The sequence below is a fragment of the Somniosus microcephalus genome, chromosome 9 (assembly GCF_052327205.1).
Source record: "Somniosus microcephalus isolate GS21.2 chromosome 9, FLI_Smic_1.0, whole genome shotgun sequence".
Classification (NCBI taxonomy): Eukaryota; Metazoa; Chordata; class Chondrichthyes; order Squaliformes; family Somniosidae; genus Somniosus; species Somniosus microcephalus.
The window spans coordinates 252,562,794-252,632,608 of NC_140995.1; positions in this window are offsets into that span (position 1 = coordinate 252,562,794).

A 69,815-nucleotide genomic window follows, 5' to 3' on the forward strand; every position below is an offset into this window, starting at 1 on the left:
AGGCCCGAGCGTGGAGACAGTGGACCTGAGAGGGAGTGAGAGTGGAGCCTGAGGATATAAAGAGCGCGGGAGAGCAAGGCCCGAGAGTGGAGACAGCGGACCCGAGAGGGAGCGATAGCGGAGCCTGAGGATATAAAGAGCGCGGGAGAGCGAGGCCCGAGAGCGGAGGCAGCGGCCCCGAGAGGGAGCGAGAGCGGAGCCTGAGGATATAAAGCGCGCGGGAGAGCGAGGTCCGAGAGCGGAGTCAGCGGACACGAGAGGGAGCGAGAGCGGAGCCTGAGGATATAAAGAGCGCGGCAGAGCGAGGCCCGAGAGCGGACACAGCGGACCCGAGAGGGAGTGAGAGCGGAGCCTGAGGATATAAAGAGCGCGGGAGAGCGAGGCCCGAGAGTGGAGGCAGCGGACCCGAGAGGGAGCGAGAGTGCAGCCTGAGGACATAAAGTGCGCGGGAGAGCGAGGCCCGAGAGAGGAGGCAGCGGAAATGAGAGGGAACGAGAGCGGAGCCTGAGGATATAAAGAGCGCGGGAGAGCGAGGCCCGAGAGCGGAGGCAGCGGACCCGAGAGGGAGCGAGAGCAGAGCCTGAGGATATAAAGAGCGAGGGAGTGCGAGGCCCGAGAGCGGAGGCAGCGGACCCGAGAGTGAGCGAGAGCAGAGCCTGAGGATATAAAGAGTGCGGGAGAGCGAGGCCCGAGAGCGGAGACAGCGGACCCGAGAGGGAGCGAGAGCAGAGCCTGAGGATATAAAGAGCGCGGGAGAGCGAGGCCCGAGAGTGGAGACAGCGGACCCGAGAGGGAGCGAGAGTGGAGCCTGAGGATATAAAGAGCACGGGAGAGTGAGGCCCGAGAGCGGAGACAGCGCACCCGAGAGGGAGCGAGAGCGGAGCCTGAGGATATAAAGAGCGCGGGAGAGCGAGGCCCGAGAGTGGAGACAGCGGACCCGAGAGGGGGAGAGAGCAGAGCCTGAGGTTATAAAGAGCGCGGGAGAGCGAGGCCCGAGAGTGGAGACAGCGGACCCGAGAGAGAGCGAGAGCGGAGCCTGAGGATATAAAGAATGCGGGAGAGCGAGGCCCGAGAGTGGAGACAGTGGACCTGAGAGGGAGCGAGAGCGGAGCCTGAGGATATAAAGAGCGCGGGAGTGCGAGGCCCGAGAGTGGAGACAGCGGACCCGAGAGGGAGCAAGAGCGGAGCCTGAGGATATAAAGAGCGCGGGAGAGCGAGGCCCGAGAGCGGAGACAGCGGACCCGACAGGGAGCGAGAGCGGAGCCTGAGGATATAAAGAGCACGGCAGAGCGAGGCCCGAGTGCGGAGGCAGCGGCCCCGAGAGGGAGCGAGAGCGGAGCCTGAGGATATAAAGAGCGCGGGAGAGCGAGGCCCGAGAGCGGAGGCAGCGGACCCGAGAGGGAGCGAGAGTGGAGCCTGAGGATATAAAGAGCGCGGGAGAGCGAGGCCCGAGAGCGGAGGCAGCGGACCCGAGAGGGAGCGAGAGCGGAGCCTGAGGATGTAAAGAGCACGGGAGAGCGAAACCCGAGAGCGGAGGCAGAGGCCCCGAGAGGGAGCGAGAGCGGAGCCTGAGGATATAAAGAGCGCGGGAGAGCGAGGCCCGAGAGTGGAGACAGCGGACCCGAGAGGGAGCGAGAGCGGAGCCTGAGGATATAAAGAGCGCGGGAGAGCGAGGCCCGAGAGCGGAGGCAGCGGACACGAGAGGGGGTGAGGGTGGAGCCTGAGGATATAAAGAGCGCGGGAGAGCGAGGCCCGAGAGCGGAGACAGCGGACCCGAGAGAGAGCGAGAGCGGAGCCTAAGGATATAAAGAGCGCGGGAGAGCGAGGCCCGAGAGCGGAGACAGCGGACCTGAGAGAGAGCGAGAGCGGAGCCTGAGGATATAAAGAGAGCGGGAGAGCGAGGCCCGAGAGCAGAGACAGCGGACCCGAGAGGGAGCGAGAGCGGAGCCTGAGGATATAAAGAGCGCGGGAGAGCGAGGCCCGAGAGCGGAGGCAGCGGACCCGAGAGGGAGCGAGAGTGCAGCCTGAGGATAGAAAGAGCGCGGGAGAGCGAGGCCCGAGAGCGGAGGCAGCGGACCCGAGAGGGAGCGAGAGTGGAGCCTGAGGATATAAAGAGCACGGCAGAGCGAGGCCCGAGTGCGGAGGCAGCGGCCCCGAGAGGGAGCGAGAGCGGAGCCTGAGGATATAAAGAGCGCGGGAGAGCGAGGCCGGAGGCAGCGGACCCGAGAGGGAGCGAGAGTGCAGCCTGATGATAGAAAGAGCGCGGGAGAGCGAGGCCCGAGAGCGGAGGCAGCGGACCCGAGAGGGAGCGAGAGTGGAGCCTGAGGATATAAAGAGCGCGGGAGAGCGAGGCCCTAGAGTGGAGACAGTGGACCTGAGAGGGAGCGAGAGCAGAGCCTGAGGATATAAAGAGCGCGGGAGAGCGAGGCCCGAGAGAGGAGGCAGCGGACCCGAGAGGGAGCGAGAGCGGAGCCTGAGGATATAAAGAGCGCGGGAGAGCGAGGCCCGAGAGTGGAGTCAGCGGACCCGAGAGGGAGTGAGAGCGGAGCCTGAGGATATAAAGAGCGCGGGAGAGCGAGGCCCGAGAGCGGAGGCAGCGGACCCGAGAGGGAGCGAGAGTGGAGCCTGAGGATATAAAGAGTGCGGGAGGGCGAGGCCCGAGAGTGGAGGCAGCGGACCCGAGAGGAAGCGAGAGCAGAGCCTGAGGATATAAAGAGCGCGGGAGAGCGAGGCCCGAGAGCGGAGGCAGCGGACCCGAGACGGAGCGAGAGCGGAGCCTGAGGATATAAAGAGCGCGGGAGAGCGAGGCCCGAGAGCGGAAACAGCGGACCCGAGAGGGAGCGAGAGCGGAGTCTGAGGATAGAAAGAGCGCGGGAGAGCGAGGCCCGAGAGCGGAGACAGCGGATCTGAGAGGGAGCGAGAGCGGAGCCTGAGGATATAAAGAGCACGGGAGAGCGAGGCCCGAGAGTGGAGACAGCGGACCCGAGAGGGAGCGAGAGCAGAGCCTGAGGATATAAAGAGCGCGGGAGAACGAGGCCCGAGAGTGGAGACAGCGGACCCGAAAGGGAGCGTGAGTGGAACCTGAGGATATAAAGAGCGCGGGAGAGCGAGGCCCGAGAGTGGAGACAGCGGACCCGAGAGGGAGCGAGAGCGGAGCCTGAGGATATAAAGAGCGCGGGAGAGCGAGGCCCGAGAGTGGAGGCAGCGGACCCGAGAGGGAGCGAGAGCGGAGCCTGAGGATATATAGAGCGCGGGAGAGCGAGGCCCGAGCGTGGAGACAGTGGACCTGAGAGGGAGTGAGAGTGGAGCCTGAGGATATAAAGAGCGCGGGAGAGCAAGGCCCGAGAGTGGAGACAGCGGACCCGAGAGGGAGCGAGAGCAGAGCCTGAGGATATAAAGAGCGCGGGAGAGCGAGGCCCGAGAGCGGAGGCAGCGGCCCCGAGAGGGAGCGAGAGCGGAGCCTGAGGATATAAAGAGCGCGGGAGAGCGAGGCCCGAGAGCGGAGGCAGCGGACCCGAGAGGGAGCGAGAGCAGAGCCTGAGGATATAAAGAGTGCGGGAGAGCGAGGCCCGAGAGCGGAGACAGCGGACCCGAGAGGGGGAGAGAGCAGAGCCTGAGGTTATAAAGAGCGCGGGAGAGCGAGGCCCGAGAGTGGAGACAGCGGACCCGAGAGAGAGCGATAGCGGAGCCTGAGGATATAAAGAGTGCGGGAGAGCGAGGCCCGAGAGTGGAGACAACGGACCCGAGAGGGAGCGAGAGCGGAGCCTGAGGATATAAAGAGTGCGGGAGAGCGAGGCCCGAGAGCGGAGACAGCGGACCCGAGAGGGAGCGAGAGCGGAGCCTGAGGATATAAAGAGCGCGGGAGAGCGAGGCCCGAGAGCGGAGACAGCGGACCCGAGAGGGAGCGAGAGCGGAGCCTGAGGATATAAAGAGCGCGGGAGAGCGAGGCCCGAGAGCGGAGACAGCGGACCAGAGAGGGAGCGAGAGCGGAGCCTGAGGATATAAAGAGCGCGGCAGAGCGAGTCCCGAGAGCGGAGGCAGCGGCCCCGAGAGGGAGCGAGAGCGGAGCCTGAGGATATAAAGAGCGCGGGAGAGCGAGGCCCGAGAGCGGAGGCAGCGGATCCGAGAGGGAGCGAGAGCGGAGCCTGAGGATATAAAGAGCGCGGGAGAGCGAGGCCCGAGAGCGGAGACAGCGGACCCGAGAGGGAGCGAGAGCGGAGCCTGAGGATATAAAGAGCACGGCAGAGCGAGGCCCGAGAGTGGAGACAGCGGACCCGAGAGGGAGGGAGAGCATAGCCTGAGGATATAAAGAGCGCGGGAGAGCGAAGCCCGAGAGCGGAGGCAGCGGCCCCGAGAGGGAGCGAGAGCGGAGCCTGAGGATATAAAGAGCGCGGGAGAGCGAGGCCCGAGAGCGGAGGCAGCGGACCCGAGAGGGAGTGAGAGCGGAGCCTGAGGATATAAAGAGCGCGGGACAGCGAGGCCCGAGAGCGGAGGCAGCGGAGCCGAGAGGGAGCGAGAGCGGAGCCTGAGGATATAAAGAGCGCGGGAGAGCGAGGCCCGAGAGCGGAGGCAGCGGACCCGAGAGGGGGTGAGAATGGAGCCTGAGGATATAAAGAGCGCGGGAGAGCGAGGCCCGAGAGTGGAGACAGCGGACCCGAGAGGGAGCGAGAGCAGAGCCTGAGGATATAAAGATCGCGGGAGAGCGAGGTCCGAGAGCGGAGGCAGCGGACCCGAGAGGGAGCGAGAGCGGAGCCTGAGGATATAAAGAGCGCGGGAGAGCGAGGCCCGAGAGCGGAGACAGCGGACCCGAGAGGGAGCGAGAGCAGAGTCTGAGGATATAAAGAGCGCGGGAGAGCGAGGCCCGAGAGTGGAGACAGCGGACCCGAGAGGGAGCGAGAGCGGAGCCTGAGGATATAAAGAGTGCGGGAGAGCGAGGCCCGAGAGCGGAGACAGCGGCCCCGAGAGGGAGCGAGAGCGGAGCCTGAGGATATAAAGAGCGCGGGAGAGCGAGGCCAGAGAGCGGAGGCAGCGGACCCGAGAGGGAGCGAGAGCAGAGCCTGAGGATATAAAGAGCGCGGGAGAACGAGGCCCGAGAACGGAGGCAGCGGACCCGAGAGGTAGCGAGAGTGGAGCCTGAGGATATAAAGAGCGCGGGAGAGCGAGGCCCGAGAGTGGAGACAGCAGACCCGAGAGGGAGCGAGTGCGGAGCCTGAGGATATAAAGAGCGCGGGAGAGCGAGGCCCGAGAGTGGAGACAGCGGACCCGAGAGAGAGCGAGAGCAGAGCGTGAGGATATAAAGAGTGCGGGAGAGCGAGGCCCGAGAGTGGAGACAGCGGGCCCGAGAGGGAGCGAGAGCGGAGCCTGAGGATATAAAGAGCGCGGGAGAGCGAGGCCCGAGAGCCGAGGCAGCGGACCCGAGAGGGAGTGAGAGCAGAGCCTGAGGATATAAAGAGCGCGGGAGAGCGATGCCCGAGAGTGGAGACAGCGGACCCGAGAGGGAAGGAGAGCAGAGCCTGAGGATATAAAGAGCGCGGGAGAGCGAGGCCCGAGAGCGGAGACAGCGGACCCGAGAAGGAGTGAGAGCGGAGCCTGAGGATATAAAGAGCGCGGGAGAGCGAGGCCCGAGAGCGGAGACAGCGGCCCCGAGAGGGAGCGAGAGCGGAGCCTGAGGATATAAAGAGCGCGGGAGAGCGAGGCCCGAGAGCGGAGGCAGCGGACCCGAGAGGGAGTGAGAGCAGAGCCTGAGGATATAAAGAGCGCGGGAGAGCGAGGCCCGACAGCGGAGGCAGTGGACCCGAGAGGGAGCGAGAGCGGAGCCTGAGGATATAAAGAGCGCGGGAGAGCGAGGCCCGAGAGCGGAGACAGCGGACCCGAGAGGGAGCGAGAGCGGAGCCTGAGGATATAAAGAGCGCGGCAGAGCGAGGCCTGAGAGCGGAGACAGCGGACCCGAGAGGGAGCGAGAGTGGAGCCTGAGCATATAAAGAGCGCGGGAGAGCGAGGCCCGAGAGCGGAGGCAGCGGCCCCGAGAGGGAGCGAGAGCGGAGCCTGAGGATATAAAGAGCGCGGGAGAGCGAGGCCCGAGAGCGGAGGCAGCGGGCCCGAGAGGGAGCGAGAGTGGAGCCTGAGGATATAAAGAGCGCGGGAGAGCGAGGCCCGAGAGCGGAGACAGCGGACCCGAGAGGGAGCGAGAGCGGAGCCTGAGGATATAAAGAGCGCGGGAGAGCGAGGCCCGAGAGTGGAGACAGCGGAACCGAGAGGGAGCGAGAGCAGAGCCTGAGGATATAAAGAGCGCGGGAGAGCGAGGCCCGAGAGCGGACCCGAGAGGGAGTGAGAGCGGAGCCTGAGGATATAAAGAGCGCGGGAGAGCGAGGCCCGAGAGCGGAGGCAGCGGACCCGAGAGAGAGCGAGAGCAGAGCCTGAGGATATAAAGAGCGCGGGAGAGCGAGGCCCGAGAGTGGAGACAGCGGACCCGAGAGAGAGCGAGAACAGAGCCTGAGGATATAAAGAGCGCGGGAGAGCGAGGCCCGAGAGTGGAGACAGCGGACCCGAGAGAGAGCGAGAGCAGAGCCTGAGGATAAAAGAGTGCGGGAGAGCGAGGCCCGAGAGTGGAGACAGCGGACCCGAGAGGGAGCGAGAGCGGAGCCTGAGGATATAAAGAGCGCGGGAGAGCGAGGCCCGAGAGCGGACCCGAGAGGGAGTGAGAGCGGAGCCTGAGGATATAAAGAGCGCGGGAGAGCGAGGCCCGAGAGCGGAGGCAGCGGACCCGAGAGAGAGTGAGAGCAGAGCCTGAGGATATAAAGAGCGCGGGAGAGCGAGGCCCGAGAGTGGAGACAGCGGACCCGAGAGGGTGCGAGAGCGGAACCTGAGGATATAAAGAGCGAGGGAGAGCGAGGCCCGAGAGTGGAGACAGCGGACCTGAGAGGGAGCGAGAGCGGAGCCTGAGGATATAAAGAGCGCGGGAGAGCGAGGCCCGAGAGCGGAGACAGCGGACCTGAGAGGGAGCGAGAGCGGAGCATGAGGATATAAAGAGCGCAGGAGAGCGAGGCCCGAGGGCGGAGGCAGCGGACCCGAGAGGGAGCGAGAGTGGAGCCTGAGGATAAAAAGAGCGCGGGAGAGCGAGGCCTGTGAGTGGAGACAGCGGACCCGAGAGGGAGCGTGAGTGGAGCCTGAGGATATGAAGATCGCGGGAGAGCGAGGCCCGAGAGCGGAGACAGCGGACCCGAGAGGGAGCGAGAGTGGAGCCTGAGGATATAAAGAGTGCGGGAGAGCGAGGCCCGAGAGTGGAGACAGCGGACCCGAGAGGGGGAGAGAGCAGAGCCTGAGGTTATAAAGAGCGCGGGAGAGCGAGGCCCGAGAGTGGAGACAGCGGACCCGAGAGAGAGCGAGAGCGGAGCCTGAGGATATAAAGAATGCGGGAGAGCGAGGCCCGAGAGTGGAGACAGTGGACCTGAGAGGGAGCGAGAGCGGAGCCTGAGGATATAAAGAGCGCGGGAGTGCGAGGCCCGAGAGTGGAGACAGCGGACCCGAGAGGGAGCAAGAGCGGAGCCTGAGGATATAAAGAGCGCGGGAGAGCGAGGCCCGAGAGCGGAGACAGCGGACCCGACAGGGAGCGAGAGCGGAGCCTGAGGATATAAAGAGCACGGCAGAGCGAGGCCCGAGTGCGGAGGCAGCGGCCCCGAGAGGGAGCGAGAGCGGAGCCTGAGGATATAAAGAGCGCGGGAGAGCGAGGCCCGAGAGCGGAGGCAGCGGACCCGAGAGGGAGCGAGAGTGGAGCCTGAGGATATAAAGAGCGCGGGAGAGCGAGGCCCGAGAGCGGAGGCAGCGGACCCGAGAGGGAGCGAGAGCGGAGCCTGAGGATGTAAAGAGCACGGGAGAGCGAAGCCCGAGAGCGGAGGCAGCGGCCCCGAGAGGGAGCGAGAGCGGAGCCTGAGGATATAAAGAGCGCGGGAGAGCGAGGCCCGAGAGTGGAGACAGCGGACCCGAGAGGGAGCGAGAGCGGAGCCTGAGGATATAAAGAGCGCGGGAGAGCGAGGCCCGAGAGCGGAGGCAGCGGACACGAGAGGGGGTGAGAGTGGAGCCTGAGGATATAAAGAGCGCGGGAGAGCGAGGCCCGAGAGTGGAGACAGCGGACCCGAGAGAGAGCGAGAGCGGAGCCTAAGGATATAAAGAGCGCGGGAGAGCGAGGCCCGAGAGTGGAGACAGCGGACCTGAGAGAGAGCGAGAGCGGAGCCTGAGGATATAAAGAGTGCGGGAGAGCGAGGCCCGAGAGCAGAGACAGCGGACCCGAGAGGGAGCGAGAGCGGAGCCTGAGGATATAAAGAGCGCGGGAGAGCGAGGCCCGAGAGCGGAGGCAGCGGACCCGAGAGGGAGCGAGAGTGCAGCCTGAGGATAGAAAGAGCGCGGGAGAGCGAGGCCCGAGAGCGGAGGCAGCGGACCCGAGAGGGAGCGAGAGTGGAGCCTGAGGATATAAAGAGCACGGCAGAGCGAGGCCCGAGTGCGGAGGCAGCGGCCCCGAGAGGGAGCGAGAGCGGAGCCTGAGGATATAAAGAGCGCGGGAGAGCGAGGCCGGAGGCAGCGGACCCGAGAGGGAGCGAGAGTGCAGCCTGAGGATAGAAAGAGCGCGGGAGAGCGAGGCCCGAGAGCGGAGGCAGCGGACCCGAGAGGGAGCGAGAGTGGAGCCTGAGGATATAAAGAGCGCGGGAGAGCGAGGCCCTAGAGTGGAGACAGTGGACCTGAGAGGGAGCGAGAGCAGAGCCTGAGGATATAAAGAGCGCGGGAGAGCGAGGCCCGAGAGAGGAGGCAGCGGACCTGAGAGGGAGCGAGAGCGGAGCCTGAGGATATAAAGAGTGCGGGAGAGCGAGGCCCGAGAGTGGAGACAGCGGACCCGAGAGGGAGCGAGAGCGGAGCCTGAGGATATAAAGAGCGCGGGAGAGCGAGGCCCGAGAGTGGAGTCAGCGGACCCGAGAGGGAGTGAGAGCGGAGCCTGAGGATATAAAGAGCGCGGGAGAGCGAGGCCCGAGAGCGGAGGCAGCGGACCCGAGAGGGAGCGAGAGTGGAGCCTGAGGATATAAAGAGTGCGGGAGGGCGAGGCCCGAGAGTGGAGGCAGCGGACCCGAGAGGAAGCGAGAGCAGAGCCTGAGGATATAAAGAGCGCGGGAGAGCGAGGCCCGAGAGCGGAGGCAGCGGACCCGAGACGGAGCGAGAGCGGAGCCTGAGGATATAAAGAGCGCGGGAGAGCGAGGCCCGAGAGCGGAGGCAGCGGACCCGAAAGGGAGCGAGAGCGGAGTCTGAGGATAGAAAGAGCGCGGGAGAGCGAGGCCCGAGAGCGGAGACAGCGGATCTGAGAGGGAGCGAGAGCGGAGCCTGAGGATATAAAGAGCGCGGGAGAGCGAGGCCCGAGAGTGGAGACAGCGGACCCGAGAGGGAGCGAGAGCGGAGCCTGAGGATATAAAGAGTGCGGGAGAGCGAGGCCCGAGAGTGGAGACAGCGGACCCGAGAGGGAGCGAGAGCAGAGCCTGAGGATATAAAGAGCGCGGGAGAACGAGGCCCGAGAGTGGAGACAGCGGACCCGAAAGGGAGCGTGAGTGGAACCTGAGGATATAAAGAGCGCGGGAGAGCGAGGCCCGAGAGTGGAGACAGCGGACCCGAGAGGGAGCGAGAGCGGAGCCTGAGGATATAAAGAGCGCGGGAGAGCGAGGCCCGAGAGTGGAGGCAGCGGACCCGAGAGGGAGCGAGAGCGGAGCCTGAGGATATATAGAGCGCGGGAGAGCGAGGCCCGAGCGTGGAGACAGTGGACCTGAGAGGGAGTGAGAGTGGAGCCTGAGGATATAAAGAGCGCGGGAGAGCAAGGCCCGAGAGTGGAGACAGCGGACCCGAGAGGGAGCGAGAGCAGAGCCTGAGGATATAAAGAGCGCGGGAGAGCGAGGCCCGAGAGCGGAGGCAGCGGCCCCGAGAGGGAGCGAGAGCGGAGCCTGAGGATATAAAGAGCGCGGGAGAGCGAGGCCCGAGAGCGGAGGCAGCGGACCCGAGAGGGAGCGAGAGCGGAGCCTGAGGATATAAAGAGCGCGGCAGAGCGAGGCCCGAGAGCGGAGACAGCGGACCCGAGAGGGAGCGAGAGCGGAGCCTGAGGATATAAAGAGCGCGGGAGAGCGAGGCCCGAGAGTGGAGGCAGCGGACCCGAGAGGGAGCGAGAGTGGAGCCTGAGGACATAAAGAGCGCGGGAGAGCGAGGCCCGAGAGAGTAGGCAGCGGAAACGAGAGGGAACGAGAGCGGAGCCTGAGGATATAAAGAGCGCGGGAGAGCGAGGCCCGAGAGCGGAGGCAGCGGACCCGAGAGGGAGCGAGAGCAGAGCCTGAGGATATAAAGAGCGAGGGAGTGCGAGGCCCGAGAGCGGAGGCAGCGGACCCGAGAGGGAGCGAGAGCAGAGCCTGAGGATATAAAGAGTGCGGGAGAGCGAGGCCCGAGAGCGGAGACAGCGGACCCGAGAGGGAGCGAGAGCAGAGCCTGAGGATATAAAGAGCGCGGGAGAGCGAGGCCCGACAGTGGAGACAGCGGACCCGAGAGGGAGCGAGAGTGGAGCCTGAGGATATAAACAGCACGGGAGAGTGAGGCCCGAGAGCGGAGACAGCGGACCCGAGAGGGAGCGAGAGCGGAGCCTGAGGATATAAAGAGCGCGGGAGAGCGAGGCCCGAGAGTGGAGACAGCGGACCCGAGAGGGGGAGAGAGCAGAGCCTGAGGTTATAAAGAGCGCGGGAGAGCGAGGCCCGAGAGTGGAGACAGCGGACCCGAGAGAGAGCGATAGCGGAGCCTGAGGATATAAAGAGTGCGGGAGAGCGAGGCCCGAGAGTGGAGACAACGGACCCGAGAGGGAGCGAGAGCGGAGCCTGAGGATATAAAGAGCGCGGGAGAGCGAGGCCCGAGAGCGGAGACAGCGGACCCGAGAGGGAGCGAGAGCGGAGCCTGAGGATATAAAGAGCGCGGGAGAGCGAGGCCCGAGAGCGGAGACAGCGGACCCGAGAGGGAGCGAGAGCGGAGCCTGAGGATATAAAGAGCGCGGGAGAGCGAGGCCCGAGAGCGGAGACAGCGGACCAGAGAGGGAGCGAGAGCGGAGCCTGAGGATATAAAGAGCGCGGCAGAGCGAGTCCCGAGAGCGGAGGCAGCGGCCCCGAGAGGGAGCGAGAGCGGAGCCTGAGGATATAAAGAGTGCGGGAGAGCGAGGCCCGAGAGCGGAGGCAGCGGATCCGAGAGGGAGCGAGAGCGGAGCCTGAGGATATAAAGAGCGCGGGAGAGCGAGGCCCGAGAGCGGAGACAGCGGACCCGAGAGGGAGCGAGAGCGGAGCCTGAGGATATAAAGAGCACGGCAGAGCGAGGCCCGAGAGCGGAGACAGCGGACCCGAGAGGGAGGGAGAGCATAGCCTGAGGATATAAAGAGCGCGGGAGAGCGAAGCCCGAGAGCGGAGGCAGCGGCCCCGAGAGGGAGCGAGAGCGGAGCCTGAGGATATAAAGAGCGCGGGAGAGCGAGGCCCGAGAGCGGAGGCAGCGGACCCGAGAGGGAGTGAGAGCGGAGCCTGAGGATATAAAGAGCGCGGGACAGCGAGGCCCGAGAGCGGAGGCAGCGGAGCCGAGAGGGAGCGAGAGCGGAGCCTGAGGATATAAAGAGCGCGGGAGAGCGAGGCCCGAGAGCGGAGGCAGCGGACCCGAGAGGGAGCGAGAGCGGAGCCTGAGGATATAAAGAGCGCGGGAGAGCGAGGCCCGAGAGCGGAGGCAGCGGACCCGAGAGGGAGTGAGAGCAGAGCCTGAGGATATAAAGAGCGCGGGAGAGCGAGGCCCGACAGCGGAGGCAGTGGACCCGAGAGGGAGCGAGAGCGGAGCCTGAGGATATAAAGAGCGCGGGAGAGCGAGGCCCGAGAGCGGAGACAGCGGACCCGAGAGGGAGCGAGAGCGGAGCCTGAGGATATAAAGAGCGCGGCAGAGCGAGGCCTGAGAGCGGAGACAGCGGACCCGAGAGGGAGCGAGAGTGGAGCCTGAGCATATAAAGAGCGCGGGAGAGCGAGGCCCGAGAGCGGAGGCAGCGGCCCCGAGAGGGAGCGAGAGCGGAGCCTGAGGATATAAAGAGCGCGGGAGAGCGAGGCCCGAGAGAGGAGGCAGCGGGCCCGAGAGGGAGCGAGAGTGGAGCCTGAGGATATAAAGAGCGCGGGAGAGCGAGGCCCGAGAGCGGAGACAGCGGACCCGAGAGGGAGCGAGAGCGGAGCCTGAGGATATAAAGAGCGCGGGAGAGTGAGGCCCGAGAGTGGAGACAGCGGAACCGAGAGGGAGCGAGAGCAGAGCCTGAGGATATAAAGAGCGCGGGAGAGCGAGGCCCGAGAGCGGACCCAAGAGGGAGTGAGAGCGGAGCCTGAGGATATAAAGAGCGCGGGAGAGCGAGGCCCGAGAGCGGAGGCAGCGGACCCGAGAGAGAGCGAGAGCAGAGCCTGAGGATATAAAGAGCGCGGGAGAGCGAGGCCCGAGAGTGGAGACAGCGGACCCGAGAGAGAGCGAGAACAGAGCCTGAGGATATAAAGAGCGCGGGAGAGCGAGGCCCGAGAGTGCAGACAGCGGACCCGAGAGAGAGCGAGAGCAGAGCCTGAGGATATAAAGAGTGCGGGAGAGCGAGGCCCGAGAGTGGAGACAGCGGACCCGAGAGGGAGCGAGAGCGGAGCCTGAGGATATAAAGAGCGCGGGAGAGCGAGGCCCGAGAGCGGACCCGAGAGGGAGTGAGAGCGGAGCCTGAGGATATAAAGAGCGCGGGAGAGCGAGGCCCGAGAGCGGAGGCAGCGGACCCGAGAGAGAGCGAGAGCAGAGCCTGAGGATATAAAGAGCGCGGGAGAGCGAGGCCCGAGAGTGGAGACAGCGGACCCGAGAGGGAGCGAGAGCGGAGCCTGAGGATATAAAGAGCGAGGGAGAGCGAGGCCCGAGAGTGGAGACAGCGGACCTGAGAGGGAGCGAGAGCGGAGCCTGAGGATATAAAGAGCGCGGGAGAGCGAGGCCCGAGAGCGGAGACAGCGGACCTGAGAGGGAGCGAGAGCGGAGCCTGAGGATATAAAGAGCGCAGGAGAGCGAGGCCCGAGGGCGGAGGCAGCGGACCCGAGAGGGAGCGAGAGTGGAGCCTGAGGATAAAAAGAGTGCGGGAGAGCGAGGCCCGAGAGTGGAGGCAGCGGACACGAGAGGGAGCGAGAGCGGAGCCTGAGAATATAAAGAGCGCGGGAGAGCGAGGCCCGAGAGCGGAGGCAGCGGACCCGAGAGGTAGCGAGAGTGGAGCCTGAGGATATAAAGAGCGCGGGAGAGCGAGGCCCGAGAGTGGAGACAGCGGACCCGAGAGGGAGCGAGTGCGGAGCCTGAGGATATAAAGAGCGCGGGAGAGCGAGGCCCGAGAGTGGAGACAGCGGACCCGAGAGAGAGCGAGAGCAGAGCGTGAGGATATAAAGAGTGCGGGAGAGCGAGGCCCGAGAGTGGAGACAGCGGGCCCGAGAGGGAGCGAGAGCGGAGCCTGAGGATATAAAGAGCGCGGGAGAGCGAGGCCCGAGAGCCGAGGAGCGGACCCGAGAGGGAGTGAGAGCAGAGCCTGAGGATATAAAGAGCGCGGGAGAGCGATGCCCGAGAGTGGAGACAGCGGACCCGAGAGGGAAGGAGAGCAGAGCCTGAGGATATAAAGAGCGCGGGAGAGCGAGGCCCGAGAGCGGAGACAGCGGACCCGAGAAGGAGTGAGAGCGGAGCCTGAGGATATAAAGAGCGCGGGAGAGCGAGGCCCGAGAGCGGAGGCAGCGGACCCGAGAGGGAGCGAGAGCGGAGCCTGAGGATATAAAGAGCGCGGGAGAGCGAGGTGCGAGAGTGGAGACAGCGGACCCGAGGGGGAGCGAGAGCGGAGCCTGAGGATATAAAGAGCGCGGGAGAGCGAGGCCCGAGAGCGGAGGCAGCGGACCCGAGAGGGAGCGAGAGCGGAGCGTGAGGATATAAAGAGTGCGGGAGAGCGAGGCCTGTGAGTGGAGACAGCGGACCCGAGAGGGAGCGTGAGTGGAGCCTGAGGATATGAAGATCGCGCGAGAGCGAGGCCCGAGAGCGGAGACAGCGGACCCAAGAGGGAGCGAGAGTGGAGCCTGAGGATATAAAGAGTGCGGGAGAGCGATGCCCGAGAGCGGAGACAGTGGACCCGAGAGGGAGCGAGAGCGGAGCCTGAGGATATCAAGAGTGCGGGAGAGCGAAGCCCGAGAGTGGAGGCAGCGGACCCGAGATGGAGCGAGAGCAGAGCCTGAGGATATAAAGAGTGCGGGAGAGCGAGGCCCGAGAGCGGAGACAGCGGACCCGAGAGGGAGCGAGAGCGGAGCCTGAGGATATAAAGAGCGCGGGAGAGCGAGGCCTGAGAGCGGAGGCAGCGGACCCGAGAGGGAGCGAGAGCGGAGCCTGAGGATATAAAGAGCGCGGGAGAGCGAGGCCCGAGAGTGGAGACAGCGGACCCGAGAGGGGGAGAGAGCAGAGCCTGAGGTTATAAAGAGCGCGGGAGAGCGAGGCCCGAGAGTGGAGACAGCAGACCCGAGAGAGAGCGATAGCGGAGCCTGAGGATATAAAGAGTGCGGGAGAGCGAGGCCCGAGAGTGGAGACAACGGACCCGAGAGGGAGCGAGAGCGGAGCCTGAGGATATAAAGAGTGCGGGAGAGCGAGGCCCGAGAGCGGAGACAGCGGACCCGAGAGGGAGCGAGAGCGGAGCCTGAGGATATAAAGAGCGCGGGAGAGCGAGGCCCGAGAGCGGAGACAGCGGACCCGAGAGGGAGCGAGAGCGGAGCCTGAGGATATAAAGAGCGCGGGAGAGCGAGGCCCGAGAGCGGAGACAGCGGACCAGAGAGGGAGCGAGAGCGGAGCCTGAGGATATAAAGAGCGCGGCAGAGCGAGTCCCGAGAGCGGAGGCAGCGGCGCCGAGAGGGAGCGAGAGCGGAGCCTGAGGATATAAAGAGCGCGGGAGAGCGAGGCCCGAGAGCGGAGGCAGCGGATCCGAGAGGGAGCGAGAGCGGAGCCTGAGGATATAAAGAGCGCGGGAGAGCGAGGCCCGAGAGCGGTGACAGCGGACCCGAGAGGGAGCGAGAGCGGAGCCTGAGGATATAAAGAGCACGGCAGAGCGAGGCCCGAGTGTGGAGACAGCGGACCCGAGAGGGAGGGAGAGCATAGCCTGAGGATATAAAGAGCGCGGGAGAGCGAAGCCCGAGAGCGGAGGCAGCGGCCCCGAGAGGGAGCGAGAGCGGAGCCTGAGGATATAAAGAGCGCGGGAGAGCGAGGCCCGAGAGCGGAGGCAGCGGACCCGAGAGGGTGTGAGAGCGGAGCCTGAGGATATAAAGAGCGCGGGACAGCGAGGCCCGTGAGCGGAGGCAGCGGAGCCGAGAGGGAGCGAGAGCGGAGCCTGAGGATATAAAGAGCGCGGGAGACCGAGGCCCGAGAGCGGAGGCAGCGGACCCGAGAGGGGGTGAGAATGGAGCCTGAGGATATAAAGAGCGCGGGAGAGCGAGGCCCGAGAGTGGAGACAGCGGACCCGAGAGGGAGCGAGAGCAGAGCCTGAGGATATAAAGAGCGCGGGAGAGCGAGGTCCGAGAGCGGAGGCAGCGGACCCGAGAGGGAGCGAGAGCGGAGCCTGAGGATATAAAGAGCGCGGGAGAGCGAGGCCCGAGAGCGGAGACAGCGGACCCGAGAGGGAGCGAGAGCAGAGTCTGAGGATATAAAGAGCGCGGGAGAGCGAGGCCCGAGAGTGGAGGCAGCGGACCCGAGAGGGAGCGAGAGCGGAGCCTGAGGATATAAAGAGTGCGGGAGAGCGAGGCCCGAGAGCGGAGACAGCGGCCCCGAGAGGGAGCGAGAGCGGAGCCTGAGGATATAAAGAGCGCGGGAGAGCGAGGCCAGAGAGCGGAGGCAGCGGACCCGAGAGGGAGCGAGAGCAGAGCCTGAGGATATAAAGAGCGCGGGAGAACGAGGCCCGAGAACGGAGGCAGCGGACCCGAGAGGTAGCGAGAGTGGAGCCTGAGGATATAAAGAGCGCGGGAGAGCGAGGCCCGAGAGTGGAGACAGCGGACCCGAGAGGGAGCGAGTGCGGAGCCTGAGGATATAAAGAGCGCGGGAGAGCGAGGCCCGAGAGTGGAGACAGCGGACCCGAGAGAGAGCGAGAGCAGAGCGTGAGGATATAAAGAGTGCGGGAGAGCGAGGCCCGAGAGTGGAGACAGCGGGCCCGAGAGGGAGCGAGAGCGGAGCCTGAGGATATAAAGAGCGCGGGAGAGCGAGGCCCGAGAGCCGAGGCAGCGGACCCGAGAGGGAGTGAGAGCAGAGCCTGAGGATATAAAGAGCGCGGGAGAGCGATGCCCGAGAGTGGAGACAGCGGACCCGAGAGGGAAGGAGAGCAGAGCCTGAGGATATAAAGAGCGCGGGAGAGCGAGGCCCGAGAGCGGAGACAGCGGACCCGAGAAGGAGTGAGAGCGGAGCCTGAGGATATAAAGAGCGCGGGAGAGCGAGGCCCGAGAGCGGAGGCAGCGGACGCGAGAGGGAGCGAGAGCGGAGCCTGAGGATATAAAGAGCGCGGGAGAGCGAGGCGCGAGAGTGGAGACAGCGGACCCGAGGGGGAGCGAGAGCGGAGCCTGAGGATATAAAGAGCGCGGGAGAGCGAGGCCCGAGAGCGGAGGCAGCGGACCCGAGAGGGAGCGAGAGCGGAGCGTGAGGATATAAAGAGTGCGGGAGAGCGAGGCCTGTGAGTGGAGACAGCGGACCCGAGAGGGAGCGTGAGTGGAGCCTGAGGATATGAAGATCGCGGGAGAGCGAGGCCCGAGAGCGGAGACAGCGGACCCGAGAGGGAGCGAGAGTGGAGCCTGAGGATATAAAGAGTGCGGGAGAGCGATGCCCGAGAGCGGAGACAGTGGACCCGAGAGGGAGCGAGAGCGGAGCCTGAGGATATCAAGAGTGCGGGAGAGCGAGGCCCGAGAGTGGAGGCAGCGGACCCGAGATGGAGCGAGAGCAGAGCCTGAGGATATAAAGAGTGCGGGAGAGCGAGGCCCGAGAGCGGAGACAGCGGACCCGAGAGGGAGCGAGAGCGGAGCCTGAGGATATAAAGAGCGCGGGAGAGCGAGGCCTGAGAGCGGAGGCAGCGGACCCGAGAGGGAGCGAGAGCGGAGCCTGAGGATATAAAGAGCGCGGGAGAGCGAGGCCCGAGAGTGGAGACAGCGGACCCGAGAGGGGGAGAGAGCAGAGCCTGAGGTTATAAAGAGCGCGGGAGAGCGAGGCCCGAGAGTGGAGACAGCGGACCCGAGAGAGAGCGATAGCGGAGCCTGAGGATATAAAGAGTGCGGGAGAGCGAGGCCCGAGAGTGGAGACAACGGACCCGAGAGGGAGCGAGAGCGGAGCCTGAGGATATAAAGAGTGCGGGAGAGCGAGGCCCGAGAGCGGAGACAGCGGACCCGAGAGGGAGCGAGAGCGGAGCCTGAGGATATAAAGAGCGCGGGAGAGCGAGGCCCGAGAGCGGAGACAGCGGACCCGAGAGGGAGCGAGAGCGGAGCCTGAGGATATAAAGAGCGCGGGAGAGCGAGGCCCGAGAGCGGAGACAGCGGACCAGAGAGGGAGCGAGAGCGGAGCCTGAGGATATAAAGAGCGCGGCAGAGCGAGTCCCGAGAGCGGAGGCAGCGGCCCCGAGAGGGAGCGAGAGCGGAGCCTGAGGATATAAAGAGCGCGGGAGAGCGAGGCCCGAGAGCGGAGGCAGCGGATCCGAGAGGGAGCGAGAGCGGAGCCTGAGGATATAAAGAGCGCGGGAGAGCGAGGCCCGAGAGCGGAGACAGCGGACCCGAGAGGGAGCGAGAGCGGAGCCTGAGGATATAAAGAGCATGGCAGAGCGAGGCCCGAGAGTGGAGACAGCGGACCCGAGAGGGAGGGAGAGCATAGCCTGAGGATATAAAGAGCGCGGGAGAGCGAGGCCCGAGAGCGGAGACAGCGGACCCGAGAGGGAGCGAGAGCAGAGTCTGAGGATATAAAGAGCGCGGGAGAGCGAGGCCCGAGAGTGGAGACAGCGGACCCGAGAGGGAGCGAGAGCGGAGCCTGAGGATATAAAGAGTGCGGGAGAGCGAGGCCCGAGAGCGGAGACAGCGGCCCCGAGAGGGAGCGAGAGCGGAGCCTGAGGATATAAAGAGCGCGGGAGAGCGAGGCCAGAGAGCGGAGGCAGCGGACCCGTGAGGGAGCGAGAGCAGAGCCTGAGGATATAAAGAGCGCGGGAGAACGAGGCCCGAGAACGGAGGCAGCGGACCCGAGAGGTAGCGAGAGTGGAGCCTGAGGATATAAAGAGCGCGGGAGAGCGAGGCCCGAGAGTGGAGACAGCGGACCCGAGAGGGAGCGAGTGCGGAGCCTGAGGATATAAAGAGCGCGGGAGAGCGAGGCCCGAGAGTGGAGACAGCGGACCCGAGAGAGAGCGAGAGCAGAGCGTGAGGATATAAAGAGTGCGGGAGAGCGAGGCCCGAGAGTGGAGACAGCGGGCCCGAGAGGGAGCGAGAGCGGAGCCTGAGGATATAAAGAGCGCGGGAGAGCGAGGCCCGAGAGCCGAGGCAGCGGACCCGAGAGGGAGTGAGAGCAGAGCCTGAGGATATAAAGAGCGCGGGAGAGCGATGCCCGAGAGTGGAGACAGCGGACCCGAGAGGGAAGGAGAGCAGAGCCTGAGGATATAAAGAGCGCGGGAGAGCGAGGCCCGAGAGCGGAGACAGCGGACCCGAGAAGGAGTGAGAGCGGAGCCTGAGGATATAAAGAGTGCGGGAGAGCGAGGCCCGAGAGCGGAGGCAGCGGCCCCGAGAGGGAGCGAGAGCGGAGCCTGAGGATATAAAGAGCGCGGGAGAGCGAGGCCCGAGAGCGGAGGCAGCGGACCCGAGAGGGAGCGAGAGCGGAGCCTGAGGATATAAAGAGCGTGGGAGAGCGAGGCCCGAGAGCGGAGGCAGCGGCCCCGAGAGGGAGCGAGAGCGGAGCCTGAGGATATAAAGAGCGCGGGAGAGCGAGGCCCGAGAGCGGAGACAGCGCCCCGAGAGGGAGCGAGAGCGGAGCCTGAGGATATAAAGAGCGCGGGAGAGCGAGGCCCGAGAGCGGAGGCAGCGGACCCGAGAGGGAGCGAGAGCGGAGCCTGAGGATATAAAGAGCGCGGGAGAGCGAGGCCCGAGAGCGGAGGCAGCGGACCCGAGAGGGAGTGAGAGCAGAGCCTGAGGATATAAAGAGCGCGGGAGAGCGAGGCCCGACAGCGGAGGCAGTGGACCCGAGAGGGAGCGAGAGCGGAGCCTGAGGATATAAAGAGCGCGGGAGAGCGAGGCCCGAGAGCGGAGACAGCGGACCCGAGAGGGAGCGAGAGCGGAGCCTGAGGATATAAAGAGCGCGGCAGAGCGAGGCCTGAGAGCGGAGACAGCGGACCCGAGAGGGAGCGAGAGTGGAGCCTGAGCATATAAAGAGCGCGGGAGAGCGAGGCCCGAGAGCGGAGGCAGCGGCCCCGAGAGGGAGCGAGAGCGGAGCCTGAGGATATAAAGAGCGCGGGAGAGCGAGGCCCGAGAGCGGAGGCAGCGGGCCCGAGAGGGAGCGAGAGTGGAGCCTGAGGATATAAAGAGCGCGGGAGAGCGAGGCCCGAGAGCGGAGACAGCGGACCCGAGAGGGAGCGAGAGCGGAGCCTGAGGATATAAAGAGCGCGGGAGAGCGAGGCCCGAGAGTGGAGACAGCGGAACCGAGAGGGAGCGAGAGCAGAGCCTGAGGATATAAAGAGCGCGGGAGAGCGAGGCCCGAGAGCGGACCCGAGAGGGAGTGAGAGCGGAGCCTGAGGATATAAAGAGCGCGGGAGAGCGAGGCCCGAGAGCGGAGGCAGCGGACCCGAGAGAGAGCGAGAGCAGAGCCTGAGGATATAAAGAGCGCGGGAGAGCGAGGCCCGAGAGTGGAGACAGCGGACCCGAGAGAGAGCGAGAACAGAGCCTGAGGATATAAAGAGCGCGGGAGAGCGAGGCCCGAGAGTAGAGACAGCGGACCCGAGAGAGAGCGAGAGCAGAGCCTGAGGATATAAAGAGTGCGGGAGAGCGAGGCCCGAGAGTGGAGACAGCGGACCCGAGAGGGAGCGAGAGCGGAGCCTGAGGATATAAAGAGCGCGGGAGAGCGAGGCCCGAGAGCGGACCCGAGAGGGAGTGAGAGCGGAGCCTGAGGATATAAAGAGCGCGGGAGAGCGAGGCCCGAGAGCGGAGGCAGCGGACCCGAGAGAGAGCGAGAGCAGAGCCTGAGGATATAAAGAGCGCGGGAGAGCGAGGCCCGAGAGTGGAGACAGCGGACCCGAGAGGGAGCGAGAGCGGAGCCTGAGGATATAAAGAGCGAGGGAGAGCGAGGCCCGAGAGTGGCGACAGCGGACCTGAGAGGGAGCGAGAGCGGAGCCTGAGGATATAAAGAGCGCGGGAGAGCGAGGCCCGAGAGCGGAGACAGCGGACCTGAGAGGGAGCGAGAGCGGAGCTTGAGGATATAAAGAGCGCAGGAGAGCGAGGCCCGAGGGCGGAGGCAGCGGACCCGAGAGGGAGCGAGAGTGGAGCCTGAGGATAAAAAGAGTGCGGGAGAGCGAGGCCCGAGAGTGGAGGCAGCGGACCCGAGAGGGAGCGAGAGCGGAGCCTGAGGATATAAAGAGCGCGGGAGAGCGAGGCCCGAGAGCGGAGGCAGCGGACCCGAGAGGGAGCGAGAGTGGAGCCTGAGGATATAAAGAGCGCGGGAGAGCGAGGCCCGAGAGCGGAGGCAGCGGACCCGAGAGGGAGCGAGAGCGAAGCCTGAGGATATAAAGAGCGCGGGAGAGCGAGGCGCGAGAGTGGAGACAGCGGACCCGAGGGGGAGCGAGAGCGGAGCCTGAGGATATAAAGAGCACGGGAGAGCGAGGCCCGAGAGCGGAGGCAGCGGACCCGACAGGGAGCGAGAGCGGAGCGTGAGGATATAAAGAGTGCGGGAGAGCGAGGCCTGTGAGTGGAGACAGCGGACCCGAGAGGGTGCGTGAGTGGAGCCTGAGGATATGAAGATCGCGGGAGAGCGAGGCCCGAGAGCGGAGACAGCGGACCCGAGAGGGAGCGAGAGTGGAGCCTGAGGATATAAAGAGTGCGGGAGAGCGATGCCCGAGAGCGGAGACAGTGGACCCGAGAGGGAGCGAGAGCGGAGCCTGAGGATATCAAGAGTGCGGGAGAGCGAGTCCCGAGAGTGGAGGCAGCGGACCCGAGATGGAGCGAGAGCAGAGCCTGAGGATATAAAGAGTGCGGGAGAGCGAGGCCCGAGAGAGGAGACAGCGGACCCGAGAGGGAGCGAGAGCGGAGCCTGAGGATATAAAGAGCGCGGGAGAGCGAGGCCTGAGAGCGGAGGCAGCGGACCCGAGAGGGAGCGAGAGCGGAGCCTGAGGATATAAAGAGCGCGGGAGAGCGAGGCCCGAGAGTGGAGGCAGCGGACCCGAGAGGGAGCGAGAGCGGAGCCTGAGGATATAAAGAGCGCGGGAGAGCGAGGCCCGAGAGCGGAGACAGCGGACCCGAGAGAGAGCGAGAGCGGAGCCTGAGGATATAAAGAGCGCGGGATAGCGAGGCCCGAGAGCGGAGACAGTGGACCCGAGAGGGAGCGAGAGCGGAGCCTGAGGATATAAAGAGCGCGGGAGAGCGAGGCCCGAGAGCGGAGACAGCGGACCCGAGAGGGAGCGAGAGCGGAGCCTGAGGATATAAAGAGCGCGGGAGAGCGAGGCCCGAGAGCGGAGACAGCGGACCCGACAGGGAGCGAGAGCGGAACCTGAGGATATAAAGAGCACGGCAGAGCGAGGCCCGAGGGCGGAGGCAGCGGACCCGAGAGGGAGCGAGAGTGGAGCCTGAGGATATAAAGAGCGCGGGAGAGCGAGGCCCGAGAGCGGAGGCAGCGGACCCGAGAGGGAGCGAGAGCGGAGCCTGAGGATATAAAGAGCACGGGAGAGCGAAGCCCGAGAGCGGAGGCAGCGGCCCCGAGAGGGAGCGAGAGCGGAGCCTGAGGATATAAAGAGCGCGGGAGAGCGAGGCCCGAGAGCGGAGGCAGCGGACCCGAGAGGGGGTGAGAGTGGAGCCTGAGGATATAAAGAGCGCGGGAGAGCGAGGCCCGAGAGTGGAGACAGCGGACCCAAGAGAGAGCGAGAGCGGAGCCTAAGGATATAAAGAGCGCGGGAGAGCGAGGCCCGAGAGTGGAGACAGCGGACCTGAGAGAGAGCGAGAGCAGAGCCTGAGGATATAAAGAGTGCAGGAGAGCGAGGCCCGAGAGCAGAGACAGCGGACCCGAGAGGGAGCGAGAGCAGAGCCTGAGGATATAAAGAGCGCGGGAGAGCGAGGCCCGAGAGTGGAGACAGCGGACCTGAGAGAGAGCGAGAGCAGAGCCTGAGGATATAAAGAGTGCAGGAGAGCGAGGCCCGAGAGCAGAGACAGCGGACCCGAGAGGGAGCGAGAGCAGAGCCTGAGGATATAAAGAGCGCGGGAGAGCGAGGCCCGAGAGCGGACACAGCGGACCCGAGACGGAGCGAGAGCGGAGCCTGAGGATATAAAGAGCGCGGGAGAGCGAGGCCCGAGAGCGGAGGCAGCGGACCCAAGAGGGAGCGAGAGCGGAGCCTGAGGATAGAAAGTGCGCGGGAGAGCGAGGCCCGAGAGCGGAGACAGCGGATCTGAGAGGGAGCGAGAGCGGAGCCTGAGGATATAAAGAGCGCGGGAGAGCGAGGCCCGAGAGTGGAGACAGCGGACCCGAGAGGGAGCGAGAGCGGAGCCTGAGGATATAAAGAGTGCGGGAGAGCGAGGCCCGAGAGTGGAGACAGCGGACCCGAGAGGGAGCGAGAGCAGAGCCTGAGGATATAAAGAGCGCGGGAGAACGAGGCCCGAGAGTGGAGACAGCGGACCCGAAAGGGAGCATGAGTGGAACCTGAGGATATAAAGAGCGCGGGAGAGCGAGGCCCGAGAGTGGAGACAGCGGACCCGAGAGGGAGCGAGAGCGGAGCCTGAGGATATAAAGAGCGCGGGAGAGCGAGGCACGAGAGTGGAGGCAGCGGACCCGAGAGGGAGCGAGAGCGGAGCCTGAGGATATATAGAGAGCGGGAGAGCGAGGCCCGAGCGTGGAGACAGTGGACCTGAGAGGGAGTGAGAGTGGAGCCTGAGGATATAAAGAGCGCGGGAGAGCGAGGCCCGAGAGCGGAGGCAGCGGACCCGAGAGGGAGCGAGAGCGGAGCCTGAGGATATAAAGAGCGCGGCAGAGCGAGGCCCAAGAGCGGAGACAGCGGACCCGAGAGGGAGCGAGAGCGGAGCCTGAGGATATAAAGAGCGCGGGAGAGCGAGGCCCGAGAGTGGAGGCAGCGGACCCGAGAGGGAGCGAGAGTGGAGCCTGAGGACATAAAGAGCGCGGGAGAGCGAGGCCCGAGAGAGGAGGCAGCGGAAACGAGAGGGAACGAGAGCGGAGCCTGAGGATATAAAGAGCGCGGGAGAGCGAGGCCCGAGAGCGGAGGCAGCGGACCCGAGAGGGAGCGAGAGCAGAGCCTGAGGATATAAAGAGCGAGGGAGTGCGAGGCCCGAGAGCGGAGGCAGCGGACCCGAGAAGGAGCGAGAGCAGAGCCTGAGGATATAAAGAGTGCGGGAGAGCGAGGCCCGAGAGCGGAGACAGCGGACCCGAGAGGGAGCGAGAGCAGAGCCTGAGGATATAAAGAGCGCGGGAGAGCGAGGCCCGAGAGTGGAGACAGCGGACCCGAGAGGGAGCGAGAGTGGAGCCTGAGGATATAAAGAGCACGGGAGAGTGAGGCCCGAGAGCGGAGACAGCGGACCCGAGAGGGAGCGAGAGCGGAGCCTGAGGATATAAAGAGCGCGGGAGAGCGAGGCCCGAGAGTGGAGACAGCGGACCCGAGAGGGGGAGAGAGCAGAGCCTGAGGTTATAAAGAGCGCGGGAGAGCGAGGCCCGAGAGTGGAGACAGCGGACCCGAGAGAGAGCGAGAGCGGAGCCTGAGGATATAAAGAGTGCGGGAGAGCGAGGCCCGAGAGTGGAGACAACGGACCCGAGAGGGAGCGAGAGCGGAGCCTGAGGATATAAAGAGTGCGGGAGAGCGAGGCCCGAGAGCGGAGACAGCGGACCCGAGAGGGAGCGAGAGCGGAGCCTGAGGATATAAAGAGCGCGGGAGAGCGAGGCACGAGAGTGGAGGCAGCGGACCCGAGAGGGAGCGAGAGCGGAGCCTGAGGATATATAGAGAGCGGGAGAGCGAGGCCCGAGCGTGGAGACAGTGGACCTGAGAGGGAGTGAGAGTGGAGCCTGAGGATATAAAGAGCGCGGGAGAGCGAGGCCCGGGAGCGGAGGCAGCGGACCCGAGAGGGAGCGAGAGCGGAGCCTGTGGATATAAAGAGCGCGGCAGAGCGAGGCCCAAGAGCGGAGACAGCGGACCCGAGAGGGAGCGAGAGCGGAGCCTGAGGATATAAAGAGCGCGGGAGAGCGAGGCCCGAGAGTGGAGGCAGCGGACCCGAGAGGGAGCGAGAGTGGAGCCTGAGGACATAAAGAGCGCGGGAGAGCGAGGCCCGAGAGAGGAGGCAGCGGAAACGAGAGGGAACGAGAGCGGAGCCTGAGGATATAAAGAGCGCGGGAGAGCGAGGCCCGAGAGCGGAGGCAGCGGACCCGAGAGGGAGCGAGAGCAGAGCCTGAGGATATAAAGAGCGAGGGAGTGCGAGGCCCGAGAGCGGAGGCAGCGGACCCGAGAGGGAGCGAGAGCAGAGCCTGAGGATATAAAGAGTGCGGGAGAGCGAGGCCCGAGAGCGGAGACAGCGGACCCGAGAGGGAGCGAGAGCAGAGCCTGAGGATATAAAGAGCGCGGGAGAGCGAGGCCCGAGAGTGGAGACAGCGGACCCGAGAGGGAGCGAGAGTGGAGCCTGAGGATATAAAGAGCACGGGAGAGTGAGGCCCGAGAGCGGAGACAGCGGACCCGAGAGGGAGCGAGAGCGGAGCCTGAGGATATAAAGAGCGCGGGAGAGCGAGGCCCGAGAGTGGAGACAGCGGACCCGAGAGGGGGAGAGAGCAGAGCCTGAGGTTATAAAGAGCGCGGGAGAGCGAGGCCCGAGAGTGGAGACAGCGGACCCGAGAGAGAGCGAGAGCGGAGCCTGAGGATATAAAGAGTGCGGGAGAGCGAGGCCCGAGAGTGGAGACAACGGACCCGAGAGGGAGCGAGAGCGGAGCCTGAGGATATAAAGAGTGCGGGAGAGCGAGGCCCGAGAGCGGAGACAGCGGACCCGAGAGGGAGCGAGAGCGGAGCCTGAGGATATAAAGAGCGCGGGAGAGCGAGGCCCGAGAGCGGAGACAGCAGACCCGAGAGGGAGCGAGAGCGGAGCCTGAGGATATAAAGAGCGCGGGAGAGCGAGGCCCGAGAGCGGAGACAGCGGACCAGAGAGGGAGCGAGAGCGGAGCCTGAGGATATAAAGAGCGCGGGAGAGCGAGGCCCGAGAGCGGAGGCAGCGGATCCGAGAGGGAGCGAGAGCGGAGCCTGAGGATATAAAGAGCGCGGGAGAGCGAGGCCCGAGAGCGGAGACAGCGGACCCGAGAGGGAGCGAGAGCGGAGCCTGAGGATATAAAGAGCACGGCAGAGCGAGGCCCGAGAGTGGAGACAGCGGACCCGAGAGGGAGGGAGAGCATAGCCTGAGGATATAAAGAGCGCGGGAGAGCGAAGCCCGAGAGTGGAGGCAGCGGCCCCGAGAGGGAGCGAGAGCGGAGCCTGAGGATACAAAGAGCGCGGGAGAGCGAGGCTCGAGAGCGGAGGCAGCGGACCCGAGAGGGAGTGAGAGCGGAGCCTGAGGATATAAAGAGCGCGGGAGAGCGAGGCCCGAGAGCGGAGGCAGCGGAGCCGAGAGGGAGCGAGAGCGGAGCCTGAGGATATAAAGAGCGCTGGAGAGCGAGGCCCGAGAGCGGAGGCAGCGGACCCGAGAGGGGGTGAGAAAGGAGCCTGAGGATATAAAGAGCGCGGGAGAGCGAGGCCCGAGAGTGGAGACAGCGGACCCGAGAGGGAGCGAGAGCAGAGCCTGAGGATATAAAGAGCGCGGGAGAGCGAGGTCCGAGAGCGGAGGCAGCGGACCCGAGAGGGAGCGAGAGCGGAGCCTGAGGATATAAAGAGCGCGGGAGAGCGAGGCCCGAGAGCGGAGACAGCGGACCCGAGAGGGAGCGAGAGCAGAGTCTGAGGATATAAAGAGCGCGGGAGAGCGAGGCCCGAGAGTGGAGACAGCGGACCCGTGAGGGAGCGAGAGTGGAGCCTGAGGATATAAAGAGAGCGGGAGAGCGAGGCCCGAGAGCGGAGACAGCGGCCCCGAGAGGGAGCGAGAGCGGAGCCTGAGGATACAAAGAGCGCGGGAGAGCGAGGCCAGAGAGCGGAGGCAGCGGACCCGAGAGGGAGCGAGAGCAGAGCCTGAGGATATAAAGAGCGCGGGAGAACGAGGCCCGAGAACGGAGGCAGCGGACCCGAGATGTAGCGAGAGTGGAGCCTGAGGATATAAAGAGCGCGTGAGAGCGAGGCCCGAGAGTGGAGACAGCGGACCCGAGAGGGAGCGAGTGCGGAGCCTGAGGATATAAAGAGCGCGGGAGAGCGAGGCCCGAGAGTGGAGACAGCGGACCCGAGAGAGAGCGAGAGCGGAGCGTGAGGATATAAAGAGTGCGGGAGAGCGAGGCCCGAGAGTGGAGACAGCGGGCCCGAGAGGGAGCGAGAGCGGAGCCTGAGGATATAAAGAGCGCGGGAGAGCGAGGCCCGAGAGCCGAGGCAGCGGACCCGAGAAGGAGTGAGAGCAGAGCCTGAGGATATAAAGAGCGCGGGAGAGCGAGGCCCGAGAGTGGAGACAGCGGACCCGAGAGGGAAGGAGAGCAGAGCCTGAGGATATAAAGAGCGCGGGAGAGCGAGGCCCGAGAGCGGAGACAGCGGACCCGAGAGGGAGTGAGAGCGGAGCCTGAGGATATAAAGAGCGCGGGAGAGCGAGGCCCGAGAGCGGAGACAGCGGCCCCGAGAGGGAGCGAGAGCGGAGCCTGAGGATATAAATAGCGCGGGAGAGCGAGGCCCGAGAGCGGAGGCAGCGGACCCGAGAGGGAGCGAGAGCGGAGCCTGAGGATATAAAGAGCGCGGGAGAGCGAGGCCCGAGAGCGGAGGCAGCGGCCCCGAGAGGGAGCGAGAGCGGAGCCTGAGGATATAAAGAGCGCGGGAGAGCGAGGCCCGAGAGCGGAGACAGCGGCCCCGAGAGGGAGCGAGAGCGGAGCCTGAGGATATAAAGAGCGCGGGAGAGCGAGGCCCGAGAGCGGAGGCAGCGGACCCGAGAGGGAGCGAGAGCGGAGCCTGAGGATATAAAGAGCGCGGGAGAGCGAGGCCCGAGAGTGGAGACAGCGGACCCGAGAGGGAGCGAGATCGGAGCCTGAGGATATAAAGAGCGCGGCAGAGCGAGGCCTGAGAGCGGAGACAGCGGACCCGAGAGGGAGCGAGAGTGGAGCCTGAGGATATAAAGAGCGCGGGAGAGCGAGGCCCGAGAGCGGAGGCAGCGGCCCCGAGAGGGAGCGAGAGCGGAGCCTGAGGATATAAAGAGCGCGGGAGAGCGAGGCCCGAGAGCGGAGGCAGCGGGCCCGAGAGGGAGCGAGAGTGGAGCCTGAGGATATAAAGAGCGCGGGAGAGCGAGGCCCGAGAGCGGAGACAGCGGACCCGAGAGGGAGCGAGAGCGGAGCCTGAGGATATAAAGAGCGCGGGAGAGCGAGGCCCGAGAGTGGAGACAGCGGACCCGAGAGGGAGCGAGAGCAGAGCCTGAGGATATAAAGAGCGCGGGAGAGCGAGGCCCGAGAGCGGACCCGAGAGGGAGTGAGAGCGGAGCCTGAGGATATAAAGAGCGCGGGAGAGCGAGGCCCGAGAGCGGAGGCAGCGGACCCGAGAGAGAGCGAGAGCAGAGCCTGAGGATATAAAGAGCGCGGGAGAGCGAGGCCCGAGAGTGGAGACAGCGGACCCGAGAGAGAGCGAGAGCAGAGCCTGAGGATATAAAGAGCGCGGGAGAGCGAGGCCCGAGAGTGGAGACAGCGGACCCGAGAGAGAGCGAGAGCAGCGCCTGAGGATATAAAGAGTGCGGGAGAGCGAGGCCCGAGAGTGGAGACAGCGGACCCGAGAGGGAGCGAGAGCGGAGCCTGAGGATATAAAGAGCGCGGGAGAGCGAGGCCCGAGAGCGGACCCGAGAGGGAGTGAGAGCGGAGCCTGAGGATAGCGCGGGAGAGCGAGGCCCGAGAGCGGAGGCAGCGGACCCGAGAGAGAGCGAGAGCAGAGCCTGAGGATATAAAGAGCGCGGGAGAGCGAGGCCCGAGAGTGGAGACAGCGGACCCGAGAGAGAGCGAGAGCAGAGCCTGAGGATATAAAGAGCGCGGGAGAGCGAGGCCCGAGAGTGGAGACAGCGGACCCGAGAGGGAGCGAGAGCGGAGCCTGAGGATATAAAGAGCGAGGGAGAGCGAGGCCCGAGAGTGGAGACAGCGGACCTGAGAGGGAGCGAGAGCGGAGCCTGAGGATATAAAGAGCGCGGGAGAGCGAGGCCCGAGAGCGGAGACAGCGGACCTGAGAGGGAGCGAGAGCGGAGCCTGAGGATATAAAGAGCGCAGGAGAGCGAGGCCCGAGGGCGGAGGCAGCGGACCCGAGAGGGAGCGAGAGTGGAGCCTGAGGATAAAAAGAGTGCGGGAGAGCGAGGCCCGAGAGTGGAGGCAGCGGACCCGAGAGGGAGCGAGAGCGGAGCCTGAGGATATAAAGAGCGCGGGAGAGGGAGGCCCGAGAGCGGAGGCAGCGGACCCGAGAGGGAGCGAGAGCGGAGCCTGAGGATATAAAGAGCGCGGGAGAGCGAGGCGCGAGAGTGGAGACAGCGGACCCGAGGGGGAGCGAGAGCGGAGCCTGAGGATATAAAGAGCGCGGGAGAGCGAGGCCCGAGAGCGGAGGCAGCGGACCCGAGAGGGAGCGAGAGCGGAGCGTGAGGATATAAAGAGTGCGGGAGAGCGAGGCCTGTGAGTGGAGACAGCGGACCCGAGAGGGAGCGTGAGTGGAGCCTGAGGATATGAAGATCGCGGGAGAGCGAGGCCCGAGAGCGGAGACAGCGGACCCGAGAGGGAGCGAGAGTGGAGCCTGAGGATATAAAGTGCGTGGGAGAGCGAGGCCCGAGAGCAGAGACAGCGGACCCGAGAGAGAGCGAGAGCGGAGCCTGAGGATATAAAGAGCGCGGGAGAGCGAGGCCCGAGAGCGGAGGCAGCGGACCCGAGAGGGAGCGAGAGCGGTGCCTGCGGATATAAAGAGCGCGGGAGAGCCAGGCCCGAGAGCGGAGGCAGCGGACCCGAGAGGGAGCGAGAGTGGAGCCTAAGGATATAAAGAGTGCGGGAGAGCGAGGCCCCAGAGTGGAGACAGCGGACCCGAGAGGGAGCGAGAGCGGAGCCTGAGGATATAAAGAGCGCGGGAGAGCGAGGCCCGAGAGTGGAGACAGCGGACCTGAGAGGGAGCGAGAGCGGAGCCTGAGGATATAAAGAGCGCGGGAGAGCGAGGCCCGAGAGCGGAGACAGCGGACCTGAGAGGGAGCGAGAGCGGAGCCTGAGGATATAAAGAGCGCGGGAGAGCGAGGCCCGAGGGTGGAGACAGCGGACCCGAGAGGGAGCGAGAGTGGAGCCTGAGGATATAAAGAGTGCGGGAGAGCGAGGCCCGAGAGTGGAGGCAGCGGACCCGAGAGGGAGCGAGAGCGGAGCCTGAGGATATAAGGAGCGCGGGAGAGCGAGGCCCGAGAGCGGAGGCAGCGGACCCGAGAGGGAGCGAGAGCGGAGCCTGAGGATATAAAGAGTGCGGGAGAGCGAGGCCCGAGAGCGGAGACAGCGGACCCGAGAGGGAGCGAGAGTGGAGCCTGAGGATATAAAGAGCGCGGGAGAGCGAGGCCCGAGAGCGGAGGCAGCGGACCCGAGAGAGAGCGAGAGCGGAGCCTGAGGATATAAAGCGCGCGGGAGAGCGAGGCCCGAGAGCGGAGGCAGCGGACCCGAGAGGGAGCGAGAGCGGAGCCTGAGGATATAAAGAGCGCGGGAGAGCGAGGCCCGAGAGCGGAGGCAGCGGACCCGAGAGGGAGCGAGAGCGGAGCCTGAGGATATAAAGAGTGCGGGAGAGCGAGGCCCGAGAGCGGAGACAGCGGACCCGAGAGGGAGCGAGAGTGGAGCCTGAGGATATAAAGAGCGCGGGAGAGCGAGGCCCGAGAGTGGAGACAGCGGACCCGAGAGAGAGAGAGAGCGGAGCCTGAGGATATAAAGCGCGCGGGAGAGCGAGGCCCGAGAGCGGAGGCAGCGGACCCGAGAGGGAGCGAGAGCGGAGTGTGAGGATATAAAGAGTGCGGGAGAGCGAAGCCCGAGAGTGGAGACAGCGGACCCGAGAGGGAGCGTGAGTGGAGCCTGAGGATATAAAGAGCGCGGGAGAGCGAGGCCCGAGAGCGGAGACAGCGGACCCGAGAGGCTGTGAGAGCGGAGCCTGAGGATATAAAGAGCGCGGGAGAGCGAGGCCCGAGAGCGGAGGCAGCGGACCCGAGAGGGTGTGAGAGCGGAGCCTGAGGATATAAAGAGCGCGGGAGAGCGAGGCCCTAGAGTGGAGACAGCGGACCCGAGAGGGAGCGAGAGCAGAGCCTGAGGATATAAAGAGCGCGGGAGAGCGAGGCCCGAGAGCGGAGGCAGCGGACCCGAGAGAGAGCGAGAGCGGAGCTTGAGGATATAAAGAGCGTGGGAGAGCGAGGCCCGAGAGCGGAGACAGCGGACCCGAGTGGGAGCGAGAGCGGAGCCTGAGGATATAAAGAGCGTGGGAGAGCGAGGCCCGAGAGTGGAGACAGCGGACCCGAGAGGGTGTGAGAGCGGAGCCTGAGGATATAAAGAGCGCGGGAGAGCGAGGCCCGAGAGCGGAGGCAGCGGACCCGAGAGGGAGCGAGAGCGGAGCCTGAGGATATAAAGAGCGCGGGAGAGCGAGGCCCGAGAGCGGAGGCAGCGGACCCGAGAGGGAGCGAGAGCGGAGCCTGAGGATATAAAGAGTGCGGGAGAGCGAGGCCCAAGAGCGGAGACAGCGGACCCGAGAGGGAGCGAGAGTGGAGCCTGAGGATATAAAGAGCGCGGGAGAGCGAGGCCCGAGAGTGGAGACAGCGGACCCGAGAGAGAGCGAGAGCGGAGCCTGAGGATATAAAGCGCGCGGGAGAGCGAGGCCCGAGAGCGGAGGCAGCGGACCCGAGAGGGAGCGAGAGCGGAGTGTGAGGATATAAAGAGTGCGGGAGAGCGAGGCCCGAGAGTGGAGACAGCGGACCCGAGAGGGAGCGTGAGTGGAGCCTGAGGATATAAAGAGCGCGGGAGAGCGAGGCCCGAGAGCGGAGACAGCGGACCCGAGAGGGTGTGAGAGCGGAGCCTGAGGATATAAAGAGCGCAGGAGAGCGAGGCCCGAGGGCGGAGGCAGCGGACCCGAGAGGGAGCGAGAGTGGAGCCTGAGGATAAAAAGAGTGCGGGAGAGCGAGGCCCGAGAGTGGAGGCAGCGGACCCGAGAGGGAGCGAGAGCGGAGCCTGAGGATATAAAGAGCGCGGGAGAGCGAGGCCCGAGAGCGGAGGCAGCGGACCCGAGAGGGAGCGAGAGCGGAGCCTGAGGATATAAAGAGCGCGGGAGAGCGAGGCGCGAGAGTGGAGACAGCGGACCCGAGGGGGAGCGAGAGCGGAGCCTGAGGATATAAAGAGCGCGGGAGAGCGAGGCCCGAGAGCGGAGGCAGCGGACCCGAGAGGGAGCGAGAGCGGAGCGTGAGGATATAAAGAGTGCGGGAGAGCGAGGCCTGTGAGTGGAGACAGCGGACCCGAGAGGGAGCGTGAGTGGAGCCTGAGGATATGAAGATCGCGGGAGAGCGAGGCCCGAGAGCGGAGACAGCGGACCCGAGAGGGAGCGAGATCGGAGCCTGAGGATATAAAGAGCGCGGGAGAGCGAGGCCCGAGAGCGGAGGCAGCGGACCCGAGAGGGTGTGAGAGCGGAGCCTGAGGATATAAAGAGCGCGGGAGAGCGAAGCCCGAGAGTGGAGACAGCGGACCCGAGAGGGAGCGAGAGCAGAGCCTGAGGATATAAAGAGCGCGGGAGAGCGAGGCCCGAGAGCGGAGGCAGCGGACCCGAGAGAGAGCGAGAGCGGAGCTTGAGGATATAAAGTGCGCGGGAGAGCGAGGCCCGAGAGCGGAGGCAGCGGACCCGAGATGGAGCGAGAGTGGAGCCTGAGGATATAAAGAGCGTGGGAGAGCGAGGCCCGAGAGCAGAGACAGCGGACCCGAGAGAGAGCGAGAGCGGAGCCTGAGGATATAAAGAGCGCGGGAGAGCGAGGCCCGAGAGCGGAGGCAGCGGACCCGAGAGGGAGCGAGAGCGGTGCCTGAGGATATAAAGAGCGCGGGAGAGCCAGGCCCGAGAGCGGAGGCAGCGGACCCGAGAGGGAGCGAGAGTGGAGCCTGAGGATATAAAGAGTGCGGGAGAGCGAGGCCCGAGAGCGGAGACAGCGGACCCGAGAGGGTGTGAGAGCGGAGCCTGAGGATATAAAGAGCGCAGGAGAGCGAGGCCCGAGGGCGGAGGCAGCGGACCCGAGAGGGAGCGAGAGTGGAGCCTGAGGATAAAAAGAGTGCGGGAGAGCGAGGCCCGAGAGTGGAGGCAGCGGACCCGAGAGGGAGCGAGAGCGGAGCCTGAGGATATAAAGAGCGCGGGAGAGCGAGGCCCGAGAGCGGAGGCAGCGGACCCGAGAGGGAGCGAGAGCGGAGCCTGAGGATATAAAGAGCGCGGGAGAGCGAGGCGCGAGAGTGGAGACAGCGGACCCGAGGGGGAGCGAGAGCGGAGCCTGAGGATATAAAGAGCGCGGGAGAGCGAGGCCCGAGAGCGGAGGCAGCGGACCCGAGAGGGAGCGAGAGCGGAGCGTGAGGATATAAAGAGTGCGGGAGAGCGAGGCCTGTGAGTGGAGACAGCGGACCCGAGAGGGAGCGTGAGTGGAGCCTGAGGATATGAAGATCGCGGGAGAGCGAGGCCCGAGAGCGGAGACAGCGGACCCGAGAGGGAGCGAGATCGGAGCCTGAGGATATAAAGAGCGCGGGAGAGCGAGGCCCGAGAGCGGAGGCAGCGGACCCGAGAGGGTGTGAGAGCGGAGCCTGAGGATATAAAGAGCGCGGGAGAGCGAAGCCCGAGAGTGGAGACAGCGGACCCGAGAGGGAGCGAGAGCAGAGCCTGAGGATATAAAGAGCGCGGGAGAGCGAGGCCCGAGAGCGGAGGCAGCGGACCCGAGAGAGAGCGAGAGCGGAGCTTGAGGATATAAAGTGCGCGGGAGAGCGAGGCCCGAGAGCGGAGGCAGCGGACCCGAGATGGAGCGAGAGTGGAGCCTGAGGATATAAAGAGCGTGGGAGAGCGAGGCCCGAGAGCAGAGACAGCGGACCCGAGAGAGAGCGAGAGCGGAGCCTGAGGATATAAAGAGCGCGGGAGAGCGAGGCCCGAGAGCGGAGGCAGCGGACCCGAGAGGGAGCGAGAGCGGTGCCTGAGGATATAAAGAGCGCGGGAGAGCCAGGCCCGAGAGCGGAGACAGCGGACCCGAGAGGCTGTGAGAGCGGAGCCTGAGGATATAAAGAGCGCGGGAGAGCGAGGCCCGAGAGCGGAGGCAGCGGACCCGAGAGGGTGCGAGAGCGGAGCCTGAGGATATAAAGAGCGCGGGAGAGCGAGGCCCTAGAGTGGAGACAGCGGACCCGAGAGGGAGCGAGAGCAGAGCCTGAGGATATAAAGAGCGCGGGAGAGCGAGGCCCGAGAGCGGAGGCAGCGGACCCGAGAGAGAGCGAGAGCGGAGCTTGAGGATATAAAGAGCGTGGGAGAGCGAGGCCCGAGAGCGGAGACAGCGGACCCGAGTGGGAGCGAGAGCGGAGCCTGAGGATATAAAGAGCGTGGGAGAGCGAGGCCCGAGAGTGGAGACAGCGGACCCGAGAGGGTGTGAGAGCGGAGCCTGAGGATATAAAGAGCGCGGGAGAGCGAGGCCCGAGAGCGGAGGCAGCGGACCCGAGAGGGAGCGAGAGCGGAGCCTGAGGATATAAAGAGCGCGGGAGAGCGAGGCCCGAGAGCGGAGGCAGCGGACCCGAGAGGGAGCGAGAGCGGAGCCTGAGGATATAAAGAGTGCGGGAGAGCGAGGCCCAAGAGCGGAGACAGCGGACCCGAGAGGGAGCGAGAGTGGAGCCTGAGGATATAAAGAGCGCGGGAGAGCGAGGCCCGAGAGTGGAGACAGCGGACCCGAGAGAGAGCGAGAGCGGAGCCTGAGGATATAAAGCGCGCGGGAGAGCGAGGCCCGAGAGCGGAGGCAGCGGACCCGAGAGGGAGCGAGAGCGGAGTGTGAGGATATAAAGAGTGCGGGAGAGCGAGGCCCGAGAGTGGAGACAGCGGACCCGAGAGGGAGCGTGAGTGGAGCCTGAGGATATAAAGAGCGCGGGAGAGCGAGGCCCGAGAGCGGAGACAGCGGACCCGAGAGGGTGTGAGAGCGGAGCCTGAGGATATAAAGAGCGCAGGAGAGCGAGGCCCGAGGGCGGAGGCAGCGGACCCGAGAGGGAGCGAGAGTGGAGCCTGAGGATAAAAAGAGTGCGGGAGAGCGAGGCCCGAGAGTGGAGGCAGCGGACCCGAGAGGGAGCGAGAGCGGAGCCTGAGGATATAAAGAGCGCGGGAGAGCGAGGCCCGAGAGCGGAGGCAGCGGACCCGAGAGGGAGCGAGAGCGGAGCCTGAGGATATAAAGAGCGCGGGAGAGCGAGGCGCGAGAGTGGAGACAGCGGACCCGAGGGGGAGCGAGAGCGGAGCCTGAGGATATAAAGAGCGCGGGAGAGCGAGGCCCGAGAGCGGAGGCAGCGGACCCGAGAGGGAGCGAGAGCGGAGCGTGAGGATATAAAGAGTGCGGGAGAGCGAGGCCTGTGAGTGGAGACAGCGGACCCGAGAGGGAGCGTGAGTGGAGCCTGAGGATATGAAGATCGCGGGAGAGCGAGGCCCGAGAGCGGAGACAGCGGACCCGAGAGGGAGCGAGATCGGAGCCTGAGGATATAAAGAGCGCGGGAGAGCGAGGCCCGAGAGCGGAGGCAGCGGACCCGAGAGGGTGTGAGAGCGGAGCCTGAGGATATAAAGAGCGCGGGAGAGCGAAGCCCGAGAGTGGAGACAGCGGACCCGAGAGGGAGCGAGAGCAGAGCCTGAGGATATAAAGAGCGCGGGAGAGCGAGGCCCGAGAGCGGAGGCAGCGGACCCGAGAGAGAGCGAGAGCGGAGCTTGAGGATATAAAGTGCGCGGGAGAGCGAGGCCCGAGAGCGGAGGCAGCGGACCCGAGATGGAGCGAGAGTGGAGCCTGAGGATATAAAGAGCGTGGGAGAGCGAGGCCCGAGAGCAGAGACAGCGGACCCGAGAGAGAGCGAGAGCGGAGCCTGAGGATATAAAGAGCGCGGGAGAGCGAGGCCCGAGAGCGGAGGCAGCGGACCCGAGAGGGAGCGAGAGCGGTGCCTGAGGATATAAAGAGCGCGGGAGAGCCAGGCCCGAGAGCGGAGGCAGCGGACCCGAGAGGGAGCGAGAGTGGAGCCTGAGGATATAAAGAGTGCGGGAGAGCGAGGCCCCAGAGTGGAGACAGCGGACCCGAGAGGGAGCGAGAGCGGAGCCTGAGGATATAAAGAGCGCGGGAGAGCGAGGCCCGAGAGCGGAGACAGCGGACCTGAGAGGGAGCGAGAGCGGAGCCTGAGGATATAAAGAGCGCGGGAGAGCGAGGCCCGAGAGCGGAGACAGCGGACCTGAGAGGGAGCGAGAGCGGAGCCTGAGGATATAAAGAGCGCGGGAGAGCGAGGCCCGAGGGTGGAGACAGCGGACCCGAGAGGGAGCGAGAGTGGAGCCTGAGGATATAAAGAGTGCGGGAGAGCGAGGCCCGAGAGTGGAGGCAGCGAACCCGAGAGGGAGCGAGAGCGGAGCCTGAGGATATAAGGAGCGCGGGAGAGCGAGGCCCGAGAGCGGAGGCAGCGGACCCGAGAGGGAGCGAGAGCGGAGCCTGAGGATATAAAGAGTGCGGGAGAGCGAGGCCCGAGAGCGGAGACAGCGGACCCGAGAGGGAGCGAGAGTGGAGCCTGAGGATATAAAGAGCGCGGGAGAGCGAGGCCCGAGAGCGGAGGCAGCGGACCCGAGAGAGAGCGAGAGCGGAGCCTGAGGATATAAAGCGCGCGGGAGAGCGAGGCCCGAGAGCGGAGGCAGCGGACCCGAGAGGGAGCGAGAGCGGAGCCTGAGGATATAAAGAGCGCGGGAGAGCGAGGCCCGAGAGCGGAGGCAGCGGACCCGAGAGGGAGCGAGAGCGGAGCCTGAGGATATAAAGAGTGCGGGAGAGCGAGGCCCGAGAGCGGAGACAGCGGACCCGAGAGGGAGCGAGAGTGGAGCCTGAGGATATAAAGAGCGCGGGAGAGCGAGGCCCGAGAGTGGAGACAGCGGACCCGAGAGAGAGCGAGAGCGGAGCCTGAGGATATAAAGCGCGCGGGAGAGCGAGGCCCGAGAGCGGAGGCAGCGGACCCGAGAGGGAGCGAGAGCGGAGTGTGAGGATATAAAGAGTGCGTGAGAGCGAGGCCCGAGAGTGGAGACAGCGGACCCGAGAGGGAGCGTGAGTGGAGCCTGAGGATATAAAGAGCGCGGGAGAGCGAGGCCCGAGAGCGGAGACAGCGGACCCGAGAGGGTGTGAGAGCGGAGCCTGAGGATATAAAGAGCGCGGGAGAGCGAGGCCAGAGAGCGGAGGCAGCGGACCCGAGAGGGTGTGAGAGCGGAGCCTGAGGATATAAAGAGCGCGGGAGAGCGAGGCCCTAGAGTGGAGACAGCGGACCCGAGAGGGAGCGAGAGCAGAGCCTGAGGATATAAAGAGCGCGGGAGAGCGAGGCCCGAGAGCGGAGGCAGCGGACCCGAGAGAGAGCGAGAGCGGAGCTTGAGGATATAAAGAGCGTGGGAGAGCGAGGCCCGAGAGCGGAGACAGCGGACCCGAGAGGGAGCGAGAGCGGAGCCTGAGGATATAAAGAGCGTGGGAGAGCGAGGCCCGAGAGTGGAGACAGCGGACCCGAGAGGGTGTGAGAGCGAAGCCTGAGGATATAAAGAGCGCGGGAGAGCGAGGCCCGAGAGTGGAGACAGCGGACCTGAGAGGGAGCGAGAGTGGAGCCTGAGGATATAAAGAGCGCGGGAGAGCGAGGCCTGAGAGCTGAGACAGCGGACCCGAGAGAGAGCGAGAGTGGAGCCTGAGGATATAAAGTGCGCGGGAGAGCGCGGCCCGAGAGTGGAGACAGCGGACCCGAGAGGGAGCGAGAGCGGATCCTGAGGATATAAAGAGCGCGGGAGAGCGAGGCCCGAGAGCGGAGACAGCGGACCCGAGAGGGAGCGAGAGCGGAGCCTGAGGATATAAAGAGCGCGGGAGAGCGAGGCCCGAGAGCGGAGACAGCGGACCCGAGAGGGAGCGAGAGTGGAGCCTCAGGATATAAAGAGCGCGGGAGAGCGAGGCCCGGGAACGGAGGCAGCGGACCCGAGAGGGAGCGAGAGCGGAGCCTGAGGATATAAAGAGCGCGGGAGAGCGAGGCCCGAGAGCGGAGGCAGCGGCCCCGAGAGGGGGTGAGAGTGGAGCCTGAGGATATAAAGAGCGCGGGAGAGCGAGGCCCGAGAGCGGAGACAGCGGCCCCGAGAGGGGGTGAGAGTGGAGCCTGAGGATATAAAGAGCGCGGGAGAGCGAGGCCCGAGAGCGGAGACAGCGGACCCGAGAGGGAGCGAGAGCGGAGCCTGAGGATATAAAGAGTGCGGGAGAGCGAGGCCCGAGAGCGGAGACAGCAGACCCGAGAGGGAGCGAGAGCGGAGCCTGAGGATATAAAGAGTGTGGCAGAGCCAGGCCCGAGAGTGGAGACAGCGGACCCGAGAGGGAGCGAGAGCGGAGCCTGAGAATATAAAGAGTGTGGCAGAGCGAGGCCCGAGAGCGGAGGCAGCGGACCCGAGAGGGAGCGAGAGCGGAGCCTGAGGATATAAAGAGCGCGGGAGAGCGAGGCCCGAGAGCGGAGGCAGCGGACCCGAGAGGGAGCATCTCAACAAAGGCAGAATTTGAAAGAGTGACAGCAGAATTAAAAAGTGACGCCTGCACAAGGGAAGGAGCTGATTGGTGAGTAGCTGGTAAGTGTTTCTAGTTATTAATAGTCTATAAAGTCGAGGTACGGCAAGGCAGCTCAGTCCCATGGAATGCACATCCTGCACCATGTGGGAAGTCCTGGACACCTCCCGTGATCTGGACGACCACATGTGCGAGAAGTGTCGCCAGCTACAGCAGCTGAAGCACCGGGTTACGGAGCTTGAGCGGCGGCTGCAGTCACTGCTGTGCATTCCCGAGGCTGAGAGCTACGTGGATAGCACGTTTTGGGAGGTGGTCACCCCGGAGCTTAACAGTGTGCAGGCAGAGAGGGAATGGGTGACTGTCAGGCAGAAGAGGGTGACCAAGCAGGTAGTGCAGGAGTCCCCTGTGCCCATCATGCTGACCAACCAGTATTTGGTGCTGAGTACTGGTGTGAGGGCGATGGTTCCTCTGGGGGGTGCAGCCAGAGCCAAGTCCACAGCACCATGGAAGGCTCAGCTGCACAGGCCGGGGGGAAGAAGAGTGGGAGAGCAATAGTGATAGGGGATTCAATAGTTAGGGGAGCAGACAGGCGTTTCTGTGGCCGTAGATGTGACTCCAGGTTGGTATGTTGCCTCCCTGGTGCCAGGGTCAAGGATGTCCCTGAACGGCTGTTGGACATTCTGAGGGGGGAGGGTGAACAGCCAAAGGTCGTGGTCCATATCGGTACCAACGACATAGGCAGAAAGAGGGATGAGGTCCTGCAGGCAGAGTTCAGGGAGCTAGGAAAGAGATTAAAAAGCAGGACCTCAAAGGTAGTAATCTTCGGATTACTCCCGGTGCCACGTGCTAGTGAGTACAGAAATAGGAGGATAGAACAGATGAATGCGTGGCTGGAGAGATGGTGCAGGAGGGAGGACTTTAGATTCCTGAGTCATTGGGACCGTTTCTGGGGGAGGTGGGACCTGTACAAGCCGGACGGGCTGCACCTCAACAGGACCGGAAACAATATCCTCACGGCGGGGTTTGCTGTTGCTGTTGGGGAAGGTTTAAACTAGCTTGGCAGGGGGATGGGCACCGGAGAGTGGGTTCAGAAGGGAGAGAAGCAAAGCTGGAAATGGAAGGCAGAAAATGAGTAAAGGAGTTTGGAAGGCAGAGGAAACAAAGGCTAGAAAATAGACAACAAGGGAGTTTGGCAGCGCTAAATGGTATATACTTCAACGCAAGGAGTCTAGGGAATAAAGCAGATGAGCTGAGGGCACAGATAGACACGTGGGAGTGTGATATTATAGCTATTACTGAGACATGGCTGAAGGAAGGGCAGGAATGGCAGCTCAACATTCCTGGTTACAGGGTTTTCAGACATGATAGAGAGGGGGATAAAAAAGGAGGTGGGGGGTCGCAATATTGATTAAAGAGTGATTGCAGCTGTGAGGAGGGAGGATATCTTAGAAAAATCATCAAATGGGTTGAACTGAAAAACAAAAAAGGGTCGATCACACTGCTGGGAGTGAACTATCGAGCCCCAAACAGTGAGAGGGTGATAGAAGAGCAAATATGTATGCACATTTCTGAGACGTGCAACAATAGGGCAGTAATAGTCGGGGATTTCAACTTCCCTAATATTAACTGGGAAAAAATGCGTGTGAAAGGTATAGAAGGAACAGAATTCTTAAAATGCATTCAGAGAACTTTTTTAGCCAGTACGTAGCAAGCCCAACAAAAGAGGGGGCGGTTCTGGACCTAGTTTTAGGGAATGAAGCTGGGCAGGTAGAAAGGGTATCAGTGGGAGAGCGTATTGGTGGTAGTGATCATAATTCAGTTAGATTTAGGGTAGTTTTGGAAAAGGACAAGGATAGACCAGGAATAAAAGTTCTTAATTGGGGAAAAGCTCATTTTACTAAGCTGAGAGGTGATTTAGCCAAAGTGGACTGGAGACAGAAACTTGAAGGTAAATCAGTGTCAGAGCAGTGGGAGGCATTCAAGGAGGAGATAGTGAGGGTTCAGAGCAAGTATGTTCCCTTAAAGAAAAAGGGTGGGACTAACAAATCTAGAGCTCCCTGGATGTCAAGGGGCATACAGGGTAGGATAAAGGGAAAAAGGGAAGCTTAAGGAAGTGGCTCTAGAAATAGTAGATGCATTGCTCATCATCTTCCAACATTCGATAGAATCTGCAAGAGTAACCATGGATTGGAGGGTAGCTAATGTTACCCACTATTCAAAAAAGGTGGTAGAGAGAAAACGGGGAATTACAGACCGGTAAGCCTGACATCGGTAGTGGGGAAAATGTTAGAGTCGATTATAAAAGATGTAATAGCAGAGCACTTGGAAAACAGACAGGATCGGACAAAGTCAACATGGATTTACAAAAGGTAAATTGTGTTTGACTAATCTAGTGGAATTTTTTGAGGATGTAACTAGTGAAATAGATAAGGGAGAACCAGTGGATGTGGTGTATCTGGACTTTCAGAAGGCTTTCGATAAGGTTCCACGTAAGAGATTAGCGTGTAAAGTTAAGGCACATGGGATTGGGGGCAAGGTATTGACTTGGATAGAGAACTGGTTGGCAGATAGAAAGCAAAGAGTAGGAATAAACGGGTCTTTTTCCGAGTGGCAGTCAGTGACTAGTGGGGTACCGCAGGGATCGGTCCTTGGACCCCAGCTATTCACAATATATATTAATGATCTAGACAAGGGAACTAGATGTAATATCTCCAAATTTCCAGATGACACAAAGTTGGGTGGGCATGTATGCTGTGAGGAGGATGCCGAGAAACTACAGGATGATTTGGACAGGTTGGGTGATTGGGCAGAAGCATGGCAGATGCAATATAACGTGGATAAATGTGAGGTTATCCACTTTGGTGTCAAAAACAGGAAGGCAGATTATTATCTGAATGGCAATAGATTGGGAGAAGGGGAAGTACAACGAGTCCGGGGTGTCCTTGTGCACCAGTCACTGAAGGTAAGCATGCAGGTGCAGCAGGCGGTGAAGAAGGCAAATGGTATGTTGGCCTTCATAGCGAGAGGGTTTGAGTACAGGAACAAGGATGTCTTGCTGCAGTTGTACAGGGCCTTGGTGAGACCATGTCTTGAGTATTGTGTGCAGTTTTGTTTGCCTTATCTGAGGAAGGATATTCTTGCCATGGAAGGAGTTCAGCGAAGATTCACCAGGCTGATACCTGGGATGGCAGGAATGACATATGAGGAGAGATTGGGTCGATTGGGCTTGTACTCGCTGGAGTTTAGAAGAATGAGAGGGGATCTCATTGAAACTTATAAAATTCTGTCAGGACTGGACAGACTAGATGCAGGGAGGATGTTCCCGATGGTCGGGGAATCCAGAACCAGGGGTCACAGTCTAAGGATAAGGGGTAAGCCTTTTAGGACAGAGATGAGGAGGAATTTCTTCACCCAGAGAGTGGTGAACCTGTGGAATTCTCTACCACAGAAGGCAGTAGAGGCCAATACATTAAATATATTCAAGAAGGAGTTGAATATATTTCTTAAGGCTAAGGGGATCAAGGGGTATGGGGAGAAAGCAGGGACAGGGTACTGAACTTGGATGATCAGCCATGATCTCATTAAATGGCGGAGCAGGCTCGAGGGGCCGAATGGCCTACTCCTGCTGCTATCTTCTATGTTTCTATGTTTCTATGACAGATACCGAGTGCTCAATACTGCAGAAACCCTAGAGGAGTATAGAAAGTGCAGGGGTGAAATTAAAACGGAAAATAGGAAAGCAAAGAGAGGGGATGAAAAAATATTGGAAAGTAAAATCAAGGAAAACCCAATGGTGTTTTATAAATATATTAAGAGTAAGAGGATAACTAAAGAAAGGGTAGGGCCTATTAGAGATTATGAGGGTAATCTGTGTGTGGAGGCGGGAGACGTCGGTCGGGTTCTTAATGAATACTTTGTGTCTGTTTTCACAAAGGAGAGGGGCGAAGCAGACATTGCTATCGGGGGAGGAGTGTGAAATATTAGATGAAATAAACATAGTGAGATAGGAAGTATTAAGGGGTTTAGCAGCTTAAAAGTGGATAAATCCCCAGGCCCGGATGAAATGTATCCCAGGCTGTTAAGCGAAGCAAAAGAGGAAATAGCAGAGGCCCTGACCATCATTTTTCAATCCTCTCTGGCTTCAGGTGTGGTGCCGGAGGACTGGAGGACTGCTAATGTGGTACCCTTGTTTAAAAAGGGAGAAAGGATAATCCGAGTAATTACAGGCCAGTCAGCCTAACCTCGGTGGTGGGAAAATTATTGGAAAGAATTCTGAAGGACAGGATAAATCTTCATTTAGAAAGACACGGATTAATCAAGGATAGTCAGCACAGATTTGTTACGGGAAGGTCGTGTCTGACAAACTTGATTGAATTTTTTGAGGCGGTAACAAGGAGGGTCGATGAGGGTAGTGTGTTTGATGTAGTATATATGGACTTTAGCAAGGCTTTTGATAAGGTTCCACATGGCAGACTGGTCACGAAAGTAAAAGCCCATGGGATTCAGGGCAAAGTGTCAAGTTGGATCCAAAACTGGCTCGGAGACAGGAAGCAGAGGGTAATGGTTGATGGGTGTTTTTGTGACTGGAAGGCTGTTTCCAGTGGGGTTCCGCAGGGCTCAGTACTCGGTCCCTTGCTTTTTGTGGTATATATCAATGATCTAGACTTGAATATAGGGGGTATGATTAAGAAGTTTGCAGATGATACTAAAATCGGCTGTGTGGTTGATACTGAAGAAGGAAGCTGTAGACTGCAGGAAGATATCAATAAACTGGTCAGGTGGGCAGAACAGTGGCAAATGGAATTCAATCCGGAGAAGTGTGAGGTAATGCATTTGGGGAGGGCTAACAAGGAAAGGGAATACACATTAAATGGTAGGACACTGAGTAGTGTAGAGGAACAAAGGGACCTTGGAGTGCATGTCCACAGATCCCTGAAGGTAGCAGGCCAGGTAGATAAGGTGGTTAAGAAGGCATACGGAATGCTTGCCTTTATTAGCCGTGGCATAGAATACAAGAGCAGGGGGGTTATGCTTCAACTGTATAAAACACTAGTTAGGCCTCAGCTAGAGTACTGCGTGCAGTTCTGGTCACCACATTACAGGAAAGATGTGATTGCACTAGAGAGGGTACAGAGGAGATTTACAAGGGCTGGGGAATTTTAGCTATCTAAGGAAAGATTGGATAGGCTGGGGTTGTTTTCTTTGGAACAGAGGAGGCTGAGGACCTAATTGAGGTGTATAAAATTATGACGGGCCGAGATAGAGTGGATAAGGATTCCTTTAGCAGAAGGATCAATAACCAGGGGGCATAGATTTAAAATAATTGTTCGGAGGTTTAGAGGGGATTTGAGGAGAAATTTCTTCACCCAGGGGGTTGTGGGGGTCTGGAATTCACTGCCTGAAAGGATGGTAGAGGCAGGAACCCTAACCACATTTAAAAAATACTTGGAGATGCACCTGAAGTGCCGTAACCTGCAGGGCTACGGACCAAGAGCTGGGAAGTGGGATTAGGCTGGAGAGCCCTTTGTCGGCCGGCACAGACAAGATGAGTTGAATGGCCTCCTTCTGTGCCGTAAATTTCTATGATTCTATGACCCACCACCACTGACCCCCACTGACCCCCCACTGACCCCCACTGACCCCCCACTGACCCCCACTGATCTCCCCACTGACCCCCACTGACCCCCCACTGACCCCCACTGATCTCCCCACTGACCCCCACTGACCCCCCACTGATCCACCTACTGACTCCCCACTGACCCCCACTGACCCCCCACTGACCCCCACTGATCTCCCCACTGACCCCCACTGACCCCCCACTGACCCCCACTGATCCCTCAGTGACCCACCCCCACTGATCCACCTACTGACCCCCACTGACCCCCACTGACCCCCCACTGACCCCCACTGATCTCCCCACTGACCCCCACTGACCCCCCACTGATCCACCTACTGACTCCCCACTGACCCCCCACTGACCCCCACTGATCTCCCCACTGACCCCCACTGACCCCCCACTGACCCCCACTGATCCCTCAATGACCCACCCCCACTGATCCACCTACTGACTCCCCACTGACCCCCCACTGATCCACCTACTGACCCCCACTGACCCCCACTGATCCCCCCACTGACCCCCACTGACCCCCCACTGATCCACCTACTGACTCCCCACTGATCTCCCACTTAACCCCCCACTGATCCACCTACTGACTCCCCACTGACCCCCCACTGACCCCCACTGATCTCCCACTTAACCCCCCACTGATCCACCTACTGACTCCCCACTGACCCCCCACTGACCCCCACTGATCTCCCACTTAACCCCCCACTGATCCCCCCACTGACCCCCACTGATCTCCCACTTAACCCCCCACTGATCCACCTACTGACTCCCCACTGACCCCCCACTGACCCACCTACTGACCCCCCACTGACACCCCTACTGATCCCCCCACTGACCCCCCACTGACCCCCCACTGACACCCCACTGACTCCCCACTGACCCACCTACTGACCCCCCACTGACCCCCCACTGACCCACCTACTGACCCCCCACTGACACCCCTACTGACCCCCCACTGACCCCCCATTGACCCCCACTGACTCCCCACTGACCCCCCACTGACCCCCACTGATCTCCCACTTAACCCCTGTGGTAAACCACTGTTAACCTGTACATGCCTGTGTGGTAAACCACTGTTAACCCTGTACAAGTCCAGGCATGTCTCAGCCCCTGGCTCCACCCCTAAGCCCGGGTATAAAGGTGACTCACCACCCTTCCCCCGGGAGCTCTTAGGATGGATTCACTAGCAGAGGCATGCTCTAGTTCTTAGTCAATAAAAGCCTACTTCATATAAGTCCATTTCGTAGTCTTTGGTATTGTTGATAGCGCATCAATTTTATTGACTAATTTTCAACATGGAGCAAATCTTGAAGCCGGAGCGTTTAGACCTGGATCCTCAAGCAGCAGATGCAGCCAATAACTTTGAACACTGGCTGAGCTGTTTCGAAGCCTTCCTGGAGGCCTCCAGCACTACCGTCACTACAGATGACGCGAAACGGCTTGTCTTGAACTCACGGGTGAGCCACCGAGTCTACTCGACCATCCCTGTTGCCTCCCTGGTGCCAGGGTCAAGGATGTCACTGAGCGGCTGCAGGGCATTCTGGAGGGGGAGGGTGAACAGCCAGTGGTCGTGGTCCACATTGGTACCAACGACATAGGTAAAAAGAGGGATGAGGTCCTGCATCAAGAATTTAGGGAGCTAGGTAACAGATTAAAGGGCAGGACCTCAAAGGGTGTAATCTCTGGATTACTCCCAGTGCCACGTGCTAGTAAGTATAGGAATGGGAGGATAGAGCAGATGAATGCGTGGCTAAAGAGTTGGTGTAGGGGGGAGGGTTTTACTTTCCTGGATCACTGGGCCTGCTTCTGGGAAAGGTGGGACTTGTACAAGTCGGACGGGTTGCACCTGAACCAGAGCGGGACAAATATCCTTGCGGGGAGGTTTGCTAGCACTGTCGGGGGGGGTTTAAACTAACTTGGCAGGGGGATGGGATACAGAGGGAAGCTGAAATAGGGGGGGATGTGCTGCCAATTATGGAGGAAAAAACAAGTCAGCTTGGTAGACAGGGCAAATATATAAGGGCAAGGCTGGATGGCATCTATTTTAATGCAAGGAGTCTTGCAAATAAGGTGGATGAACTGAAGGTGTTGATAAACACATGGGAGTATGATATTGTTGCTATCACGGAGACATGGTTGAGGGAGGGGCAAGACTGGCAGCTCAATATTCCGGGGTACAGAATCTTCAGGCGAGACAGAGGGGGAGGTATAAGAGGAGGGGGTGTCGCAATATTAATTAAGGAGTCAATTACTGCAGTAAGGAGGGATGATATATTAGCAGGGTCCTCTAATGAGGCCATATGGGTGGAGCTTAAAAACAAAAAGGGGGCAAGCACTTTGCTGGGAGTGTACTATAGGCCTCCAAACAGTCAGGGGGAAATAGAGGAACAGATATGTAGGCAAATCTCAGAGAAATGTGCAAATAATAGGGTAATAATAATGGGGGATTTCAACTTCCCCAATATTAACTGGGATAGTCAAAGTGTGAAAGGCTCAGAGGGTGTAGAATTCTTAAAGTGCATCCAGGAGAGCTTTTTGAGCCAGCATGTAGAAAGTCCTACAAGAGAGGGGGCGGTACTGGACCTAATTCTAGGGAATGTGGCCGGCCAAGTGGAAAAAGTGCTAGTAGGTGAGCACTTTGGTGATAGTGACCATAATATGGTAAGATTTAAGGTGGTCATGGAAAAGGACAGGGATGGGCCGGAAATAAAGGTTCTAAATTGGGGGAAGGCCGATTTTAATAGGATAAGGCAGGATCTGGCCAAAATGGACTGGGATCAGCTACTTGTAGGAAAATCCGCATCGGAGCAATGGGAGGCTTTCAGAAGGGAGATTGAGATCATACAAGGGCAACATGTTCCCATAAATGTGAAGAGTGGTTCCAAAAACCACAGGGAACCGTGGATGTCAGGGGATATACGGGAATGGATTAGGAAAAAAAGGAGGGCTTTTGGTAGATACAAAAGGCTAAAGACGGAGGAAGCCCTAGAGGAGTACAAAAAGTGCAGGGGGATACTTAAAAAAGAAATTAGGAGATCAAGGAGGGGCCATGAAATAACACTGGCGAGCAAAATAAAGGAAAATCCGAAGATGTTTTATAAGTATATTAAGGGTAAAAGGATAACTAGGGAAAAAATAGGGCCCATTAGGGACAAAAGTGGCAATCTGTGTGTGGAGCCGGAAGATGTAGGAGGGGTTCTAAATGAATTTTTTGCATCTGTTTTCACTATGGAGAAGGACGATGTAGACATAGAAATAGGGCGGGGGGACTGTGATATGCTCGAACATATTAACATCGAGAGGGAGGAGGTATTGGCGGTTTTAGCTGGCCTAAAAATGGATAAATCCCCAGGCCCGGATGAAATGTACCCCAGGCTGCTGTGTGAGGCAAAGGAGGAGATTGCGGGGGCTCTAACACATATATTCAGGACCTCTCTGGCCACAGGGGATGTGCCAGAGGACTGGAGAACCGCTAATGTAGTACCATTATTCAAGAAGGGTAGTAGGGAAAAACCGGGGAACTACAGGCCAGTGAGCCTAACATCAGTGGTAGGAAAATTACTGGAAAAAATCCTGAGGGACAAAATTTGTCGCCACTTGGAGAGGCAAGGATTAATCAGGGATAGTCAACATGGCTTTGTCAAGGGAAGATCATGTCTGACTAATTTGATTGAATTTTTTGAGGGGGTGACTAGGTGTGTGGATGAGGGTAACGCAGTGGATGTGGTATACATGGATTTCAGTAAGGCCTTCGATAAAGTCCCGCACAGGAGACTGGTCAAGAAGGTAAGAGCCCATGGAATCCAGGGTGCCTTGGCACATTGGATACAAAACTGGCTTAGTGGCAGAAGGCAGAGGGTGATGGTCGAAGGTTGTTTTTGTGACTGGAAACCTGTGGCCAGTGGGGTACCACAGGGATCGGTGCTGGGTCCCTTGCTGTTTGTGGTCTACATTAATGACTTGGATATGAATGTAAAGGGTATGATCAGTAAATTCGCGGATGATACTAAAATTGGTAGGGTGGTAAATAGCGAGGAGGGTAGCCTCAGTCTGCAGAACGATATAGATGGGTTGGTCAGATGGGCGGAGCAGTGGCAAATGGAATTTAACCCGGAAAAGTGCGAGGTGATGCACTTTGGGGGGTCTAACAAGGCAAGGGAATACACAATGAAGGGAAAGACCCTAGGCAAGACGGAGGGTCAGAGGGATCTGGGTGTGCAGGTACACAGATCCCTGAAGGCGGCGGAACAGGTGGATAAGGTGGTAAAAAAGGCATATGGGATACTTGCCTTCATTAGCCGAGGCATAGAATATAAGAGCAAGGAGGTTATGATGGAGCTGTATAAAACACTGGTTAGGCCACAGCTGGAATACTGTGTGCAGTTCTGGTCGCCACACTACAGGAAAGATGTGATCGCGTTAGAGAGGGTGCAGAGGAGGTTCACCAGGATGTTACCAGGGCTGGAGCGCTTCAGCTATGAAGAGAGACTGGGCAGATTGGGTTTGTTTTCCTTGGAGCAGAGGAGGCTGAGGGGGGACATGATTGAGGTGTACAAAATTGTGAGGGGCATAGATAGGATGGATGCTGAGGAGCTTTTCCCCTTAGTAGAGGGGTCAATAACTAGGGGGCATAGATTCAAGGTAAAGGGCGGGAGGTTTAGAGGGGATTTGAGAAAGAACTTTTTCACCCAGAGGGTGGTTGGAGTCTGGAACTCACTGCCTGAAAGGGTTGTGGAGGCAGAAACCCTCACAACATTTAAGAAGCATTTGGATGAGCATTTGAAATGCCATAGCATACAAGGCTACGGGCCAAATGCTGGAATATGGGATTAGATTAGACAGGGCTTGATGGCCGGCATGGACACGATGGGCCGAAGGGCCTCTATCCGTGCTGTATTACTCTATGACTCTATGACTCTATCCAAGACGCCACTACTTACGCGGCCGCTATCGCGACGCTAAAGGAACAATACGTGAGGCCTGTTAACGAGGTCTACGCCAGACACCTCCTGGCTACCCGAAAACAGCGCCCCGGGGAATCGGGCGCTGAATATTTACTGGCACTGAGAGTCCTCGGCCGGGACTGTAATTGCAAAGCGGTGACGGCCAAGGAATGCACGGAAGACCTGATCCGAGACGCCTATGTAGCCGGCATCAGGTCCAACTATACTCGGCAGAGGCTGCTGGAACAGAGGGGGCTCGACCTGCAGAAGACGGTGGCCCTCACTAACTCGTTAGACGTGGCCCTCCAGAACATGGACGCCTACCCCCCTGACCGGATGGCCACGTGGATGCCACGGGAGCAGCCATCTTGGGACCCGGTAAGGCCACAAGCCGCCAGCAGCCCAACTACAGCTGCAATGACCAGAGGCCAGAAATGCTACTTCTGCGGCCAGGCCAAGCACCCCAGACAGCAATACCCAGCAAAGGACGCGACCTGCTCCAAATGCGGCAAGAAAGGCCATTACGCGAGAGTGTGCAGGGCGAAATCGACCCCCAATTCCAGCAGCGCCGCGTGTGAACCGTACCGGCCGCCATTTTGGACCACACCAACCACGTGTGAGCCGTGCGGGCCGCCATTTTGGACACCACCAGCCGAGGGGGAGCCGCCATCTTGGACACCATCTCAGGACCAGGTCCTCGGCGCGGGCGAATACTACAGCGACCCACCGACCTCGACGATGGCCTACATCAACCTGGACCAATCTAGGCCCCATCAACTAGCCAGGTCCATGATGAACGTAAAGGTAAATGGCCATGCCACAAATTGCCTTTTCGACTGCGGAAGCACGGAGAGCTTCATCCACCCCGACACGGTGCGACGCTACTCCCTATCGGTTATGCGTACACGCCACCAGGTCTTTATGGCCTCAAAGTCCCATACGGCGGACGTCGGCGGCTACTGTGTAGCGACTCTGACAGTGAACGGCGTGGAGTACAGAGAGTTTAAATTCCTCGTCCTGCCACAGCTCTGCGCTCCTGTACTGCTAGGATTAGACTTCCAGTGCCATCTGGAGAGCGTCACGATGGCATATGGCGGGCCCCTGCCCCCACTTACAGTCTGCAGCCAGCAGAATTTAAACACGGCGCCGCGCAAAGTATGCAGCCTGTCGACCCTGAAGGTCAAACCCCCCCCGTTGTTCGCTAACCTCGCCAAAGACTGCAAGCCAATTGCTACTAAAAGCAGGCGGTACAGTGCCGGGGATAGGAGCTTTATTAAATCAGAAGTACAAAGACTCCTGAGGGAAGGGATTATCGAGGGCAGCACCAGCCCATGGCGAGCCCAAGTGGCGGTAGTAAAGACCGGCGAAAAACAGCGCCTGGTTATTGATTACAGCCAGACGATCAATCGATACACGCAATTAGACGCATACCCACTTCCCCGCATATCTGACATGGTCAACCAGATAGCACAATACCGGGTATTCTCGACGATTGATCTGAAGTCGGCATACCACCAGCTCCCCATCAGGCCTGAGGACTGCCAGTACACGGCCTTCGAGGCTGACGGTCGCCTCTACCACTTCCTCCGAGTCCCCTTCAGCGTCACCAACGGGGTCTCGGTCTTCCAAAGGGAGATGGACCGGATGGTTGACCAGAACGCGCTGCAGGCCACCTTCCCCTATCTAGACAACGTCACCATCTGCGGCCATGACCGGCAGGACCACGACGCCAACCTAGAAAAATTCCTCCGTACGGCCCAACGGCTGAATCTGACATACAACAGAGAAAAATGTATGTTCCGCACCGCGCGCCTCGCTATTCTTGGCTGCGTGGTGGAAAACGGAGCCATCGGCCCCGACCCCGACCGAATGCGCCCCCTCCTGGAACTACCCCCCCCCTCACTGCCTGAAAGCCCTGAAGAGATGCCTAGGGTTCTTCTCTTACTACGCCCAGTGGGTGCCCAACTATGCGGACAAAGCCCGGCCCCTCATCAAGTCAACCTCCTTCCCCCTGACGGCAGAGGCCCGTGCGGCCTTCACCCTCATAAAAGAGGACATTGCGAAGGCCACAATGCACGCAGTGGATGAGTCCATCCCTTTCCAAGTGGAGAGCGATGCATCCGACTTCGCCCTAGCCGCAACCCTTAACCAGGCGGGGAGACCCGTGGCCTTTTTTTCACGGACCCTCCAGGGCCCCGAAATTCGACACTCCTCAGTCGAGAAGGAGGCCCAGGCGATAGTGGAGGCTGTACGGCACTGGAGGCATTACCTGGCCGGTAAACGTTTCACCCTGCTCACTGACCAACGGTCAGTAGCATTTATGTTTAACAACAGACAAAGGGGGAAAATCAAAAATGATAAGATATTGCGGTGGAGGATCGAGTTATCCACCTACAACTACGATATCTTATACCGGCCCGGGAAACTTAATGAGCCCCCAGACACCCTATCCCGTGGGACATGTGCCAACGCACAAGTCGATAGGCTACGGACCCTCCACAATGATCTCTGCCACCCGGGGGTCACCAGGTTCTTCCACTTTATTAAAGCTCGCAACCTGCCTTACTCCATCGAGGAGGTCAGGACCATGACCAGGAACTGCCAGGTCTGCGCCGAATGCAAACCGCATTTTTATAGGCCAGACAGGGCACACCTGATTAAAGCCACCCGCCCCTTCGAACGTCTCAGCGTCGATTTCAAGGGGCCCCTTCCCTCCTCTGACCGCAACACGTACTTCCTCAATATTATTGACGAGTACTCCCGTTTCCCCTTCGCCACCCCCTGCCCGGACATGACCAGCGCCACAGTCATCAGGTGCCTCCACGACCTGTTCGCCATATTTGGCTTCCCCAATTACATCCACAGCGACAGGGGCTCGTCGTTCATGAGCGACGAGCTGTGCCAGTACCTGCTCGAGAAGGGCATAGCCACGAGCAGGACTACCAGCTACAACCCCCGGGGTAACGGACAGGTAGAGAGGGAGAACGCAACGGTGTGGAAGACCGCCATGCTCGCCCTAAAATCCAAGGGCCTCCCAATCTCCCGCTGGCAAGATGTCCTCCCCGATGCGCTCCACTCCATACGATCACTGCTCTGTACTACCACAAACGCCACCTCTCACGAGAAGATGTTCGTCTTCCCCAGGAAATCCACCTCGGGGACATCACTACCGCCATGGCTGACGTCTCCGGGACCCGTCCTGCTCAGGAAACACGTGAGGAGCCATAAGACGGACCCCCTGGTCGAAAAGGTTCACCTCCTCCACGCCAACCCACAGTACGCCTACGTGGCGTATCCTGACGGGCGGGAGGACACAGTCTCAATTCGAGACCTCGCACCCTCAGGTACCACCCGAAACACCATCCACTACCTCCACCCACCACCACTACCCACGACGCACCGCCGGGGTGTCTACCACGAACTGACGACATGCCGGTGCCATCCCTACCCCGAGAGGACGACACGCCAGTGCTCCGTCCCACGCGAGAAGCGGCCGCGGGCAAAGAACCGCCGCAACCGGCACCACGAAGATCATTACGGCAGACAAGACCCCCGGAGAGACTTTCGTATACGAACTTTTGAAACATTTCACCCCGCCGGACTCTTTTTTTAAACGAGGGGTGAATGTGGTAAACCACTGTTAACCTGTACATGTCTGTGTGGTAAACCACTGTTAACCCTGTACAAGTCCAGGCATGTCTCAGCCCCTGGCTCCACCCCTAAGCCCGGGTATAAAGGTGACTCACCACCCTTCCCCCGGGAGCTCTTAGGATGGATTCACTAGCAGAGGCATGCTCTAGTTCTTAGTCAATAAAAGCCTACTTCATATAAGTCCATTTCGTAGTCTTTGGTATTGTTGATAGCGCATCAACCCCCTACTGATCCACCTACTGACTCCCCTACTGACCCCCCACTGACCCACCTACTGACCCCCCACTGACACCCCTACTGACCCCCTCACTGACCCCCCACTGACCCCCACTGACTCCCCACTGACCCCCCACTGACCCCCACTGACCCCCACTGACCCCCCACTGACTCCCCACTGACCCCCACTGACCCACCTACTGACCCCCCACTGACCCCCACTGACACCCCTACTGACCCCCCACTGACCCACCTACTAACTCCCCACTGACCCCCACTGACCCCCACTGACCCACCTACTGACCCCCCACTGACCCCCACTGACACCCCTACTGACCCCCCACTGACCCACCTACTAACTCCCCACTGACCCCCCACTGACCCCCACTGACCACCCACTGATCCCTCAATGACCCCCCTACTGACCCCCCACTGACCCCCACTGACCTCCCACTTAACCCCCCTACTGACCCCCCACTGACACCCCTACTGACCCCCCACTAACCCCCCTACTAACCCCCCACTGACCCCCACTGACCTCCCACTGACACCCCACTGATCCCCACTGACCTCCCACTGACCTCCCACTGACCCCACCACTGACCCCCCAATGACTCCCCACTGATCCCCCTACTGACCCCCCACTGACACCCCTACTGACTCCCCACTGACCCCCCACTGATCCCCACTGACCCCCCTACTGACCTCCCACTGACCCCCCCACTGACCTCCCTACTGAACCCCCTACTGACCCCCCTACTGACCCCCCACTGACCTCCCACTGGTCTCCCCACTGACCCCCTACTGACCTCCCACTGACCCCCACTGATCCCCACTGACCCCCACTGACCCCCCACTGACCCCCCTACTGACCCCCCACTAACACCCCTACTGACCCCCCACTGACCCACCTACTGACTCCCCACTGACCCCCCACTGACCCACCTACTGATCCCCCACTGACCCCCCTACTGAACCCCCACTGACCCCCACTGACCTCCCACTGACGCCTGTGGTGATTATTCCTTGATTAGTAAAAGTATTGTGATTCGTTGTTTGTTAACTGCCTTGGGATATGTGTTGTAATCTCATTGGTAGTTGATGATCACATGATGTGTTGTGGCTACCTTAAATTCAGTCCTTTTCTAGCTTTAGTTGGGACTGGATGTGGAAAGATATGCTGCTGATTTTAAAGTTAATAAAGCCTAGCTTTGGAAGGCCAATCTATTCTTTATTTCATTTATTAACTTTATGTTAGAATGGAGCGATATCTTCAACCAGAATGATTCAAGGCTGACCCCAGTTTTGCTGGAGTGGATGATAAATGGAAACATTGGTATTGTACATTTAAAAACTTTTTGGGCGTGTTGGATCAAGAGGCTCTAAATAAGCTGAATATGCTGATCAACTACATTGACCCGGATGTATATAAATATATTTTGTACTGTAAAACTTATGAAGAGGCTATTTCTACATTGGAAAAGATTTTTGTTAAACCAAAGAATGAGGTATTTGCACGTCATCTTCTATCTGCCCATAGGCAGCAGGTGGGAGAATCTTTGGATACTTATTTACAAGCACTTCGGTGCCTTAGTGTTGACTGTAATTATAAGGCTGTGACGGCTGAAGAATATAAGGACGAATCGGTACGGGATGCTTTTATTAATGGATTACTGTCTAGATCAATTCGTCAGCGGTTGTTAGAAAATAAGACTCTGGATCTTAAAAGTGCTTTTGAGCAAGCTTCTACATTGGATGTGGCTCAGAGAAGTTCGGATTCTTATGCTCTTTTTAATCGGCCTGCGACTATGGTTTCGGCAGTTTCGGATGAAAAGGAATTATGTGGACTTAATGGGAGTGGTTTACTACATTTTGAAACAGTTTCTACTTCGGCGGCCGTTGCCTCTAGGATTCAGAAGTGTTATTTTTGTGGGAATATCCGGCACCCTCGTCTGAAGTGTCCTGCTCGGGAGGCTGTGTGTAGTAAATGCGGCAAGAGAGGTCATTATGCACGTGTGTGCAAATCATCAGGTTCAATTACCTTCCCTTCTCCTGGTGTGGGAGGGTCTTCCTCCACTAACTCTTCTGTGACTATTCAGCCTTTAGATAGGGCGTTTATTGCATCAATTTCTGCTGCATTTGCTCATGGCCTAAACAAAGCTATAGTTACGGCTCAAGTTAATGGGTTGGAAGTGAAGGCCCTTATAGATACGGGCAGTACTGAGAGTTTTATAAGTCTTCAGTTTGCGAAGGAGAAGCATTTGAAAATTTCGCCTGTTACGTATCAGGTGTGTATGGCTCAGACGACCCTTACTTCACAAATAGCTGGTTGTTGCTTTGTGAAAATGGTTCTTCTGGGTAATACGTATACTGATATACGCCTATCTGTTTTGCCTAATCTCTGTGCGGATATTTTGATTGGACATGATGTGCTTCAGTTACACGAGTCTCTTAGTCTTTCATTTGGAGGGACTAAGCCACCTTTATCTATTTGTGGATTAACCTCTTTATCTATTCCTCCATTATCACTTTTTTCCAATTTGATGTCGTATTGTAAGCCAATTGCTACCAAGTCAAGAAGATATAGTAGTCAGGATAGAGAATTTATTAATTCTGAAGTTCAACGTCTCTTATTGGAAGGAATCATTGAACCTAGTTGTTCGCCTTGGCGAGCACAGGTAGTTGTCACGACTAATGAGAGACACAAGAAACGAATGGTGATAGACTATTCCCAAACTATTAATAGGTATATTCAATTAGACGCGTACCCTTTGCCTAAGATTGATGAGCTTATCAATAAAGTATCTCAGTATAAAGTTTTTAGCACTATTGATTTAAAGAGTGCTTATCATCAGATTCCTATTGTTAAGAAGGATCAACCATATACGGCCTTTGAGGCTGGTGGAAAGCTGTATCAGTTTTGCCGAATACCATTTGGTGTTACTAATGGTGTTGCTTGTTTTCAACGGGCAATGGATGCTTTTATAAGTGATAACTCCCTCTCTGACACCTTTTCGTACTTAGATGACAGCACAGTGTGTGGCAAATCAAGGGTAGAGCATGATTCTAATTTAAAAAGATTCCTTCAAGCTGCGGAAAAAGTTGGTTTAACTTTTAACAAAGAGAAATGTATCTTTTCGACTACTGAGGTAAATCTATTGAGGTATATTATTTCGGGAAATAAGATTAAACCAGATCCAGAAAGTCTGCGACCATTGATCGATTTACCTTGTCCTACTAATTCTAAGGCTTTGCAACGAGTTGTTGGACTGTTTTCTTATTATTCTAATTGGATTGCAAATTTTTCACGAAAGATCCGGCCTCTTATTCGGGTTACGACATATCCTCTATCATGGGAGGCCAGGACATGTTTTGAGAATTTTAAAAAGGATATTTTAGGAGCAGTTGTGCATTCCATTGATGAGCAGGTTCCCTTTGTGATTGAGACGGATGCTTCGGATTTTGCAACTGGGGCTACTTTGAGCCAAAATGGAAGACCTGTGGCCTTTTTCTCACGTACTTTGAATAATAGTGAAAAAAGACATTCCTCAATAGAAAAAGAGGCATGCGCAATAGTAGAAGCATTGCGTAAATGGAGACATTATTTATCGGGGCGACATTTCACGTTGGTAACTGATCAAAAATCTGTGTCCTTTATGTTTGATGTTAAACATTTTGGAAAGATTAAAAATGATAAAATAATGAGATGGAGGATTGAGTTGGCATGTTACCATTTTGACATAGTTTATCGTCCGGGGAAGGATAATGTTGCTGCTGATGCACTGTCGAGGGCTTATTGTTCTGTGATTCACGGAGATACGCTTATAAATCTTCACAATGCCTTATGTCATCCTGGGGTTACGAGGATGATACACTTTGTACGCAGTAAGAACTTGCCTTTTTCAGTTGAAGACGTCAAGCAGATGACTTCATCATGTTCTATCTGTGCTCGGTGTAAACCGAATTTCTTTAAGCCTCAACGAGCTCATCTTATAAAGGCTACTTCTCCTTTTGAACGTTTGAGTGTCGATTTTAAGGGACCTCTTCCTTCAACTACTCAAAACCGATATATATTTACTGTTGTGGACGAGTTTTCAAGGTTCCCTTTTGCTTTTCCTTGTGCAGATGTATCAGCTGCTACAGTTATTAAATGTTTGACTCAACTTTTTGTCATCTTTGGGATGCCTGCGTATATCCATTCGGATCAGGGAAGTTCTTTTATGTCTTCCCAGTTGAAGGAATACCTTCAGAGTCGGGGAATTTCTACTAGTAGAACTACCCCGTATAATCCCCAGGGTAATGGACAGTGTGAACGATACAATGGGGTGATCTGGAAGGCAGTTATGTTGGCGTTGACATCCCGAACCTTAAGAATACACAGTGGGAAATGGTGCTGCCTGATGCCCTGCATTCCATTAGATCATTGCTTTCAACGGCTACTAATGTGACCCCCCATGAAAGGCTCTTTAACTATCCGCAGAGATCTACTACGGGATATTCGGTACCTTCATGGCTTACTATGCAGGGACCTGTGTTGCTTCGACACCATGTTAGATTGTCAAAATATGACCCCTTGGTGGAGGAGGTGGAGCTGTTGGAGGCAAATTCCCAATATGCTCATATTCGATTCCAAGATGGGAAAGAAAGTACTGTTTCAATTAAAGACTTGGCTCCTTGTGGGGGCCAGCCCTCTTCCGAGGATATTAATAATGGTCATGATTCGGATAATGTGGATGCTGTTACAGATACTACGAATATTTCCAATCCGATTGCAGATAATCATACTTCTATTAGTCAGCCTTTGATAGATGTTTGTGACCGTCCCAGTTCATCTTCTGATGGGATTTCTAATCCGGAAACCGTTGAGAATCGGGATATGGATAGCCTTCCTGTTGAAGATACTTCTGTGCCTTCTGGCGTGGGAGGGCAAGGAATTTCACCAAGGTTAAGAAGGTCGACACGAACAAGATATCCGGTCGACCGATTGAAAATGGACTTTTAAATTGATAGTAATGTTTTAAAAATTGTTGAAATATTATAGTATATTGTTTTAGTTGAGAGATACTTAATACTTATGCGTAATGTTATTATTTGTTGTTGTTCATTTAGTATTGTGTTATGTAAATAGTTTTATTCTCGTGCATAGTAAATTGTAAAAGTTATTAGGTTGGAGTATATTTTAAAAGGAGGGGTGAATGTGGTGATTATTCCTTGATTAGTAAAAGTATTGTGATTCGTTGTTTGTTAACTGCCTTGGGATATGTGTTGTAATCTCATTGGTAGTTGATGATCACATGATGTGTTGTGGCTACCTTAAATTCAGTCCTTTTCTAGCTTTAGTTGGGACTGGATGTGGAAAGATATGCTGCTGATTTTAAAGTTAATAAAGCCTAGCTTTGGAAGGCCAATCTATTCTTTATTTCAATGCCCCACTGACCCCGCCACTGACCCCCACTGACGCCCCACTGACCCCCACTGACCCCCCTACTGATCCCCACTGACCCCCCACTGACCCCCCTACTGACCCCCCACTGGCCCCCCACTGACCCCCTAATGACTCCCTACTGACCCTCCACTGACCCCCCACTGACCCCCACTGAACCCCCACTGATCCCCCACTGACCCCCCTACTGACCTCCCACTGACCCCCTACTGACCTCCCACTGATCCCCCACTGATCCCCCCCGCTGATCCCCCCACTGGCCCCCACTGATCCCCCCGCCGACCCCCACTGACCCCCTACTGAACCCCACTGACATCCCACTGACTTCCCACTGACCCCCCACTGATCCCCCAATGACCCCCTACTGAACGCCACTGACGCCCCACTGACCACCCACTGACCCCCCGCTGTTCCCCCCGCTGACCCCCACTGATCCCCCCGCTGACCCCCACTGCCTCCCCTACTGACCTCCCAATACTGACCCCCACTGAGACAGCTCACTATTCCAGGTTCCCTCCTCTATCCCTCGGTATTCCGAGTTCCCTCCTCCATCCCTCACTATTCCGGGTTCATCCTTTATCCTTCAGTATTCTGGGTTCCTTCCTCTATTGCTCAGGATTCCGGGTTCCCTCCTCTATTGCTCAGGATTCTGGGTTCCCTCCTCTATCCCGCGGTATTCCAGGATTTCTTCTCTGTCCATCACTATTCCGGGTTCCCTCCTCTATCCCGGTTTCCCTCCTCTACTCCATACTATTGCAAGCTCCCTCATCTATCCCTCTGTCTTCCAGATTTTCTCCTCTATCCCTCAATATTCCAGGTTCCCTCCTCTATCCTCACTATTCCAGGAATCACTCCTCTATACTTTGGTATTCCGGGATCCCTCCTCTATCTCTCACTATTCCAGGATCCCTCCTCTATCCCTTGGTATTCCGGGTTCCCTCCTCTATCCCGCACTATTCCAGGGGTCCCTCCACTATACTTCGGTATTCCGGGATCCCTCCTCTATCCCTCATTATTCCGGGTTCCCTCCTCTATCCCTTGGTATTCCGGGTTCCCTCCTCTATCCCGCACTATTCCAGGGGTCCCTCCACTATACTTCGGTATTCTGGGATCCCGCCTCTATCCCTCATTATTCCGGGTTCCCTCCTCTATCCCTTGGTATTCCGGGTTCCCTCCTCTATCCCGCACTATTCCAGGGGTCCCTCCACTATACTTCGGTATTCCGGGATCCCTCCTCTATCCCTCATTATTCCAGGTTCCCTCCTCCATCCTGTAATGATCAATAACATGTCATTCTATAGTGGACACTAGGTGGAGCCGTAGGGCTGTGTAGAGCTGTATGTATAAGACTACACTACCCATGAGGCACTAGGCTACCCACAAGGCAGCAGTCAAGATGGAAGCCTCTACAGATACTGTACCTAGTCCACATGTGCTCAATAAAAGTGTCGAGCAAAAGCTAGCTGTGTTCATAATAAGAATGTCTATTTATTAATGAACATAAGATGGTACCAGGATGGTGAAGATCTGCTGAAAATTGTGAAAAGCGACATGGAGAATTTGAAGCCACCAGAGCATTTGAAACTCATAGGAAACATCGACTACAATTGGCAGACCCTTAAACAACAATTCGAACTCTACATGGCAGCCATCGGATTCGGTATGAAGCCAGACGCAAGGAAGATAGCGTTGCTGCTTACGGTTGCAGGCCCACAGGCGATAGAGGTACTTAATACATTTGTATTTAATCCAGAGGAGAACAGAGGTTACATTGAAACTGGACACTGGGGCAAAAGCAAACTTAATCAGTATGAGTGACATAAAAAATATGAAAGAAAAGCCCAAAATACAGAAAAAGTCAGTACTACTGAAGGACTATAATGGACAGAAAATAGATAGCTTAGGTGTATGCAGACTTAAAGTGACAGTCAAAGACAAAGTGCATCATCTCATGTTTTCTGTTGTGGCTGAAAGACTTGATTCGATACTAGGTGACAAAGCTTGTGAAGACTTAGAACTGGTCAAGAGAGTCTACCGTATAAACTGTGCCATAAGCAGACCAGATGACTCAGGTGATGAAGTAGAGAGCCCATCAAGGATGAAAAGGCCAAAGGGTATCCATGTCTTCAAAAAGTCTAGTTTCTCCAAGAAGAAAGAAAAAGACTTTAAGGTCAAAGAGAAGCCAAAGGAAGAAAAGCACAAAGAGGAAAAACACAAGGAGCTAAAGTCCAAAGATATAACCGCAGCAGATGTTGTTAAGCAGTGGAAAGAGAAAAAGAAAAAGAAGAAGCCTGCACCAGAGCAGGAAGCAGTTCCGGTGGATACTCCTTCTTCCCTCAGGCCAATCTTTGGTGTTCCGTTAGCCGAGGCTGCTGAGAGGACTATGCTGTATGATGGGATCCAGCTGCCAGCAGTTTTTCGAGAGTGCATTGACTACATTGAGAGTTATGGCATGAAGAGTGAAGGAAACACTGAAACCCTCTCCAAGCAAAGATCGCAAGGAGACCTCGATCTATACAAGAGCAGATTGATGACAATGCCGCAACTGCATCTTGTCATTCACCGCCAGAACAATCTCATGAAGACACATCAGACTTACCCGTGTTGAGAAGATCCACACGTGAAGTAAAAAAAAGCCTGATAGACTTAATCTTTGAGTACAATGTAAAGCTTTGAAAATGTGTTGACTGTTTTGAAAATGTTTATGTTTATAGAGCACGAACAAAAGTGTTACTGATATTATCTTTATTGTTTTCTTGAAAGTTGATTGATATTGATTTTGTTAAACCTCAAAGAAAGGGGATGTAATGATCAATAACATGTCATTCTATAGTGGACACTAGGTGGAGCCGTAGAGCTGTGTAGAGCTGTATCTATAAGACTACACTACCCAGCTGTATGTATATTAAGACTACATTACCCATGAGGCACTAGGCTACCCACAAGGCAGCAGTCAAGCTGGAAGCCTCTACAGATACTGGCCTAGAAATTCGGTGGGGTTAGCGCCCAATTACAGGCGTTAGAGGGCCTTGCGCCGGAATTATAGCCGCGATCGAAATTGCGTTGAGCCCTACCATCGGCGTTAGCCGGTAGCGCTGCGCCGGCACCGATTATGTCATCGGTGTGCGCAGCGTCCCGGTTGCCATGGTAACGCGGCCGGACGCCCAAATTCAGTTGCGGCCGCCTCGCCCGTGGCAGCCGCAACCAACGATTGTTCAACGGGATGTTGCAGCACGTAGCGCCGGCGCATTAAGGTGGAGCGGCGGCCGCCTGCCCGCACCTCCCTCCCCGGACTCCTCCACCACCCCCCCGCGGCACTGATGTGTGTGGCCCGCGAGCACGGCACTTCTCCGAGGTGCCGGGCTCATTTGTCGGGCGAATTGACCGGTCAGCGGTCGGCTGCAGGCAGCTCCTCCTTAACAGAAGGAGGAGGCCTGCAGTACCCCAGCCTGCCGCACCGCATCGGGTGCCGCAGCGGGGGATTAGCGCCGCAAACCTGCATCCAGCGCCCATAGCGAGGCGCTGAAACCCTCCATTAGCGCCCGCAGCCGTCTGGGCGCGGGGCAGCTGAATTTTTGGCGGGCGCAGCGGCAATTATCGTGGGCGCAAAATTTCAGGCGCAAAAGCCCTGGCGGAGGCAAACCTAATTTCTAGGCCATTGTACCTAGTCCACATGTGCTCAATAAAAGTGTCCAGCAAAAGCTAGCTGTGTTCATAATAAGAATGTCTATTTATTAATGAACATAAGACATCCCTTATTATTCCAGGTTCCCTCCTATACCTCGGTATTCCAGGTTCCCTCCTCTATCCCTCGGTATTCCAGGTTCCCTCCTCTATCCCTCGGTATTTCGGGTTCCCTCCTCTATCCCTCACAATTCCATGTTCCCTCCTCTATCCCTGGGTATTCTGGGTTCGTCCTCTATCCCTCGCTATTCCGTGTTTCCTCCTCTATCCCTCAGTATTTCGAGTTCCCTCCTTTATCTCTCGGTATTCCGGATTCCCACCTCTACCTCTCGGTATTCATGATTTTCTCCTCTTTCCCTCGGTACTCTGGGTTCCCTCAAATCCCTGGGTATTCCAGGTTCCCTCCTCTATCCCTCGGTATTTCGGGTTCCCTCCTCTATCCCTCAGTATTCCGGGTTCCCTCCTCTATCCCTCAGTATTCCGGGTTCCCTCCTCTATCACTCGGTATTCCGGGTTCCCTCCTCTATCCCTCGGTATTCTGGGTTCCTTCCTCTATCCCTCGGTATTCTGGGTTCCCTCCTCTATCCCTCGGTATTCCGTGTTCCCTCCTCATCCCCCTGTATTCCGGGTTCCCTCCTCTATCCATCGGTATTCCGGGTTCCCTCCTCAATCCCTCGGTATTCCGGGTTCCCTCCTCTATCTCTCGGTATTCTGGGTTCCCGCCTCCATCCCTCGGTATTCCGGGTTCCCTCCTCAATGCCCAGTTATTCCGGGTTCCCTCCTCTATCCCTCGGTATTCCGTGTTCCCTCCTCTGTCCCTCGGTATACTGTGTTCCCTCCTCTATCCCTCGGTATTCCGGGTTCCCTCCTCTATCCTTCGTTATTCCGGGTTCTCTCCTCTATTCCTCGGTATTCCGGGTTCCCCCCACTCTCCCTTTGTATTCCGTGTTCCCTCCTCTATCCCTCGGTATTCCAGGTTCCCTCCTGTATCCCTCAGTATTCCAGATTCCCTCCTTATCCCTCGGTATTCCAGCTTCCCTCCTCTGTCCCTCAGTATTCCGGGCTCCCTCCTCTATCCCTCAGTATTCCGGGTTCCCTCCTGTATCCCTCAGTATTCCAGATTCCCTCCTTATCCCTCGGTATTCCAGCTTCCCTCCTCTGTCCCTCAGTATTCCGGGCTCCCTCCTCTATCACTCAGTATTCCGGGTTCCCTCCTGTATCCCTCAGTATTCCAGATTCCCTCCTTATCCCTCGGTATTCCAGCTTCCCTCCTCTGTCCCTCAGTATTCCGGGCTCCCTCCTCTATCACTCAGTATTCCGGGTTCCCTCCTCTATCCCTCGGTATTCCGGGTTCACTCCTCTATCCCTTGGTGTTCCGGGTTCCCTCCTCTATCCCTCGGTATTCTGGGTTCCTTCCTCTATCCCTCAGTATTCCGTGTTCCCTCCTCCATCCCTCGGTATTCCGGGTTCCCTCCTCTATCCCTCGGTATTCTGGGTTCCTTCCTCTACCCCTCGGTATTTCGGGTTCCCTCCTCTATCCCTCAGTATTCCGGGTTCCCTCCTCTATCCCTCAGTATTCCGGGTTCCCTCCTCTATCACTCGGTATTCCGGGTTCCCTCCTCTATCCCTCGGTATTCTGGGTTCCTTCCTCTATCCCTCGGTATTCTGGGTTCCCTCCTCTATCCCTCGGTATTCCGTGTTCCCTCCTCATCCCCCTGTATTCCGGGTTCCCTCCTCTATCCATCGGTATTCCGGGTTCCCTCCTCAATCCCTCGGTATTCCGGGTTCCCTCCTCTATCTCTCGGTATTCTGGGTTCCCGCCTCCATCCCTCGGTATTCCGGGTTCCCTCCTCAATCCCCAGTTATTCCGGGTTCCCTCCTCTATCTCTCGGTATTCTGGGTTCCCTCCTCAATCCCTCGGTATTCCGGGTTCCCTCCTCAATCCCTCGGTATTCCGGGTTCCCTCCTCTGTTGCTTGATATTCCGGGTTCCCTCCTGTATCCCTCGGTATTCCAGGTACCCTCCTCCATCCCTCAGTATTCCAGGTTCCCTCCTCTATCCCTCGGTATTCCGGGTTCCTTCCTCTATCCCTCGGTATTCCGTGTTCCCTCCTCTGTCCCTCGGTATACTGTGTTCCCTCCTCTATCCCTCGGTATTCCGGGTTCCCTCCTCTATCCTTCATTATTCCGGGTTCCCTCCTCTATCCCACGGTATTCCGGGTTCCCTCCTCTCTCCCTCGGTATTCCGGGTTCCCGCCTCCATCCCTTGGTATTCCGGGTTCCCTCCTCTATCCCTTGGCATTCCGGGTTCCCTCCTCTATCCCTCAGAATTCCAGGTTCCCTCCTCTATCCCTCGGTATTCCAGGTTCCCTCCTCCATCTCTCAGTATTCCAGCTTCCCTCCTCTATCCCTCAGTATTCCGGGTTCCCTCCTCTATCCCTCGGTATTCCGGGTTCCCTCCTCTATCCCTCGGTGTTCCCTCCTCGATCCCTCGGTATTCTGTGTTCCCTCCTCTATCCCTCGGTATTCCGGGTTCCCTCATCTGCTGCTCGGTATTCCGGGTTCCCTCCTCTATCCCTCGGTATTCTGGGTTCCCTCCTCTGCTGCTCGGTATTCTGGGTTCCCGCCTCCATACCTCGGTATTCCGGGTTCCCTCCTCTATCCCTCGGTATTCCAGGTTCCCTCCTGTATCCCAGATTCCCTCCTTATCCCTCGGTATTCCAGCTTCCCTCCTCTGTCCCTCAGTATTCCGGGCTCCCTCCTCTATCCCTCAGTATTCCGGGTTCCCTCCTGTATCCCTCAGTATTCCAGATTCCCTCCTTATCCCTCGGTATTCCAGCTTCCCTCCTCTGTCCCTCAGTATTCCGGGCTCCCTCCTCTATCACTCAGTATTCCGGGTTCCCTCCTGTATCCCTCAGTATTCCAGATTCCCTCCTTATCCCTCGGTATTCCAGCTTCCCTCCTCTGTCCCTCAGTATTCCGGGCTCCCTCCTCTATCACTCAGTATTCCGGGTTCCCTCCTCTATCCCTCGGTATTCCGGGTTCACTCCTCTATCCCTTGGTGTTCCGGGTTCCCTCCTCTATCCCTCGGTATTCTGGGTTCCTTCCTCTATCCCTCAGTATTCCGTGTTCCCTCCTCCATCCCTCGGTATTCCGGGTTCCCTCCTCTATCCCTCGGTATTCTGGGTTCCTTCCTCTACCCCTCGGTATTTCGGGTTCCCTCCTCTATCCCTCAGTATTCCGGGTTCCCTCCTCTATCCCTCAGTATTCCGGGTTCCCTCCTCTATCACTCGGTATTCCGGGTTCCCTCCTCTATCCCTCGGTATTCTGGGTTCCTTCCTCTATCCCTCGGTATTCTGGGTTCCCTCCTCTATCCCTCGGTATTCCGTGTTCCCTCCTCATCCCCCTGTATTCCGGGTTCCCTCCTCTATCCATCGGTATTCCGGGTTCCCTCCTCAATCCCTCGGTATTCCGGGTTCCCTCCTCTATCTCTCGGTATTCTGGGTTCCCGCCTCCATCCCTCGGTATTCCGGGTTCCCTCCTCAATCCCCAGTTATTCCGGGTTCCCTCCTCCATCCCTCGGTATTCCGGGTTCCCTCCTCTGTTGCTTGGTATTCCGGGTTCCCTCCTGTATCCCTCGGTATTCCAGGTACCCTCCTCCATCCCTCAGTATTCCAGGTTCCCTCCTCTATCCCTCGGTATTCCGGGTTCCCTCCTCTATCCCTCGGTATTCCGTGTTCCCTCCTCTGTCCCTCGGTATACTGTGTTCCCTCCTCTATCCCTCGGTATTCCGGGTTCCCTCCTCTATCCTTCATTATTCCGGGTTCCCTCCTCTATCCCACGGTATTCCGGGTTCCCTCCTCTCTCCCTCGGTATTCCGGGTTCCCGCCTCCATCCCTTGGTATTCCGGGTTCCCTCCTCTATCCCTTGGCATTCCGGGTTCCCTCCTCTATCCCTCAGAATTCCAGGTTCCCTCCTCTATCCCTCGGTATTCCAGGTTCCCTCCTCCATCTCTCAGTATTCCAGCTTCCCTCCTCTATCCCTCAGTATTCCGGGTTCCCTCCTCTATCCCTCGGTATTCCGGGTTCCCTCCTCTATCCCTCGGTGTTCCCTCCTCGATCCCTCGGTATTCTGTGTTCCCTCCTCTATCCCTCGGTATTCCGGGTTCCCTCATCTGCTGCTCGGTATTCCGGGTTCCCTCCTCTATCCCTCGGTATTCTGGGTTCCCTCCTCTGCTGCTCGGTATTCTGGGTTCCCGCCTCCATACCTCGGTATTCCGGGTTCCCTCCTCTATCCCTCGGTATTCCAGGTTCCCTCCTGTATCCCTCAGTATTCCAGATTCCCTCCTTATCCCTCGGTATTCCAGCTTCCCTCCTCTGTCCCTCAGTATTCCGGGCTCCCTCCTCTATCCCTCAGTATTCCGGGTTCCCTCCTGTATCCCTCAGTATTCCAGATTCCCTCCTTATCCCTCGGTATTCCAGCTTCCCTCCTCTGTCCCTCAGTATTCCGGGCTCCCTCCTCTATCACTCAGTATTCCGGGTTCCCTCCTCTATCCCTCGGTATTCCGGGTTCACTCCTCTATCCCTTGGTGTTCCGGGTTCCCTCCTCTATCCCTCGGTATTCTGGGTTCCTTCCTCTATCCCTCAGTATTCCGTGTTCCCTCCTCCATCCCTCGGTATTCCGGGTTCCCTCCTCTATCCCTCGGTATTCTGGGTTCCTTCCTCTACCCCTCGGTATTCTGGGTTCCCTCCTCTATCCCTCGGTATTCCGGGTTCCCTCCTCTATCCCTCAGTATTTCGAGTTCCCTCCTCTATCCCTCGGTATTCCGGGTTCCTTCCTCTATCCCTCGGTATTCCAGATTCCCTCCTCAATCCCTCGGTATTCTGGGTTCCCTCCTCTATCCCTCGTTATTCCGGGTTCCTGCCTCCATCCCTCGGTATTCCGGGTTCCCCCCTCTATCGCCGGGTATTCCGGGTCCCCTCCTCTATCCGTTGGTATTCTGGGTTCCCTCCTCTATCCCTCGGTATTCCGTGTTCCCTCCTCTATCCCTCGGTATTCTGTGTTCGCTCCTCTATCGCTCGGTATTCCGGGTTCCCTCCTCTATCCTTCGTTATTCCGGGTTCTCTCCTCTATTCCTCGGTATTCCGAGTTCCCCCCTCTCTCCCTTTGTATTCCGGGTTCCCGCCTCCATCCCTCGGTATTCCGGGTTCCCTCCTCTGTTGCTCGGTATTCCGGGTTCCCTCCTTTATCCCTCGGTATTCCGGGCTCCCTCCTCTATCCCTCAGTATTCCGGGTTCCCTCCTCGATCCCTCTGTATTCTGGGTTCCCTCCTCTATCCCTCGGTATTCCAGGTTCCCTCCTCTATCTGTCGGGATTCCTGGTTCCCTCCTCTATCCCTTGGTGTTCCGGGTTCCCCTCTCTATCCCTCGGTATTCCGGGTTCCCTCCTCTGCTGCTCGGTATTCTGGGTTCCCTCCTCTATCCCTCGGTATTCCTGGTTCCCTCCTCCATCTCTCAGTATTCTGGCTTCCCTCCTCTATCCCTCGGTATTCCGGGTTCCCTCCTCTATCCCTCGGTATTCCGGGTTCCCTCCTCTGCTGCTCGGTATTCTGGGTTCCCGCTTGTATACCTCGGTATTCCGGGTTCCCTCCTCTATCCCTCAGTATTCCAGGTTCCCTCCTCTATCCCTCGGTATTCTGGATTCCCTCCTGTATCGCTCGGTATTCCAGGTTCTCTCCTCTATCCCGCTGTATTCCGTGTTCCCTCCTTATCCCTCAGTATTCCGTGTTCCCTCCTTATCCCACGGTATTCTGGCTTCCCTCCTCTATCCCTCAGTATTCCGGGTTCCCTCCTCTATCCCTCAGTATTCCGGGTTCCCTCCTCTATCCCTCAGTATTCTGGGTTCCCTCCTCTATCCCTCGGTATTCTGGGTTCCTTCCTCTATCCCTCGGTATTCTGGGTTCCCTCCTCTATCCCTCGGTATTCCGTGTTTCCTCCTCTATCCCTCTGTATTCCGGGTTCCCTCCTCTATCCATCGGTATTCCGGGTTCCCTCCTCAATCCCTCGGTATTCTGGGTTCCCTCCTCTATCCCTCGGTATTTGGGTTCCCTCCTCTATCTCTCGGTATTCCGGGTTTCCGCCTCCATCCCTCGGTATTCCGGGTTCCCTCCTCAATCCCCGGGTATTCCGGGTTCCCTCCTCTATCCCTCGGTATTCCGCGTTCCCTCCTCTATCCCTCGGTATACTGTGTTCCCTCCTCTATCCCTCGGTATTCCGGGTTCCCTCCTCTATCCTTCATTATTCCGGGTTCCCTCCTCTATCCCTTGGTATTCCGGGTTCCCTCCTCTCTCCCTTGGTATTCCGGGTTCCCGCCTCCATCCCTCGGTATTCCGGGTTCCCTCCTCTGTTGCTTGGTATTCCGGGTTCCCTCCTGTATCCCTCGGTATTCCAGGTTCCCTCCTCCATCCTTCAGTATTCCAGGTTCCCTCCCTTATCCCTCGGTATTCTGGGTTCCCTCCTCTATCCCTCGGTATTCCGGGTTCCCTCCTCTCTCCCTCGGTATTCCGGGTTCCCACCTCCATCCCTCGGTATTCCGGGTTCCCTCCTCTGTTGCTCGGTATTCCGGGTTCCCTCATTTATCCCTTGGTATTCCAGGTTCCCTCCTCCATCTCTCAGTATTCCGGCATCCCTCCTCTATCCCTCGGTATTCCGGGTTCCCTCCTCTACCCCTCGGTATTCTGGGTTCCCTCCTCTATCCCTCGGTATTCCGGGTTCCCTCCTCGATCCCTCGGTATTCTGGGTTCCCTCCTCTATCCCTCGGTATTCCGGGTTCCCTCCTCTATCTCTCGGTATTCCAGGTTCCCTCCTCTACCCTTGGTATTCCGGGTTCCCGTCTCTATCCCTCGGTATTCCGGGTTCCCTCCTCTGCTGCTCGGTATTCTGGGTTCCCACCTCCATCCCTCGGTGTTCCGGGTTCCCTCCTCTATCCCTCGGTATTCTGGGTTCCCTCCTCTATCCCTCGGTATTCCGGGTTCCCTCCTCTATCCCTCGGTATTCCAGGTTCCCTCCTCCATCTCTCAGTATTCCAGCTTCCCTCCTCTATCCCTCGGTATTCCGGGTTCCCTCCTCTATCCCTCGGTATCCCGGGTTCCCTCCTCTATCCCTCGGTGTTCCCTCCTCGATCCCTCGGTATTCTGTGTTCCCTCCTCTATCCCTCAGTATTCCGGGTTCCCTCCTCTGCTGCTCGGTATTCCGGGTTCCCTCCTCTATCCCGCGGTATTCCGGGTTCCCTCCTCTGCTGCTCAGTATTCTGGGTTCCCGCCTCCATACCTCGGTATTCCAGGTTCCCTCCTCTATCCCTCGGTATTCCAGGTTCCCTCCTGTATCCCTCGGTATTCAGGGTTCCCTCCTGTATCCCTCGGTATTCCGGGTTCCCTCCTCTGTTGCTCGGTATTCTGGGTTCCCTCCTGTATCCCTCGGTATTCCGGCTTCTCTCCTCTATCCCTCTGTATTCCGTGTTCCCTCCTTATCCCTCAGTATTCCAGATTCCCTCCTTATCCCTCGGTATTCCAGCTTCCCTCCTCTATCCCTCAGTATTCCAGGTTCCCTCCTCTATCCCTCAGTATTCCGGGTTCCCTCCTCTATCCCTCGGTATTCCGGGTTCACTCCTCTATCCCTTGGTATTCCGGGTTCCCTCCTCTATCCCTCGGTATTCCGGGTTCCCTCCTCTATCCCTCGGTATTCCGGGTTCCCTCCTCTATCCCTCGGTATTCCGGATTCCCTCCTCAATCCCTCGGTATTCTGGGTTCCCTCCTCTATCCCTCGGTATTCCGGGTCCCCTCCTCTATCCCTTGGTATTCTGGGTTCCCTCCTCTATCCCTCAGTATTCCGTCTTCCCTCCTCTATCCCTCGGTATTCTGTGTTCCCTCCTCTATCCTTCGTTATTCCGGGTTCCCTCCTCTATCCCTCGGTATTCCGGGTTCCCTCCTCTCTCCCTCGGTATTCCGGGTTCCCGCCTCCATCCCTCGGTATTCTGGGTTCCCTCCTCTGTTGCTCGGTATTCTGGGTTCCCTCCTGTATCCCTCGGTACTCCAGGTTCCCTCCTCCATCCTTCAGTATTCCAGGTTCCCTCCTC